The sequence below is a fragment of the Telopea speciosissima genome, chromosome 1 (assembly GCF_018873765.1).
Source record: "Telopea speciosissima isolate NSW1024214 ecotype Mountain lineage chromosome 1, Tspe_v1, whole genome shotgun sequence".
NCBI classification, from domain to species: Eukaryota; Viridiplantae; Streptophyta; class Magnoliopsida; order Proteales; family Proteaceae; genus Telopea; species Telopea speciosissima.
This window is the reverse complement of record NC_057916.1, coordinates 83,215,123-83,276,070: the sequence shown is the minus strand read 5'-3', so window position 1 is coordinate 83,276,070 and position 60,948 is coordinate 83,215,123. Positions and strand designations below refer to the sequence as shown.

The window sequence follows — 60,948 nt, the reverse complement described above, 5'->3', positions numbered from 1 at the left end:
GCTCAAGCTACGATCTGTGAAGATAGGTTTCCAAAACCAGTAATCGATCGAGGATTCGTGGAATTCAGCCGGGAATTGCATTGGAAACCTTAAAAGCTAAAGCCAGCCACTCATACGTGCAGTGAAAATGTTGGAAACAGTGAGGCAGAGAAGAGAGACAGTGAAAGGCAGATGCTGACGTCGGGATCGGTAAAAGTGGTTTCTCGAACCGCGTGTTTTTGGGTTGGGGTTGTAAATTAGTTTTGTTTTGTTTTTTTTTTTTTTTTCTTTTCTATTTTTGAATTCTTGGTTGCAATCTGGTGCCACGCAGCAGGGCGGTAGCGCCGCCCATCCTGGTCGGAATGCGGCGCAGGCGCTGCATGGCCGATTGTCCTCCTCTGCTTCGGCTTCGCCGTCGTCATCTTCTTCGGCCGCGTCGGCTCCTCATCTAGGGTTTGATGCAATTCAACAGCAGCAGCAGCAACAACAACATCAACGGCAACAGCAAGAGCGGCAGCAGCAGCTTGCATTTATACAGGTCGGTGTTTGCTTGAGTGGCTTGATTGTTGTGCGTCTTCGGGTGACTACTGGGTAATTTGAGAAAGCTGTTTCTCTCTCGGATTGCATTTTGGGATGAGTTTTTTGATAATTTTGTGTACTGGATTAGTGGCTCTGGAATCTGGATCGAACAATTAATAGTTGGCTTTCGTTTGGCCATTTTGAATTTTCCTGGTATAGCATTGGGAGAGCTACTCTCTACTGATACAGCTGGGCGTCCGTAACTCGCAATAAATTCCGCCAACTTTTAAAGTAAATTATGTACTTCGATTGGTCAAAACGAGCCAGTTTGACTCTTAACTCTTCAATAAAACAATTAGCGGATTTTGTCCACAGCGGCTCAATAGCAGCTTGGACCGAGTACCCAGTTCCGTAAATAACACTGTTCACTGATACCATTGCCTCTTTCTCAATTGGGATTACTTTGACGTCTTGAGTTGGGCCAATTCGCTTGGATTTTCTTGTTTATAGATTCTCAGAGTTTGGTTGAGTTCAATGTCGATGGGTTTGGTGCAATCTCTTCTTTGGGGGAAAATTGATTGGAAACTTTCTGCATGATGGGAGTGGGGAGCTTATTTAATAAACATGTTTCTTTTGTTGCCCTGCTTCTGAATTTTCAATTTCTTTTTTCTTTCGGTCCAACTGTTTTTATGGTACACTTTCCCTTTGCAGTTCTGGTAGAAGGCAGTGTATATGCATGTTATTTTCCATCTTTTTGAACTTAGGTGCCTTCAGTTTGCCGAAACTGGTTATTCTTTTGTATGGCTAATTTCCAGTAGTTGGCTGTTCCTCATTTTTGCTATCATGCCTTCGTCTTTGGATTTTTTTTTTCACGCATTCGAGCTGGTTCATGGGATGATTCTGATGATTTGGCCTGTTTTTTATGGGGACGAAAAGTTTCAGTTCTATTTTTTGTTTGCAAATGAAACATTCCACTTGGTCTCTTCTGCTCTTTTGCAAATTATACATTGAACTTGGTCTCTTCTTCTGCTGATGACATTTTGTGTGAAGATCGGAATAGCTTTTTTCATGTAATCGTGCCACAGTTATAGTTTTTTTCAATGCGTATTGCAGCCAACTTGCAATTAAACGGGAATTTGATAAGAAGTGAGCTTTTCTTTATAGTTCCTTTACGTTTGTATTCTGTAACAGATCTTTAAGTGCTGGTCCTATTTATCTTTGTAGCAGTGATTGTCTTCTCCATATCCCTTCTGAACTCTGCATCATGTTCAATTTGTTATAGGTACTATATGAATGGATATTGTTGCTTGATAAATGTTTTGATTTATTTGGTGCTTGTTCATCTAGTCATTGCAACAGCTTAGAAAACGTGAAGGAGATGAAGCCCTCCTAGCATATCAAGCTGCTGGTATCCATGGTGATGGAGTCATGGGTGGCAGCAACTTTCCTTCATCTTCTGGTTCCTTGCTCTTGCCTCAACAGTCTAGGAACTTCATTGATTTGTCTCAACAACATGGAGCCTCTCAAACTTGTGAAGAGAGCCAGAATAAGGGTCAGGGCCCGGTACAGCACATTCAGAATCCAATGCATCAAGCTTATGTTCAATATGCTTTGCAGGCTGCACAGGAAAAGTTGATTCTTGAAAATATGCAGCCACAACAAGAAGGTAAAATGGTAATGGCTGGTCCACCAACTGGGAAAGATCAGGATATGCGGACAGGAAATATTAAAATGCAAGACCTCATTGCTATTAAGGCAGCTAACCAGGTTCAGGCTTCTGCATCCAAGAAGTCGATTGAACATGTGCATGGTGAGAGGCAGGTGGGGCAGGGTTCACAGCAAACCTCTGACCAAAGGGGTGAGTCGAAGCCTCTCCCCCAAGGGCCATCGGTTGGGCAGTTAATGTCACCAAACATAATAAAGCCTGTTCATGTACCACAGACTCAGCCAAGCATTCAAAACATTGCAAACAACCAATTCACGGTGGCCCAGTTGCACGCTATGCAGGCATGGGCTGTGGAAAACAAAATTGATCTGTCTAAGCCCACCAACGCCCATCTGATAGCTCAACTCCTTCCGATTTGGCAATCTAAAATGGCTGGGCTTCAGAACCCAAATGAAAGCAATGCAGGTGCTCCATCTTCACAGCAGCAAACATCAAAGCAACACATCATGTCTTCTCCACCTATTGTTGCTGAGAGTTCTGCCCATGGGAACTCATCACGTGATGTATCTGGCCAATCTGTCTCTTTGAAGCCAAGGCAGATGATTCCATCTAGTGCTTTATCAAATTCTGCAACTGCTGTGATGGGTAATGCTAATAACATCCAGATGCAACAGCTTGGTGTTCACAACAGGCAGAACCAGCTGTTTAAACAGCAGATTGAATTTGGAAATGGGATGCCCCCAATGCACCCACCTCAGCAATCTGTGAACAAGAGTCAGGGTTTGGATAATCCACCTCATACAAAGAGTACCTCTACTAGCCCAGAAACTTTGCAGATGCAGTACTTCAGGCAGTTGCCACAGTTGAACCGATCCTCTCCACAATCTGTAATATCCTCTAATGACGGTGGAGTGGAAACTCACTTCCCACATCATGATGGTGCTCACCAGATACCACAACAGCGTCTTGGGTTTACTAAACAGCAACTGCATGTCCTTAAAGCACAAATACTAGCATTCAGGCGACTGAAGGTATGCAAAGTTTTGTTGTTTCTTCGTGGTTGTTTTACTGTATGTTATTTAGTTCCTTGGTTTCTTTACTTCACAGCGTGGGGAAGGCAATCTTCCGCAAGAAGTTCTTCAAGCTATTGCTCCTCCACCCCTTGAGTCGCAGCTGCAGCAGGTATTTGTTCCCTCCCAAGGGACAACTAACCATGACAGATCTCCTGCGACTAATGGCAACGAACATGCAAGACCTTTGCAGTCCAATAACAAGGTTGCACCTTTAAGCAGAGGACAGTCTCTATCAAAAGAGGAATGCAGTACTGGAGAAGAGAAAGCAACTACATCAGCAGGTCACGTTCAAGGAGTGACAGCTATTATGAAGGAGCCTATGCAGATGGGATCTGTTGGAAAGGAAGATCTGCAAGGTACATCATTAGCTGTTAAACCTGTGCAGGAAGTTGAGCCTGGTCCTTTGAATATTGCTGCTAAAAGTGATCTCACGGCAGATGAAAGAAACGGTGTTCCCCCTCAGGTTGCTTTATTAGATGCAAGCCAAATTAAAAAACCGGTTCAAGCAAGCATGGGACCCCAGCCAAAAGATGTTGGCCCTGCAAGAAAGTATGATGGACCGCTCTTTGATTTTCCTTTCATTACTAGGAAACATGACTCTCTTGGCTCAGCAGTGGGTGTTAACAATGTGAGTAATTTAATTCTGGCATACGATGTGAAGGATCTGCTTTTTGAGGAAGGCTTAGAGGTGCTTAACAAGAAAAGGACAGAGAATCTCAACAAGATTAGTGATTTGTTAGCTGTGAATCTAGAGAGGAAGAGGATCATGCCCGATCTTGTTTTGAGGCTGCAAATTGAAGAAAGGAAACTTAGACTTTTAGATGTTCAAGCACGGGTGAGAGATGGGGTTGACCAACAACAGCAGGAGATAATGGCAATGTCTGACAGGCTGTATAGGAAGTTTGTTCGACTATGTGAACGTCAGCGCATGGAGCTTGGTAGACAAGTGCAGCTATCTCAGAAGATGATGAGAGAGAAGCAACTAAAATCCATTTTTCAATGGCGTAAGAAGTTTCTTGAGGCTCATTGGGCCATCCGTGATGCAAGGACAGCCCGCAACAGGGGAGTTGCCAAATATCATGAGAGAATGCTCAGGGAATTTTCGAAGAGAAAGGATGATGATCGAAATAAAAGGATGGAGGCATTGAAGAATAATGATGTTGACAGGTATCGTGAAATGTTGCTGGAGCAGCAGACCAGCATCCCGGGTGATACTGCTCAGAGATATGCTGTCCTCTCATCATTTCTTTCTCAGACAGAAGAATATCTTTATAAACTTGGAGGAAAGATTACAGCTACTAAGAATCAGCAAGAGGCGGAGGAGGCAGCTGCACGAGCTCAGGCATGCAAGTTTTATGACATTTTGTATCTTTTCTTCTCTGCCTGTTTATTCCCATTACATTTATTATACTATATGCTTTGGTTTTACTGTAATCATATTTCTTTTCTTTTTTGGATGAATGCTCACTATACACTTCCTCCCCCATCACCTTTGCCCCTCGCTGTCTCTCTCAAGCAGGGTCTTTCGGAGGAAGAAGTTAAGAATGCAGCAGCTTGTGCTGGAGAAGAAGTGGTGATAAGGAACCAGTTCTCTGAAATGAATGCACCTAAGGACGGTTCTTCTGTTAACAAGTAAGTTTGTCACAAACCAGTTCCCAAATCTCTATTGTCCATGATATAGCCTGTTTCATAAAAGGAGGAGGGGGGGGGGGGGGGGGGGGGACCAATCAGAACCTATTATTAGAACTTTCATTAGTTCCATATCATTACTTTTCTTAATAGTGGATTGGTGAACTTCTATGGATTGTAGAAAACTTCTAGTATTACCATAAGGATGAAACCTGAGGCTGCTAGAATTTTGGGGCCAATTTTGCGAAGAATGACTGAAAGAAAGGGGGGGGGGGGAGGCAAGGGAATCAGATAACTTTTTTTTTTTTTTGTTAGGGATGGTATTAAGATTACCTTGATCAAAGCCAAATTGTCAGACTTTCCTACTTATTATGTCTTTGTCTTCAAAGCCCCGGTCATGGTTCGGAAGGATTGAAAAACATAGAAGGGAATTTCTATGGAAACCGTCAATCATGTTAAGAAAGCGTCATTTGATTAAAACATAAAATTGTCTCATTCCATTAAAAGGAGGGGGGGAGGGGGTTTAGAAATTGGTTATGTGAGAAAGAAACATAAAATTGTGTTAGAGAAATGTTATGAATGTTTGGTGACAAAAACAAGGAGTTGTAACACTGAATAAAGTAAAAAATGTGGAATGATGAGGAATGGTTGGGTTTGAAGGTGAGAGAGTAAACTTTCAATGCACTAAAAAAGTAATTAGAAGATTATTGCTTCAATTGGTATCTTAAATTTGACGTGGGGAGAGTGATAGAATAAGACTAGGAAAATTTGGCAGAAGATATGGATACCAATCATGGAACAAGAACTTGCCGAGATCTCAGGTAATATCTTGTGTTTTTGAAATATCGAGACAAGATGCTAAGCGAAATGAGAAGGTTGCATTGTCTCGCCGAGATCTCGGTGGGAAACCTTGATATACAAACACTTATTTATGCCAGAAACCAGGATAGACAGTTAGTTATGCTAGAAATCAGGGCAGACTCTTATTTATGCCTAATACCATTTAAGTAAATCTTTGTTAAAAACATTAACTTAAGATATTATTCATAAATAAGCAAATATCCTCCTATTTGAATCCAATAAAAATAGTTAAAAAATAAAATTCTATAAGGATAAAAAGTTAACCCCCCCAGTTCAAGAACAAAAAACTGGATTTTTGGCGGTAGGTGCAATTTTCAAATTATAAATGCTGGGGTTTTTCTTAAATCTAAAAATTCCATAAATCTTAATATGGTAAAACATTGCTAAAAACCAAAAGTGCGGTAAAATATTTTTGTTTTGATGTCTAAAAAAAATATTTTCATTCAAAACGATTTGATAGCGGTCGCACACGCCAAGTAAGGTTTGACTGAAACATAACTCCATCAATATAAATCAGATTTAAGAAATATTGGATTTGTTAGCCAACAGACGCCCAGTCAACAAGAGAGAGAGAAGAAAAGAGATGGGAGAGAAGAGGGGACCATCTAGAGATCAATAGCAGTCCCCCATTGGCTGTATTTATAATCAAAAGATTACAAAGTAAAGGACTCCTCCTTATAGAAGGAATTAGAGATAGACTACATTTATAGACTTAAAGACTAAATAACCTAGACACACTAGGAAACTAACTAGAAATAACAAATCACTATAGAGGGAAAACTCTCCCTATTGTGTTACAATGAATTGTACCCCACAGTACAATAATGTGACAAATTAACACTCCCCCTCAAGCTTGGAACAACCTCTCCTGAAAGTAGGACCAAACAGTGGTTTGGTGAACATATCACTGAGCTGAATAACAGAAAGAACAAATGGAGTCGTGATCAACTTTTTCATAACATCTCTTACAAAATGACAATCAACTTTGATGTGGTTGGTCCTCTCAGGAAACACTGGATTGTTTGTAATATAAATAGCAGCCTGATTATCACAAAACATCTTTATAGGTTGAGTAACTAGAAATCCCAACTCTTGAATCAATGGTTTTAACCATATTAACTCAGCTGTGGTATGAGCCATAGCTCGATATTCAGCCTCAACACTAGACTTAGCCACAACTATTTGGGGAGAATACTGGTGATACCATTATGATCTTTCCTGTTGCTATTGGGCTTCAGGTTGCTCCATCACTTCAGGTGTTACACTTGATTGGAGAATGGAATTTAGTGCTTGTTATTAGGTGGCTGAACCAGGGTAGAGAGTTGCATAGCAATACTCTCACCTGATCAGGGTAAATTCCTTCTCCTAGCCAGGAACATCTCACTCCAATTGAGCATGAGATTGAGCAACACCTTAGCAGATGAGATAGCTGGGGTGGGTGGTGGGGAACATCTTTATATAGTGTAGTTTGGCAATTATGTAGCATTTCATCAATGTTCTTGTGATGCAGACCCTAGCCTTCTCAAATTGAAGAAGCCACCCTAAGCCTGGGGTTTTAGTAGGAGCCTTAGTTTAGTTATTTCAGTTCTATACTTAGTTTTTATTTTGTGTTTTTAATTGAACCGGTTTAAATTGGTTGCACCCAATTGGTTCAATTGGTCTAATTTAAGTGAAGTGCTCCTATTGGCTAAGAGGTTCTTATATCCTATTGGCTAGTAGGGAATCTTCTTTTATTTCAAGTAGTTTAAGTTGTTTTAAGTCATTAGGGTCAATTGAGTCCTTTTATACCTTTTAAATTGTTTTAAATCACTTAATTGTACCTCTCCACGATTTTGGATGGAGATTAGAGTTGTAATAGTTTTAGGAATTAGGCCTTTGGCCTCCTATTTAATAAGAGATTGTGGGAGAGGCTCCCCCACCCAATTATGTTTTAAAAAATTCGCGCTTTTTCTGTTGGCCTTTGCTGCTGCTGCTTCTCTCTTCAGAGACATGTCTTGTGAGTTATATCAAGACCCCTTGTGAGTCATATCAAGGGTGAGGGCTGGTGGATTCCGGCGACTCCTTGCATCTTGTAGATCGGGAGGTCCTTTTTCTTCTACAAGCTGATTCTACTTGCTGTTTTCAGATCCCCTGCAAAACAAGTAAGTCATTTATTTTTCCTGCAACTACCTTGCTGTTTCTCACCTTCTAACCTAGACCTACACTCTCCCACTCGATTATCATAAACCCTAATTATTCTTAAACCAGTCCAGCCTTCATCCTTCATCAGTTTACATCCAAAATTTAACCACAGATCCCTTACTACCCCCCGCCCCAACTCGACCTAACCTGCAGCCTCAACTGTCTATAAAAAACCCTAATCCCCTCACTCACATAAAACAAAAAAAAACCTTAAACTTCAGAAACTATACTTCCAGCCATCCATTCCCCTTCAAACTTCAGTCAAGTCTTTCCCTCACTGTTTGGGAAACTCGATCCCAAGTCCAGCCCCAAAATACCACTCTAAACCCTAATTCAGCGTAGATTCTAAAGCCCAAAACCCGAAACCCTAACCCTAGAATTTCAGAATTTTAATTTTCTGTTTAAACCTAAAACCTATATCATTAGCTTCCTATTGACCTGCACATCATTACTAAATAAAACCCTAGCTCAAATTCCTAGTCCTAACCCTAATTCTGCCCATTTGAAACAGCAGCCTTGTTAGGTGATCTTATTCTCCTGGCTCCTAGTGGGACTTCTCCTACCTAGGACTACATCATCTTGTTATTGTTCTACATGTAATAATATAATACTAGTATAAAAAGGGCGTACCTAGTGCATGAGGCTCCCGCCACTGTGGGGTCTGGGAGAGTCATATTATACGAGTATGTTTTCATTTAATTGATTGTATTTTCATTCTCAACCAAAGAAAGTCTGTGATTGACTTAAAAGAATGCATGACACTTCCTTACATGTCTTGGACATGTCCACATTTGTTGTTTTGGACTTACGTGTTGCCACTGCTGGAAAAATCTTATCTCAGATGCCATGCATTAACATGATCCTAATTTAATTTTCCTTTTGTCATTCATTGTGTTTTTGTTTTATTTTATCTTGAGTGACTACCGCCATGAATATAATAAATCAAAATATTTTAAACATGTTTGTTTGCCCTTATTTTCGTTTACAATTTCCTTGCTTTTCAGCGTATGTAGTGTAAATGTTAGGCCTTCTTCACACAGGTGGTATCCATGGAGAAACAATGTGGGAACCATATGTAATCCCTTACTGACTAAGGGTAAGGGAAAGCTTGGAGTGGGCCCCATGGATCTCCCTTTGGAGTCCTGATCATTAAAGCATCTCCTTGAATCACACGCATTTAGCTATCTTCGGTATGGTCAATGAGTTACTTCTCCGTTGCAGTGTATTTGTCCCACTTACATATTTACCTCATTGTGAGTTGTGATCAAGGTAGCCAACCGTTTAGGTGGGCGACCATGAGTTGTTTTACTTATGAATTTTGTGGTTGGCGATGCAGTGTCCTAGTTATCACCCTATAAGAGCCAGTTAATCCCCTCGTCATCTGAGACTGAACAGGCAGGTACTGATGCAAAACAACAACAACCATAACCTTATCCCAACTAAATGGGGTCGGCTACATGGATCCAGAAGAGGCTATGACAATAGTAGAAAAAAGAAGTATAAAGGAGTAAAAGGAAGTAAAAAGGAAAATAAGTAAAGAAAGAAGTAAAAGCAGTTGTCAAAACAACATCCCAGGAACATCCCTACAAGGGGTCGGGTACACAGGTCCTTGTCCTCCAAACAACTCTATCCGCGGTCATACTATGATTGAGCCTTACCACATGCGTATCCTTTCTTACCACTTCTCCAATAGTCATTTTAGGCCTGCCCCTACCTTTTTTAGCTTCGTCAAACTGAATCTTGTCACTCCTTCTTATTGGAGCATCCATGGGTCTCCGTTGTACATGACTATACCACCTCAAGCTGTTCTCACGGAGTTTGTCATGGATTGGTGCAACGCCCAATTTGGTTCTAATAGAATCATTTCTTATTTTATCTCCCCTGGTCTTGCCGCACATCCTCCTCAACATCCTCATCTCCGTTACACTCATCTTATCTATATTACACTTCTTAACTGCCCAACATTTTACCCCACATGTTATAGCCAGTCTTATTACTGTCCTGTAGAATTTTCCCTTAAGCTTAACAGGCTTGCTGTCACACCCCTATCCCGACAAGGGATAAAATACAATATCAGGGTATGATTGGGGTGACACGCGTCATCCCACCTCACCGCCAGATCTCGATGCAACGCCAACTCACTACCATAAACCAATATTACAATACAATAATATCGGGTGCGAAAGACAAAGGTATATTACATTTCCAACGATCATAAAATAAGCGGAAGCGTTCCATGTGAGTTACCTCATGTTCACACGGCTAAGCGATACATAAATAGTTTGGATGGATATCCCGAATGACCATAGCATAACTACCCCAAAACAAGTATAATAATAAATATTTATACAAGGCACGTGGCCCAAAAAAAAAAAGAAGGGAACAAGTCCCAAGTATCAATACAGCCCGTAGGGCACAATCATCACGGGCAACCATCGCCACGATCCTCGCCACGGCTCGGCTCCACAAGAATCATCCGCATCAAAATCTAAAAAGAATGTGTACACGGGGTTAGCTCCACCGAGCTAGTGAGAGAGAAAAGGGGATGCACAATCACACAATCACAAATAGTCCATGGCATGCTATTATTAATTCATTTACCACCTAACACACAATGCTAAGTCAACGGGTATATGCTACATCGCAATAACTCGGGAAGACATTGTGATCCTTCCATTCTCACCACAATGCAACCTCAATTATTACTACGGAGCCCGCCGGTCGTAGTCATCACCACCCGCAGGCACCCGATAACCATTACTACCCCGCCTGGCCTCTAACTCTCCACAGAAGAGAAGCGCCTGCTACCCAACACCTAAACCCCTGTTGGTAAGGGTCGTAGCATAGGGAACTCGAGCCTAACCACGTATATACTACATGAATCCTATCGTGTTGAGAGGTACATCCGGGTGTGTCAACGTCCCATTCCATCTAACACCCGGTACCAAGACAACACGGCGCATACAAAAAGAATGAGATGCAATATATAATTCCACGTATACGGGGTTCCGGTGCTAGTACTTCCTAAGACCGTAACCCAACACAAATCCATATCATCCAAATCATCATCATCGAATAAGAATAAATGCAAATATGCAATCATGCTTGAATGATAATGTCACAATATAATTCATAAATGCATGAATAAGCAATAGTAAACAAGCTCAAACAAACCCAAACCCACTCACCAATTACTTCAAATGGAATTTGTATAAGCGCAACGATTCCCGCCAAAATCACCCCATTGCACATATGTTGGCACCTATGGAAGTGAATAAGAGCGCGAGAGAGCGTAGGGGAGGCCTCATAGAGAAACCCCACCGTTTACATAAGTTATAAGCCTTAAAAACTGCATCGGAGGCAACGCCGACTCAAGAGGCTGCCTCCGACCTCGCCTCCCGACCTTCCCCGCAGCTCGGGGACACATCGGGAGGCAAACATCGGACTCACGCAGCCTTGCCTCCGATGCAACCCAAGTGTGATTTCAAGGTCTTTAAAAGCCCAGGGGTTGTCCCATTTGGTTCTCTAAGCCTCAAGGGACAAGGGAGGGGTGTCTGGAGTCTATTTGGGTCTTAAAACACCCAACATTCAAAGATTTAAGGGGTTTAAAGGATCAAAAGCTCAAAATCCAGATTTGGGGTTTTCTTTGGTGGTCAAGCTTTAGAATCAAATAGATTTAGCAAGAGGTCAAAAGAGGTCTTTACAGTGGTTGTAATGAAATGGGATAGCATCCTACAAGGGAAACTACACATGGCTCGAGCTAACCCTTTGGGTTTCAAAAAGAAATCCCCATCTTGGGGGCTGCAACCAACGAACCACCCAAGCTCAAACGAGCAAGGGGGAAGAGAGAAAAATGGGGAAAAGGGCACTTGCTTACTTGGTTTGAGGTACACACGAGGTGCCCTTTAAAGCTCCAAACCCAAGAAGCCTGCTTCCTTCTTCTTCTTCCTTCCTTCTCCTCCTTCTCCTCCTCTCTCTTCAAAGCTCTCCTCTCCTTTCACGATTAGGTTAGGAAAGAGAAAGAAAAAAGAAAGACTAAGGAATAGTCTTACCCTCTCTCTCATATAGAAAATCACTTTTAATGGCCTCGTTTGGATAAGGCCTCATAAGCGTAGGCTAGGTCTGCTTGGATAGGGTCAAACAACCATCCACCCTTACACAAGCTCTAAAAATCCTAACTCTGGCCCCAAGGCCCACATAAGGTCAAGTTAATAAAAAGGGGTAAGGGTAGGGTCAAACACGGCAGACACCAATAAGACCTTAGCCACAGGGTCTCACCCACAAGGGTCCTTGTCGGATTGATGCGGGGTCGGAGGCAACCAAGAACCTCGCCTCCGATGCGAGTAGGAAGGTGGTTCCCACCATAAGAGGTCGTGGCCTTTGACCACACTTCGAGGGCTTTGAGAGGGCGTAAGCACACAATAAAATTTGGTCAACTACTTACCCCGACACGCCAAGGGGCAACCTCCACGGTCCCGACTAGTTTCCACAGCAACCTCGTACTACGGTCAATATAGCTTGAGCCACCACCAGCGAGAACAACTCACCGCATAAGCGGCAATGATAACTACACGTCACGAGGAAGAATTAATAATTAATTATACTTCGGGGCGCGGGTATAACATTCTCCCCACCTTACAAGAAATTTCGTCCCCGAAATTTGAGGTAGCTAGGTCTCAGGATAAGGGCTGCTGGATAACAACATCCCAAGTCACCCACATCTTAAACTAAGTCAAAGGTCGGGTCAAGAAGAGGCAGCTTTGCTACATGTCACAAAGTCGTTCCATAATTCTCTTTTCCTTACAGGTCACATTACCACAGGGTGTGGTTCACAATAACCCTAGAAAACAGGTTCCAACTACTAAGTTAAGTCTCAAGGAACAAAGGTTCCCTAGATCTTCCAGATCGGCGATACCACTCTAGCCTTCAAGATTCTCGTCATTCTCGGTTACAGGATTTAACCTGTCCACACCCAACATAGGGTTTACATTCTAAGGCTTTCACATCCGGTTGTCTCATTACCTAACCCAACTTTAGAATGATTTGGAATATTGATGGAATCTCCTATTGTTCACTCCCAAGACGGAGGGAACGATTTGTGATCCATTACCCCATTCATATCCGTCGCCGGAGAAGGTTTTTACATCCTTCGCTTTTAGCTTTCACAACCTTTAAACCTACAAATACGCTTATCCCACAAGGAAGAGTCCACATCGGCCTCTTTCGAGAACCAATAACCCTTTAATAGTTTTGGTCCAAGTCAACTCTTCAAGCAGTCTCAATAAATTAACCTACTCGGTCATTAAATTCATTATTCATTACCCTAAGGTTTGTCAACCAAGGTCGTGGCTCCAACTAGTTTCACAAAGAAGGTCGAGGTAAGTCATACTTATAGTACCGTAGAATCACTCTAGTCACACAAGTCCAAGGTTCTAAGGGATATCTATATATATATTTATCACACCAATATGTAGGCATAGATTCAATAATTACATTCAAATTCCTATGGACATATCTGTCATCTAGGTCAATCCACCGTAACAAGAAGTTCTCGTGCACGGTTCGCTAAGTCCTTTCTTCGAAAGTCGAATCACGTGTAGGACTTTCTCTGAGTCTAAACAAGGTTTGGATGGACCAAGTAAAGTCCAAATAGAGTCATCACTAGCTGAGGTATTATGAGCGACTTCCAAATACACGCGACCTTCATGGCTTACTCAAATAAACAGTCCAAACCAGCCTATTACTTTCCTTTCCTAGTACCTACCCACGTGTTTAGATTCTACGCACTCCCCTTAGGGGTCTCTACCCGCATAGATTTAGGGTTTCCTATCCATAAGGTTTGAGTCCTTACATTCATAGGTTTATGGATCTTCATCCTCAAGGGTAACTCTTCTCCTTTTAGGTAAGAGAGGAGTCACAGCGTTACCAATGCCTCGCTAGTTCTTATTAGCTGGCCCACGGTACAAGTCCTAACCTCTTTCAATTTAAAGGTATTAACTAGACTTAAGTGGTCCCCACAAATGGGTCACACAACAAGGGTGGTCGATCTAGGGTATAGGCACACGATCATCATATATAGGTGCGGTCAAAAGGTCTCCAAAATAGGCTCAAAATCTTAAAAGAAATCGGGCGACTCACAAGCGACGCCAAGATTCCGGGCGCGTTCGTGACTCCTCCGTGAAAATAGGTAGAGCGGATTAACGGGCGGATGTGGAATGCAAATCCGTTCATTCGTCCGGTCTCGAAGTCTCAAAGGCGAGAGAGTTGAAGTCAAACGGATCTACGAATGGATGCGCTGAGCGCTGATCTGCTTCGCTGATCCGCACGCTTTAAAATGATAATTTCGAAGTTTTTGCGGAGCGGATTCACAACAAGCGGATCCGCTTCGCTCGCTTGTTCGTAGAATTTTAACAAAACAGAGCCACGAGTTTTAAAAAGCATTTTTGGCTCCAAAGAAAAGGACATAACCACAGGGAGAAAAGCTCTACAGGACTTTCGCTCAAGCTCCCCTTAGGTGGTTTTCTGTAATCTTAAGCCTCAAGGTTCAACTCTTACTTGTTCATGATATGACTTTCTTCTCATTCCTACTTTCTCTTTCTGGATTTGGGATGAATCATCTCAAGTCATGATCATGTCTTGATTTTGCTTGTAATCCCACGGCCATATACACCAAATTCATATCAAACCGATTGGTCAACTAGGTTTTTAGGTGTAAATCAAGCCCTATTTGATCGATGACACTAAGTTGTTGGATCCTCGTTTGATTATCGCATCTTTATAAATTTTCAAGTCTTTGCAAGCATTTTAGAGATTGTGCTATGTTTGTCATGTCTAGTTGAATTTACTAGGATTATGTTCAGTGTTTTGGTCATGGTAAAGTCCTCAATTCACAATATTTTGGGAAAACTCTCCAAGTTCAAATCTAATTCTTTTACATGCCATAAAATCTCATGTAAAAATTATCACATTGTCTTATCTTCAAACATATTTTCAGATACATGATTGTTGATAAAAATCCTTAGAATCTTTCCACTCTTCCTCAAATAAATAATTTTGCCTCTTGTTGAGGTATTTTCATCCAAAGAACTTGCTTGGTTGGCATTGGTTGGAATCTAAAGTAGCCAAAAGTACATGTTGTTCACATTGATCTCATTATTCACATCCACATTAGGAATGTCACATGAATTTACATGCATTGATCTTATTCATTTCTCTTTACTCCAAACATCTTCCTATAGTTATCATGTCTCATTTCCCTTACATGCTCTTGTCACAATACCATTTCCACATCTTGTATACATTTCACTTCCGTATTTTTATTTGTCAAGCATAAAGCTTAAGTTACCGAGGTAAGATATGCCACAAGAGGGGCGAGGAAAACATCAAATAGAGGTAATAAAAGCCTAACATAGGGTCAGGTTCATCAAGACAGGCAAGAAAACCCTTTCGGCCAAGGCGGTTTTAGGTGTGGTTTCGAGGTTGCAACCACAGTAAATCCGAGCTTTTGCGTAATCAAATTTTGTTCTCGTAAATTCATGGATTCTCACGATTTCACAAAATCAATCCACTAGTGAAACCGCACGGCCCAAAAATTAAAATTTTAAAACCCGTGACTTAGAGGTTTATTTTCCTCCTTCAAAACACAACTCTAAAGCTCCGGAGAAACCCCAACTCGCGACCATACTTGCTCTCTCCTCACCCTCGTGGATTTTAGTGCTCCAAATTACTCCTCAACAACATCCAATCGCATTCGGTAAGATCTTTCTCTCTCCCATTGATTTCTCTCAAGGAGAAACCCCAAAATCGATTTCAGGTTTATAAAACTTGGGGTTTTTGTTTCCTTTTGCTTGTAGGTTACTCACAACCTAATCTTAACCATTTTCTCATCATAAGCAACCTATACAAGGGCTTGCATACAATCTTGGCATCTAACTCAAGGATTTAGGTCGATTTTGGAAAAACCAAAACCTACTCGAATTTTCCTCTTCTCTTTTGCTATGTATGAATCGGTCTTACTAGATAGGGCTTAGTTTACATCCTTTGAGTTGTCACAAGCCAACTTTTACTTATTTCTCAAAATTCAAACTTCCAATCACAAAATCTGAAATTTTTTTTTCAAGCCCAAGGTATGCCTCCACGATCAAACAAGTCTACTTCTTGTTTGAACTTACTACTTGATAAAATATCATGTCCTGGCATAATATGACCATGAATCTTCATTATTTATCATGTCATTCACATAATGGCCACGCCTTCCCTTTTTCCCAACTTCTTAGATCACAATTGATACAATCAGAATTTTCTAGCCTAAGAATCCTCAGCCAGTAATTCAATTTGCTTGAAGGAAAATCAAGGGCTAGGTTTTCAACTTCACAACCTTACATTGATCATCTACTTAGCCTTAGCATTCAAGGTACTAATTTGCTATCAATCTTAGCTTTTGGCCAGTTAAAATAATCAACGGGCTCCAAGAACATGGCGTCGTGCGTTGAATAAGTTGCACCAACCGGCCCTGATCCACTATGGTTTCAAAAGATAGAGGACCAAGAGCTTTACCAAGACTACTTCCGCTTAAAAAATAGTGGAAGGGCGGGATGTAGTGTTGATGATCTCAAAGCTTACATGGGGGGCGTAGATTCGAGGCATCAGGGCGGACCAACATTCTCAACCTTCCCGAACCATACTACTCAAACTCATTCGCCATTTCTACGCAAATCGATACCGAGAACCCGAGCACACAAAACTATCGGGTTGTTTCATGTGTCGGTGGGGTTCCTATAGCCTTCATCGCAAAGACACGGTTGGCCGGGCGTTATCAACGTGTCCACTGGAGGAGCAAGGACCTCATTGCTCACTTAAGGAATCCCTATACCTTAACGCGTGGAGGTATCGACATTCTCGACGACCATCAGTGCGGCTGAACTCGCTGAGCGTGGATGGCTTCGATGAGGTCACGAAGCAACTCTCCAATCGTACTGCGCCAGAGGGTATTGAGAGAGGGGTAGATGACATCGACACTTTCGTCGCGCGGGCGGTGGTGCAAATGTCTAGCTCGGCTTTCTCTCAACAATTAAAGTTATCCCGGATCGGTTCTTCTAGTTCTTGTCTTAGATGAACAACTGGGACTTTTAGAATTGGTAGGCTTATATATTTAATCGAGATGAACAGAATCAAATGTTTTGAGTTGGAACAGATGAGATCTCTGCATTTGAGTTGAGAAAGACACACATTACGCCGAAGTAGAGAATCAAACAATCACGGTGTTTAGATAAGTATCTTTTGATTGAGCAGATAGAATCATATGTCTTTGTTGAATAGATGAAATCATTAATGTTAAAATAGGAAGGATATGATTGCCTCCCAAGAAAATTTGGAACAATTTGATATTTGTAATTAATCTTATATGTATCTCTATGTATTTACTTAATTCTTTCTCTGCTTAATTCATTGTTGATAATTGTGGCGTATTATAATTGATTCATTATTATTTATGAATTTTAACATATAGTCGCTTCATCTACGACCTACTTAAGACTCAAACCAAGCAATTACATAGTCAGAACTTTAATGTACTTATGGTTCAAGTCCTAAGTTCCATGTTATCTATTATCTTCTAAGTCCTTGTTTCACCACAATCAGTCTTCTCCTATGTCTCCACACAATCATTTATGTTCTCAAGATTTTTAATTTAGAACCTAATCAGGAGAGTAAATCAAGAGTCCGCAAGATCGCGTGTCAGCAGAGCATCACGGGCTCGATACCATGTTTCACACCCTATCCCGACAAGGGATAAAATACAATATCGTGGTATGATTGGGGTACACGCGTCATCCCACCTCACCGCCAGGATCTCGATGCAGCTGCCAACTCAAATATAAACCAATATTACAATACAATAATATCAGTGCGAAAGACAAAGGTATATTACATTTCCAACGATCATAAAATAAGCGAAGCGCGATGAGTTACCTCATGTTCACACGGCTAAGCGATACATAAATAGTTTGATGGATATCCCGAATGACCATACAAGATAACTACCCCAAAACAAGTATAATAATAAATATTTATACAAGGCACGCGCCCCAAAAAAAAAAAGAAGGGAACAAGTCCTAAGTATCAATACACCCGTAGTAACAATCATCACGGGCAACCATCGCCACGATCCTCGCCACGGCCTCTCGGCTCCACAAGAATCATCTCGCATCAAAATCTAAAAAGAATGTGTACACGGGGTTAGCTCCACCGAGCTAGCGAGAGAGAAAAGGGGATGACAATCACACAATCACAAATAGTCCACGACGCTATTATTAATTCATTTACCACCTAACACACAATGCTAAGTCAACGGGTATACGCTACTCAATAACCTGGAAGACATCGCGATCCTTCCATTCTCACCACAACGCAACCTCAATTATTACTACGGAGCCCGCGCCGGCCGTAGTCATCACCACCCGCAGGCGACTCGATAACCATTACTACCCCGGCCTGGCCTCTCTAACTCTCCACAGCAAGAGTGCTCGCTACCCAACACCTAAACCCCTGTTGGTAAGTGGTCGTAGCATAGGGAACCGAGCCTAACCACGATATACTACATGATCCTATCGTGTTGAGAGGTACATCCGGGCGTGTCAACGTCCCCATTCCATCTAACACCGGTACCAAAGACAACACGGCGCATACAGAAGAATGAGATGCAATATATAATTCCATCGTATACGGGGTTCCGGCCGATTTCCCGCACCGTAACCCAACACAAATCCATATCATCCAAATCATCATCATCGAATAAGAATAAATGCAAATATGCAATCATGCTGAATGATAATGTCACAATATAATTCATAAATGCATGAATAAGCAATAGTAAACAAGCTCAAAGTCACCCAAACCCACTCACCAATTACTTCAAATGGAATTTGTATAAAGCGCAACGATTCCCGCTCAAAATCACCCCATCGCACATATGTTGCACCTATGGAAGCAATAAGAGCGAGAGAGCGTAGGGAGGCCTCATGAGAAACCCCACCGCTTACATAAGTTATAAGCCTTAAAAACTGCATCGAGGCAACGCCGACTCAAGCAGTCGCCGCCTCCGACCTTGCCTCCGACCTTCCCTGCAAGCTCAGACACATCGGAGGCAAACATCGACTCACGCAGCTTGCCTCCGATGCAACCTAAGTGTGATTTCAAGGTCTTTAAAGCCCAGTGGTTGTCCCATTTGGTTCTCTAAGCCTCGCGGACAAGGGAGGGGTGTCTTGAGTCTATTCGGGGTCTTAAAACACCCAACATTCAAAGATTTAAGGGGTTTAAAGGATCAAAAGCTCAAAATCCAGATTTGGGGTTTTCTGGTCAGCTTTAGAATCAAATAGATTCAGCAAGAGGTCAAATAGAGGTCTTTACAGGTTGTAAATGAAATGGGATAGCATCCTACAAGGGGAAACTACACACGGCTCGAGCTAACCCTTCGGGGTTTCCAAAAAGAAATCCCCATCTCTGGGGCGCAACCAACGAACCACCCAAGCTCAAACGAGCAAGGGGGAAGAGAGAAAAATGGGGGAAAAGGGCACTCGCTTACCCGGTTTGAGGTACACACGAGGTGCCCTCTTTAAAGCTCCAAACCCAAAGCCAAGCTTCCTTCTTCTTCTTCCCTTCCTTCTCCTCCTTCTCCTCCTCTCTTCAAAGCTCTCCTCTCCTTTCACGATTAGGTTAGGAAAGAGAAAGAAAAAAAGAAAGACTAAGGAATAGTCTTACCCTCTCTCTCATATAGAAAATCACTTTTAATGGCCTGTTTGGATAAGGCCTCATAAGTGTAGGCTGGGTCTGCTTGGATAGGGTCAAACAACCATCCACCCTTACACAAGCTCTAAAAATCCTAACTGGGCCCCAAGGCCCACATAAGGTCAAGTTAATAAAAAGGGGTAAGGGTAGGGTCAAACACGGCAGACACCAATAGTACCTTAGCCACAGGTCTCACCCACAAGGGTCCTCACACAGATTGATGCGTGGTCGGAGGCAACCAAGAATCCTCGCTTCTCCGATGCGAGTAGGAAGGTGGTTCTCACCATAAGAGGTCGTGGCCTTGACCACACTTCGAGGGCTTTGAGAGGGCGTGAGCACACAATAAAATTTGGTCAACTACTTACCCCCGACACGTCAAGGGGCAACCTCCATGGTCCCGACTAGTTTCCACAGCAACCTCGTACTACAGGTCAATATAGCTCACACCACCAAGAGAACAACTCACAGCATAAGTGGCAGTGATAACTACACGTCACGAGGAAGAATTAATAATTAATTATACTCTCGGGGTGCGGGTATAACACTTGCGTTTATCACATAACACTCCCGATGCACCTCTCCACTTCATCAATCCTACTTTAATTCTGTGGGAAACATCATCCTCTATGTCACCCTCTTTGTTAAAGGTTGACCCTAGGTATCTAAAGCAATCACGTTGTGGTAGCTTTTGCTCCTCAAGTTTCACCACTTCATCATCTCTTCTAGTTTGACTGAAGATACATATCATACATTCTGTCTTGGTTTTGCTCAACTTAAAACCTCTTGATTCCAAGCTTGATCTCAATAACTCCAGTTTCGTATTAATCCCTTCCACTGTCTCATCTATCAAGACAATATCATCCGCGAATAGCATACACCAAGGGACCTCATCTTGGATGTGTTTAGTTAGATCATCCATGATGAGTGCAAACAGATAAGGGGTTGGAGCTGATCCTTGGTGTAACCCAATTGTAATTGGGAATTCACTACTTTGGCCCTCTGTAGTTCTGAAAATCGTCACCACGCCCTCATACATGTCCTTAATTATATCCACGAAGTTACTTGAGCTCCTTCTCTTCCTTAGGACTTGCCAAATGAGCTCTCTAGGGACTCTATCATTGGCCTTTTCTAGGCCGATAAAGATCATGTGGAGGTTCTTTTTGTAAGCTTGAAAGATTTCCATAAGTCTCCGTAGAAGGTAAATAGCTTCTCTCGTGGATCTCCCTGGCAAATTGGTTCTCCGATATATCAGTATCTCTTCTTAGGTGGGCTTTAATGATTTTTGCCTAAAGTTTCATGGTATGACTCATTAGCTTTATGCCTCTATAGTTATTGCAGTTCTGGATATCACCTTTATTCTTATAAATTGGAACTACAGTGCTTCTCCTCCAGTCATCTGGTATTTTCTTTGTACTCAAAATCTTGTTAAACAGCTTGGTTAGCCAAGATACCCCCCGTACTCCTAAGCTCTTCCATACTTCAATTGGGATCTCATCCGGTCCTGATGTTTTGCCTATCTTCATCTTTCGTAGGGCCTCTTTAACTTCGGCCTCTCCAACTTGTTGTAGATGTCCATGACATGTGTTGACTTCAGGACTACTCTTTCCACTTCTGAATCCATCCTATCAGTCAAGGTAGCTCCATTAAGTAGGCTGTAAAAATATTCACCCCATCTCTCCATAATGTCCTCATCCCGTAATAGTACTCTACCATCCTCGCTCTTAATGCATCTAAGATGGTCCAAATCTCTGCTCTTCCTTTCTCTTGTTTTAGCTATCCGATAAATCACATTTTTTCCTTCCTTTATATTAAGTTTTTCATAAAGGTCATCATATTTCTTCGCTCTTGCTTTCCCACAATCTTTTGAGCTTCTTTTCTGGCTGCCTAATATCTCACTTTATCCTCTGCCTCTTTAGTGCTTTGCCAGGTCTTAAAATGAACTTTCTTAGTCTTAATGGCTGCTTAGACCTCGTCATCCCACCACCAAGTCTCTCTAGGGGCCATACGCAAACCCTTAGAAATCCCTAAAACTTCTTTGGCAACCCTCTTAATACAATTCAACATCTCAATCCACATGTCATTGGTATCTCCCTCAAAATCCCATTTTCCTTGTAGAGCCACTTTATCGGTAAATGATTCTAGGAGAACTCCTTGTAGTCCCCCCTCTTATCTTAGGGCAAACCTTTTTTAACTTCTTCCGTTGCCTCGTACCGAGGTACATATCCAAGACCACCAATCTATGTTGAGCAGTTAAGCCCTGTCCGGGTATATCCTTACAATCCTTACAAAATAGTCTGTCAGACCTTCTAGTTAGGAAGAAATCTATTTCGCTTGCGTGTTGCCCACTCTTGTAGGTAACTAAATGTTCTTCCCTCTTTTGAAAAAGGTATTTGTAATGCATAGGTCAAATACTATCTCAAAGTCTAACACTGAGAACCCCTCTTCATTCTTCTCCCCAACTCCGTATCCTCCGTGAACCTCTTCATAGCCTCTACGATCTCTGCCCACATGTCCGTCAAGGTCACCTCCGATAATAATTTTCTCTCCTTGACCAAAACCTTGCGCTAAACCATCCATGTATTCCCAAAATTGTAATTTAACACTCTCATCTAATCCTGTCTGGGGTGCGTACGCGCTAACTATGTTGATGACCTCGTTGTCTTGTACCAGTGATGTAGTCCTAGGTAGGACAAGTCCCACTAGGAGCCAGTGTACGAGGATCACTTAACAAGGCTACTGGTTTGGACAGCTTAGGTTAAATAGGGCAGAAATTAGGGTTAGGGTTAACTAATGGTAGTAGTGTTTATAGGGTATTAATATGCAGGTTTTAATGGTCTTAATAAACTAGGTCTAATTAGGTTTGAAGAAGTTTTTAGAATTTCAGAAATTTAGGTTTAGGGTTTCGGGTTTTGGGAATGAAGGGGAATATGAGATTTAGGGTTTAGGACTGGAATTTGGGCAGGATCTTAAGGTCGAGGTTTCCAATGGTAGAGGAGAGGATTCGGCCAAGGTTTGATGAGTATTGGAGGGCTGGAACTAAAGGTTCTGGAATTTAGGGTTTTAATGAATTAATGGATGTTAAGGATCTAGGGTTCTTATTGGAAGAATGGACTCAGGTTTCTGGTCGAGTTTTCCAATGAGGGGTAAGAGCACTCGATCAGAATATGGAGGGGAATTGATGGGCAGAAGTGGTTGATCTGGGAATCCCAGGGTTTTGGGGTTTTAGAGGGATGAGGGAATTAGGGTTTAGAGTTGTAAGTTGGGCTGAGATGGCAGTCGAGTGGAGGGTCTGCTGTAATGGATCTGTGGACAGATTTTAGATGAAAACTACTGGAGGATGATGGCTGGACAGAATTATGGTAGCTAGGGGTTATGGGAATCGATTGGGAATGTAGGTCTAGGTTAGAAAGGTAAGAAACAGCAAGGTAATTTCAGGAATTTAAATAACTTGTTTTGCAGGGGATCTGAAAACAGCAAGTTGAAACAGCTTGTAGAAGAAAAGGGACCTCCCGATCTACAAGATGCAAGGAGTCTCCGGAGTCCACCAGCCCTCACCTTGATATTACTCACAAGGCAGCCTCGATATTACACTCAAGGCAGTTCTCTGAGAAGAACAGCAACAGCAGCCAAAAGCTAACAGCAGGAACGAAATTTTTAAATCATAAAACTTGTGGAGCCTCTCCCACGATTCTATTAAATAAAGAGGCCAAAGGCCTATTCCGAAGTCTATTACAAATCAACTCTCTCACTTAAATCGTGGAGAGGTGGGCCAATTTTAAAACAATTTAAAAACTTAAAAGAAAAGATGCTTCTACCCCTAATGACTTAAAAACAACTTAAACTACTTAAAATAAAGAAGATTCCCTAGTGGCCAATAGGATATAAGACCCTCTTAGCCAATAGGATCACTTCATTTAAATTAAACCAATTGAACCAATTGGATGCAACCAATTTAACCCGGTTTAATTAAAAACACAAAATAAAAACTAAGTATGGAAATAAACTAAACTAAACTAAGGCTCCTACTAAAACCCTAGGTTTAGGGTGGCTTCTTCAATTCGAGGAGGCTAGGATCTGCATCAACTAGCTTGATAGATAGGATCCTATCTCCAAATCTTTTAACATCCACTACTTCGTTCTTAAGATCTCTATCCACCACTATGCCCACTCCACCTCTCCCGCTTTCATCTCCCAAGTACCATAGCTTGAAGTCATCTAACGCCTTGGCTTTGTGACCCTTCCAAGAAAAAAAATGATTACTTGAGTCCTGGATACTAAGCCATGACTTTTCGTCATTTGACCTATGTAGACCTCTGTACCCTTGCTCACTCTTTGGTTTCCTACCTTGTCATCAGGACCTTTTTGTCTTAAATTCCCATCACATTAAGTCCTTGAAGACATTTTATCTTCAAATGACACCACCTTAAGTTCTCGTCTTCTTGACGAGTACAACCATCAGCTTAATCAAAGCACTTCTAGACTAGGAGGTTTAACACCGTATCGTTGATCCATGATGCATCCATCAAGCACTATGCTAAGCCAAATATGCTGACACTCTCTTGTAACTTCCTGCTGGGGCATGTGGCGTAGGTTTTTTCATTGTTCTTGCTGTGCCGTGTCATAGGATCTTCTGGAGCTGATCCAGTTTTGTGTTGTGTCTCCAGGAAGGGTTATCCATTCCCACATACCAGAGGACAGTCCACTTGGCATAGGCCGCATGGCTAGTGACAAAGAACAATCTAAGCCCTTGGAATGCCCTAAGTCACACAATGATTGCCAAAGCTGCAGGCATAATTTTTATGTATAGTTAGATACTTGATATGTGGCCATCATGGTCTCTCTACCAGGTCAGTGGTCAAGGGACTATCTCATCTTTATGTTGGCCAAAAAGGAGACAAGACAACCTAGTTTAAAATCTGTTGGAGACCTGTGGGACTCTTCTTAATGGAGAGGGACGAAACTCAGAAGGTTTTGACAAGTAATGGGTTCTAATTAATTACCCCCTTTGTTTGACTGAGTTTATAAATTCATTGTATATTGGTGAATTTTGTTATTTTGAGATATTTTATCTGGAATAGGAGGATATGGTTAGTGGGTCAGAATTGTTGGTTTCCTGTTTTGGCATGCTTTTCTAAACGTCAATATAGATCAATTAGAAAAACTTTATTTTCCTACCTTTCCCCCTTCTGAAATAGACAAAATCCATAGATAAGGGCTGGACTCACCTACCCTAATGAGTTTTGGTTGGTTATTTTTATGAATTGAAGTGGGAGACACCCTCCTTAACGGTCAAGATCTTACGTGATCTTTGCCGCTACTGTTGCTGAATTAGATATTTTGGATGGTTAGTTGTACTCTTGATGCCTTGCCAACTCTTATCTTCAACTTTGGTTTGACTCAGTAGGAATGCAAGGTTTTGACCAAAATTTTGGCTGAAAATGCCAAATTTCAGTTACGACTTGGTTTCCGTACAAAATAGTGTATATAAAAGCACTGTTTCAATCGAAATGTGTCGAAATTTTGACCCATTTCGCAAGTTTCGAGTGGTTTCAACCGTTAGAGGGAAAAACTCCAAAGAAACCCAGATTGGTATTTTTGGCCAAATCACCTACATTTCTTGGTGGAACATAGTGTTGGGGACTGCTACAATGCATCTACAACGATGATGTTCCGCATTTGAGCAAGATTTGTTTAAGATTCAAACTTAGAGGTATACCCTTTTTCCCCTAAGGTTTCGAGCCTTCCAGGAACTCTGTGGGACTGAAATAGAGTTGGAGGAACGGTTTCGTAGGGATGTTTTAACCTTGGTTGTACACTTGTACTTAGACTACTTGTGTCACTTGTAACATTTCGACATTTTTTAATAGTAAACGGTTTTTCTTCATTACGAATGCATTTTTGAGTTGTCTTTTCATTGAATTTGTTTATTCTACTACTAAATTATGTGTAGAATAGGCTATACTTGAGAAGTATACAATTGGGTACGGTACTACGGTGTACACTACCAACTTAGGGTACGAAACCAAACAACCATTTTGGGTGTGTTTTTTTGCAATCTAAATGTTTCAATATGTTTAGAAACGTTTAATTAGGATTTCCCTGAAGTTTCGGGCTGAAATATGGCCATTTGACCACTTAAATGGCCAAACGAATTGGCCAGCCAAAACAAGTAGAGTTTCAGTCGAATTTCTGTCAAAACCCGAAATATTTTTGTTTTGGCCTGCCGAAACCAAGGTTAAAACAGAAATCTCGAACCTTGATTCCAGTGAGGGCCCATACACCTACAGGCTATAGGCAAAGTGTTAATGCTTGTGCATTAATTCATGGATCTTCAATGAGGAGGGAGAGATTGAAGAGGGAGGAGGGTGTTGGCTATAGAATGAAAACTGGCTATAAGAAATTGAGAGGATCTTTGTCTTAATTTCTGATTAATGCTTTCCATTAAGACTAAATGCAAATTTTTAACAGCTGCATTACTAGCAATTCTCTAGAGAGCTGAATTTTGGGTGACAAAGAAAACGAAATGTGCCTAAAATGACTGTATCATACTATGATAGCTGGGATAGGGAGGTTGAGATGGATGGATGGCAAGACTAGAAAAAATTGAATTACTCATTGGTTACTTTAGCAGTAGAATACACTGGTGTGAGGATGCAGAACAGTTGTTTGAGATGGTTCAGTCAGGCATGATGAAATTGAAAAAATAAATAAAAAAAATTAAAAGCACCATTGAGGAGTGATTGTGTGATTTTTGGATGTTAAAAGAATGTGAGGACAAGCTGAAAATAACATGGTTTGAATGTTGATATTATCGAAAAAAGAGATGAATGTGAATACTGTCCTGCCAGTCCATTATGGAAGGCCATATCTTCCATGAAATAACATGCTGTCATGCCTGATTGCCATGTTCTGCACGATCATAGTTTGATTCTGCTGTCTGCCAGATTCATGATTGTTTTTCTGATTTTTATTTACATTTTATGAGTTAGTTGGGGTTGAGTATTTTTCTTGTTGTGATGCTCTCTTTTTAATTCTTGAAAAATGTCTACTACCATATCAAGGTCTTTAATTGGCACCCCTTGTATTGACGCCAGGTATTACAATCTTGCACATGCTGTGAATGAAAGGATCATAAGGCAGCCCTCAATGTTACGTGCTGGGACTTTACGAGACTACCAACTTGTAGGTTGCAGCCTTTTATTTTGGGACTATTGTTATCGCTGTTGCATCCTTAATCATTTCTTCCTTCACAAATAAGCAAATTTGACTCAATGGTTTTCTTCATTTTGCAGGTTGGTTTGCAATGGATGCTTTCTTTATATAACAACAAATTAAATGGGATTTTGGCTGATGAGATGGGTCTTGGGAAGACTGTACAGGTTTCTTTCTCTTAATTTGTGGTTTGAGAAGTTTTGATTTTTATCCCTCCCTCCTGATGCTCCTCATTCTGCTTGAATAATTTTGAATTGTGACAATCAATAGCCTTGTAATTTTTTTTTTTTAAAATATAGATCATCTCTTTTTGCACATGAAATTAAGAGGCATGTTAGTTCCCCTAATGCTTTAGGATTTTCTGCATGCATTTAAGTTGAAAAAATTTGTCAAAAGAAACTGCTCAAATCACTGCAATATTGATGGGTTATCTGCCTAAATAGGTGATGGCATTGATTGCTTATTTGATGGAGTTCAAGGGGAACTATGGGCCACATCTTATTATTGTCCCAAATGCTGTTTTGGTTAATTGGAAGGTCAGATGCCCCCCACCCTCAAAGCCAAAAAAGAAAAAGAAAAGAGAAAATTTTTTTTAATACATGTATTATTTCTTTTCACTTTCTCATGTCTAACATTTTTTATTTTTTTAGAGTGAATTGCATAATTGGCTTCCATCTGTGTCATGCATTTTCTATGTTGGTGGTAAGGATCAAAGATCAAAGTTATTTTCTCAGGTAAGAGGTGCTTTTATGTTTCCTCCACTGTATTCAAGTTGTTGATATTTGCTCATTTATCTTGTTTGACGCTTATTCTGTAGGAGGTTTGTGTGATGAAATTTAATGTACTTGTTACAACTTAAGAGTTTATCATGTATGACCGCTCAAAGTTATCAAAAATTGATTGGAGGTACATCATAATTGATGAGGCCCAACGAATGAAGGATAGGGAGTCAGTTCTAGCTCGTGACCTTGATAGGTATCGTTGCCAAAGGCGTCTACTTCTTACGGGAACACCATTACAGGTTTGCCCAATTGGCACCCAACTTTCATTTGGAAGATAGTTTGTCCTTGATTATAAAGCGAATATTTTTCTCTTCATTTTGTCCAGTTATCTTTAACTATATGTTAACATCCCCCTCCCCAAAAAAATATAATTGTCATGCTTGAAGATTTAGAGGTGTCCTAAATTCTCAAGATCTATGGCTGGAAAAGGTGTCCACAATTGTGATTCCTCATTCCCTTCTTTATTTTTACTCCAGCAGTATGATTGGTACTTTATATTTTTTAATTATACAAATCTGGTTGTTGCTTATAGCATTCTCGGTTGGTTTGGAGCGTTACTTCATCGAACTTTTGGATAACTAGTCTTTTAAAATGGAATATAAATTCTGGTGGTGGCTTCATTTATTTATTTTTTGGTTCACTTAGAATGGGAAACAGTACATGTTTTGCTTGGAAAAGTTCATTCTTTTGAGTACACAGCTATAACATCAGTGCCTTGATGTGAGCTGCCAATTTTTTTTTTAAATTTTTTGATGGTGGGATTGATATGAAAATGGGATCATGCCAATACACTGTAAAGGGCATACCCAGTGCATGAGGCTCCCACCACTGCAGGGTCTGGGGAGGTCATAATGTATGCAGCTTCATGGAGAGGCTGTTTCCCGACGTGAACCTGCGACCACTAGGTCACAATGGAGCAACCTTACCGTTGCGCCGAGGTCTGCCCTCACTGGGATCACACCAATACACAGTGCGGCATGGAATTATGGGTGTTATGCAATGCCAGTTGTATTCTGATATCACATTAGAACTCATCAACTCTTTCTTTTTTTTTTTGGGTAAGAACTCATCAACTCTTTCCAGGTGACTTATTATGCCCTACTCCTGTACACATCTGTATCTGCTGTGAAAGGGCAGGAAACAGCATCTAAGGATAAGTTGCACTGGGATTTATTTCCAGAGTATTTAGAAACCTAGCGTGATCCTTCTTCTGCTCTCTTGAGGAGTCAGCAGGTGTGCATAGGAAGGAGGTTGAACGGAATATCATTGCAAGCCTGGGCATTCGAATTCTATCATTGGTCCTTCTACTTAAATAATTTATTTCTGAAAAATCATCAAGTATAATTTTGTTTTCAAACGAATGTGGATAAAATTTTTTAGATGAACAGTTGTTGCATTTCCTTCAATAAGCAAAACCAGGAATTGTTCTCATTTTTTGTTGTAAAATTATTATGTTTAAAATGATTATGAATTTTCAATGGAGTTGTATGATAATAATGTGTCATATGTTTAGTTCATTAAGTATGGTACTCTGGACTGGTAAACAGTCATCTCCAGCGATGAGGATCTCAAGCGTTAAAAGGGTAGGCATAGGATACAAAGAAATTAGTGCACACCACCAATGTTTACTGCTCCTAGTGGTTAGTATTTCTGTTTTTGTTCTTAAGTAGGGGCAACTTTACTATAAATCAATGTAAACTAATTATATCTAATCAAACTCAACCAGGATACAGTGATACACACACGTGCGTTTATCAGTAAAATAGTGATAGACAAGTGCATGCAACAACAACACCAACGACAAGCTCAGCCGTATCCCAACTTAATGGGGTCGGCTACATGGATCCAAACAAACAAAGTAGGTAAAACTGAGGATACAAAATAAGAGAATGAAGAGAGAGAAAAAGAGGGGAAGAGAAATGAGATGTGAAGTGAAAAATTGGGAAATGACCAATGAATGTTGTAAAAACCAAAGAAAAATGAAAGATAAAAATCAGTGGAAAGAGGCACAGCCCAGCAAGTCAAGAGAATCTCAGCTAAACAGGATCTGCTACATGGATCCTTGCCCTCCAATAGGCTCTAACCGAGGTCATACCTGGTACAAGACCTAGACTATTCGTGTCCTTCTTCACAACTTCTCCGATGGTCGATTTAGGCCTGCCCCTCGCTCTTTTAGCTCCTTCAATCGGAATCAAATCACTACTCCTAACTGGAGCGTCTCTAGGTCTTCATTGAACATGACCATACCACCTCAAACGACTCTCTCGGAGCAACTCCCAAGTGATAGACACATGCATGTGTGCACAGTAAAATCAAGGTTATATTTTTCTATATGGAACTTTTGAAAATCCATTGAGATTAAGGTCCGATTCATTGGCACCTCCTAGACCCTGCAGTAGTGCAAGCCTCGTGCACTGGGATGCTCTTTTTTCTAGGCTTTGGACTTTGCTTTCTACTTCTTCCAGGCTTATATTTTTCTTTAGTTTATCTATTCATTCCCCCCCCCCCCCCATTTCTTTATTAACACTGTTTGGTTGTGTTTGAAACAATATTTAATTCCCTTTCCCTGGGTGATTAAACTGAATATGAATTGATTTCTTGTGTGGAATGATCTGAAGGAGCTTTGGTCACTTTTGAATTTGCTCCTCCCGGAAGTGTTTGATAATCGCAAAGCATTTCAAGATTGGTTCTCAAAGCCTTTTCAAAAAGATGTTCCTTCACATGATGCAGAGGATGACTGGCTTGAGACTGAGAAAAAGGTGATCATTATCCACAGACTTCATCAAATTCTGGAGCCTTTTATGCTTAGACGTCGTGTTGAGGATGTGGAAGGGTCACTCCCACCCAAGGTATAATATCTTTACATTCTCTGACATAGTTCTAAAGGCGTTGCCTAAGCATCCAGACTCTTTCTTGGGTCTAAGGCGACAACACATATTGTTGACACTTCACGAGTTTATGTTGATTTATATTTATTACTTTGTTTTTTTGATGAATATGCTTATATTATATCCTATACTTAAATTATTATATGTTGATTTTCTCATATTAGGTCATTACTAGCATAATTATATCATATTACCTTGATTGGCTTTATTGATGCTTTATTACATATAATCATATACTGCACGCCTACGGCGCCTAGGCAACGCTTAGGTGGGCACCTTGTTGCCAAGGCACCCCTCCAACGCCTTGGGTTGCTTAGTCACCTTTGACAACTTTCTTCGGTACTTAAAATGCTTGTGCATAGTTGGCAACTAAATTTTCCCCCATTGCAGGTGTCCATTGTTTTGAAATGTAGAATGTCAGCTATTCAAGGTGCCATTTATGATTGGATTAAATCCACTGGCACTCTTCGGGTTGATCCTAAGGATGAGATGCTCAGGGTTCAAAAGAATCCACTTTACCAGGCAGAAATGTATAAGACTCTCAATAATAGATGCATGGAGCTTCGCAAAACTTGCAATCATCCTTTGCTTAATTATCCATATTTTCAAGACTTATCTAAGGATTTCCTTGTTAGGTCTTGTGGGAAACTTTGGATCCTTGACAGAATTCTTATAAAATTTCAAAGAACAGGACACCGGGTATTGCTATTTAGTACCATGACAAAGCTTCTTGATATATTGGAGGAGTACTTGCAGTGGCGGCTGCTTGTCTATAGACGAATTGATGGGACAACTAGCTTAGAAGACCGTGAATCAGCAATTGTAGACTTCAATAGCCCTGATTCTGATTGTTTTATCTTCTTGCTTAGTATCCGTGCTGCTGGACGAGGACTAAATCTACAGTCAGCAGATACAGTTGTCATATATGATCCTGACCCGAACCCTAAAAATGAAGAACAAGCAGTGGCTAGGGCCCATCGTATTGGACAGAAGAGAGAGGTCAAAGTCATCTATATGGAAGCAGTTGTTGACAAAATCTCAAGCCATCAGAAAGAAGATGAATTAAGGAGTGGAGGTACAGTTGACTTTGAGGATGACCTTGCAGGTAAAGATCGATATATGGGATCCATTGAGAGCCTTATACGCAATAATATTCAGCAATATAAGATTGATATGGCAGATGAGGTTATAAATGCTGGCCGTTTTGATCAGAGGACAACACATGAAGAAAGACGCTCGACTTTGGAGACATTATTGCATGATGAAGAGAGATATCAAGAAACGGTGCATGATGTCCCCTCCCTGCAGGAGGTTAATCGTATGATAGCGCGGAGTGAAGAAGAAGTTGAAATTTTCGATCAAATGGACGAGGAACTGGATTGGGCTGAGGAGATGACAAGGTACAACCAGGTGCATAAGTGGCTTCGAGCCAGTATGAAGGAGGTAAATGCTGTAATTGCTAATTTATCAAAGAAGCCATCAAAAAATATTTTATCTGGGAGTATGGGCCTGGAATCCAGTGAAATGGTTTCCGACTTATCACCTATTAAAACAGAGGGGAAAAGGGGGCGACCAAAGGGCTCGTCAAATGGAAAAAAGTTCACTAGTTACAGGGAGTTAGATGATGAAAATGAAGAATTTTCTGAGGCAATTTCAGAAGAGAGGAATGGGTATTCCTTGCGTGAAGAGGAAGGAGATGTTGGGGAGTTCGAGAATGGGGAATTTAGTGGTGCTGTTGGTGTGGTGCCAATTAATAAGTTTCAATCAGAAAAGGATGGTACTGCTTGTGATGGGGATTACAAGTACCCTCAAGCCTCGGAAGGCACCAGAAATGATCACATATTTGAAGAAGCTGGTTCCTCGGGATCATCTTCAGAGAGTCGAAGATTGGCTAAGATGGTGTCTCCTTGTATATCTACCCAGAAGTTTGGATCTCTTTCAGCGTTGGATGCTCGGCCTGGTTCTCGTTGGAAACGAATGGTATGCAATCCTCTTCATACATATGCTTTGTTATGTGTTGGTAATTTATCATGGGATTGTTAGGTTTGTGTGCTCTTCTCAATTTCTTTCTGTTCAATATTGGGCAGCCAGATGAACTAGAGGAGGGAGAAATTGCTGTGTCGGGTGACTCCCACATGGATATTCAACAGTCTGGAAGTTGGATTCATGATCATAATGATGGTGAAGGTGAACAGGTTTTGCAACCCAAAATAAAGCGGAAGCGCAGTATTCGTCTTCGGCCTAGACATACTTTAGAAAGGCTTGAAGAAAAGTCCAGCAGTGATCAGCCATTTCTGCAGCGTGGGAATTCATCTCAGTTGGCATTTCAAGTGGACCACGACTATGAAGCACAGTTAAGGACTGATCCTGAAATTGAAACATTTGGAGAGCCTGTTGCTCAAAGGAAAGATCCTAGCGATTTAATGTCAAAAAAAAAGAAATTTACCATTAAGGAGGGTTGCAAATTCTTCAAAACAGCAAGTGGAAAAACCTAGCAGATTGAATTGCATGGTGAGACCTTCAGAGGATGCCACAGAACACTCTAGAGAAAGTTGGGATGGTAAATCTGTGAACACAAGCAGGCCTGCTTTCTTTGGTGCAAAGATGTCTGACCTCACGCAAAGAAAGGTATGCATCTTTGAACCGATTTCTTTATTTTATTTGTGGGTGAATAAAATTTCTTCCTTTTTTTTTTTAATGAATTATGAGAATAAGTTATGTTTAAATAAAAGAATAGCAGGGCTTGTACCTCCTCCTTAGAGTGGCTGGGGTTGTATGTCCTTGCATCCTTTCGTAAGCCTGGATAGGGCATTGTTAAGTAGCTGGGGTTTTATGTCCTTATTGTGTGCATGTCCTTGCATCCTTTTCATTAGCCTGGATAGAGCACTGTTCAAATCATTTTCATATAACCACAAAGCTTAAGGGTTGATATGCGGGGATGATTCCAGGTCTGGGTTGGACAATGTGCTATTTCTGTGGCTATTAATAATAAAGGGTGAGGGATCTACATGCTGCTCGTGTGTATTGGCATCTCCCACGCCCATAGTTCTAAAACTCGCTGAGAGATGAGATCTTGGAAATCTCGGAAAACTCGACCTGGTCGAGACGAGATAGCATATGAAATAAAAAATTGCAATGTTTCGAAAAACTTGATCGAGATTTCGAATATTTTGAGAAATCTCGATGAAATCTCGAATATTTCAAGAATCTCGACCTCCTCAGTGCTCCTAGAGTCATAGTATTGTATTTTTGGGACTTGGGACTATGAAATATTCATTGTGAACTATGTATTATTCATTGTACTAATGTACTTGGGTTGGGTGTCTATGTAATATGCATTGTGAACACTTCACAGTAATACTGTCAACTAAGGATGCAAATCCAAAACATCAAAGTGAGTGTTATTTTTTCCAATTTGAAGCTTTAAATATGTTTATTAAGACTAAACAAGCTTCCCTTAAAGTTTTGGTAAATATGTTTATTAAGACTAAACAAGCTTCCCTTAAAGTTTTGGAGCCAACTGTGGCCATTAGCCCACTGAAACATAGTTCCGAATAAAAAAAAAAAGGTACACTATCTCGCTGAGATCTCGAGAACTTGGAAAACTCGACCTGGTTGCGATGGCTGTTCGAGATGAATTTTTGAACCATGCCATGCCAAGCCAATGGGCTTGCGGAAGGGAGTGCCTCATGATTTGTATGGGGGCTCACATGGTCAGGGAGTTAGCCGGATCAGCTCCACATATGTGGAGAGTATTTCCTCTCCACATATTGTGGTAAGCTGACACCTGGACATGTTTCAACCTGCAACCGGACTTTCCACAAAGCTGTCTTTGTTTTTTTTTTATCAGAAGATGTGGGACCCACGTCATCTTCTTCGTGAGCACCACCGTCCCACCCAATTCTTCCTCCCAAAGCTGCCCCATCCCCATCCTCTACAACCCCGCCCCATTGTTGGGGTTGTAGTCAGAACTGCTTCTCGTGGTGGTCATAGTCCGAAATCTCGCGTGATCTCGCCGAGATTCTCGGTTTTCCAATTTCCCGAGTCGAGATGACCTACGAAATTTAAAATGTCAATATCTCTCCGAGATTTCAGCGAGATCTCGGTTTGACATAGGAAAATGCCCATGTAGGTCCTTTATATGAGTGCCAGATCTCGAGATCTTGCTGGAAATTCTTGGTATACAGACACCTATCTATGCTAGGAACCAAGACAGAGAAGACAGACACTTATTTATGCCTAATATCATTTAATGTATTTCATTTACTTAAGATATTATTCATAAATAAGCAAATACCCCCCCCCATTTGAATCCAATTAAAATAGTTAAAAAATCAAATTCGAAAAGGAAAAAAAGTCAACCCCCGAGTTTAAGAACAAAAACTGGATTTTCGGCGATAGGTGCAATTTTCAACTTCCTAATGTTGGGGTTTTTCTCAAATCTAAAAATTCCATAAATCTTATTATGGTAAAACATTGCTAAAAACCAAAAGTGCTGTAAAATATTCATTTGTTTTGATGTCCAAAAAATTATTTTCATTCAGAGCAATTTTGACAGCATTCGTGCACACCGAATTAAGTTTGACCAGTACATAACTCTTTCAATATAAATCAGATTTTAGCAATCTTGGACTTGTTGGAAAGCTATGTTTTGAAAGCTTTCCAACAAGTCCAAGATTGCTTAAATCTGATTAATATTGAAGGAGTTATTTAGGCATAAATAAGACTGTTTGTCCTGTGTCTGTCCTGGTTTCTAAAATAAGTAAGTGTATGTCCTGCTTTCTCACTAACTGAAACTCCTATTTGGACTTTGTTTTTGCAAAATCTAATAATACCATTGTGTTTAAATGGCCTAAAATAGGCTATATACCAATTTTCAGACCCAAAAGAGGTCTAAAACCCATTGAGATGGGCTTCCGAGTCAGAAAAAAAAAAATGCACAAACTGGCCGAGATCTCGGCGAGATCTCGGCCCAACTCGGTTTTTTGCTGGGCCGAGATGGCTCCGAGACCTGAGTTTTCGAACCTTGGTGGTGGTGGCTCCACTTGAAACTCTGGCACTGATGGTGGATCTGCTCAATCAGTTTCGAATTCCATCAATATGGCATTTAAATTGATCAGGTTTATACGATTTATAACATTTTCTGGGACTTTCTAAAATTCTCTACTTAAGAACCCTAAAATTTGTTCCAATGGGCAATTTCAGATCTCATTCTAGAAGAACGAATCCAATATGGTCAAGGAGTAATTAGGTAAAGGTCAATTGACAGATTAGTGACTCGCTCTGAGTCTCTTGTTTTAAGGGTTTTTTCAGAGAAAATAAAAAAAGGGGTAGAAAAGTTCTTGAATGGTCTGGACTTTATGGGATAATCTCTATTCACTTAATTGGTTCAAGATTTGAATTGCAGTGGAGTGGTTAACATTTTCAATAACCATTCGGGTTAGGAAGAAGAGGTGGAAAAGCGTGTATGAGTGGTGAATTCGAGTCATTTGGAAGGCCAAAATCTGGGCAAGTTATCCATTCAAGTCACCATGACCGAACTAACCAAAGTCTCAGGATTGCAGCTCCGATCCCAAGGCAAACTTGACCAGATGTCCACAATAGCTCGACAGACCGCATCCAACTTATGAATCTCGCGTCTATCACCTCAGTGACACATTTTACAGCTTGAACTGGGTTCAGCTCACGATGCTTAAAGCGGTTGATGATCTGAGGACATGGCTGAGCAAAGGTGGGATATGCCACCAGACTTGCCTTGACAGCTTGGAGAATTCATCGCAGGAGGTGCAGGCCATTGTGGCACCCGAACCAGAACCTAGGAAAAAATCATCTTTCAAGTTCCAAACTCTAACCAAAGCTTTCGTAGGGAAACAGCAAAGGGGAAAAAAAGAGATAGAACAAAGGAAAAACAGGGGGTGGGGGCGGTGGTGCAGAGCGTGGGCACGGTTGCACAGGATGGCGGTTGTGTTCACGAAGCAGAAGAAGAAGAAATGACAACTTTTTGAGTCGAAGAAGATGTGGGTCCCACATCTTTCCATATTAAAAAAACAGTTTCATAGAGAGTCCAGTTGCAGGTTGAAGCATGGCTAGGTGTCAGCTTACCACAATATGTGGAGAATAAATAGTCTCCATATATGTGGAGTTGATCTAGACTCGTTAGAGAGTGTCTGGGAGGAGAGAGAGTGTGATAGGGAATGCACTACTGGCAGTGTGCATCAATAATAAAAAATGTCATTTCTGTGGTTATTTGTTCAATCCGACCGGTCTTAGCTGGACTTCTGATCAGTGCTGGGGGTGTCAACCGGTCAGTTTCGGTCAGCCTTAATCGGGCCTGGCCTCAACTGAATGTAATTTTTTTTTTTTTGCAAATATTGAAAAGGCAGGCCTGATCAATCCAAGTGAATCAATTTGCAACATCATTGAGATTAAGATTTTATAGTTATTTAATGGTTCGGTGGGGGAGAAACCTTGTCCCTAGCCTCTTTCCTTCTAATCACACTTCCAACTTGCGATGACCTAAATCTTGGCATTCCCAACCCCACCCCAAGGCTGACTCCTGGAAGGAAGGCAAACTGGCAAGTTGCATCAGCTGGCCCAGAGCAAAGTTGGCTTCAGTTATGTCTAGTCCAGGTGGCCAATCTGCTCCTGGTTGATTAGATTTGATGTGTGGAACCATCCTGGTAGATTAGATTTGATGTGTGGAAACATCTGATATGTTTTATCACCATGCTTTTTCATTACTCTTAAAATTTAATTTAATTTTTTTTCTTCTTCTGAGTGGTGTGGACGGAGTGACTGAGTTGATGCATCATAACTGTTCAAATCCCTGAACAAGTTTTGTGCTTATTTGCAGTTGAAGAATGTGATAAATGAGATTCAGAGAAGAATAGACAAAGATGGTCATCAAATTGTACCTCTGTTAACCGATTTTTGGAAGAGGAATGAGGGTTCCAATTACTTGAGCACTTTGGCAGGAAGTAATGTTTTGGATCTACGGTGGATTGATCAGCGTGTTGACAGATTAGAGTATAGTGGGGTGATGGAGTTCGTTGCAGACATACAGTCCATGTTTAAAAACTTGATTCAGCATATGGGTTCCTCTTATGAGGTATGAGCACTTTCTGTCTTTTCCTTTGGCTTTTAATAACTCTTGCACTGAAATGTTTGCTTCCCATTGCACTTCCAATATGCATTCAAGAACTGAACATCTGTGTTTCGTGAACTACAAGAACACCATTTACTCTAAGATGGAATTAGTCTGATATCATATTGCTAAACATCCCAATACCCTAATTTTTTCCCCTAATAAAATTCAACACATACGTCCTTATCACTTTGATGTTGACAAGTATCTGTTCTATGGTGTTTGCTGCTCTTTATCTTTACTAATTCAATGTAATGATCTCAAGAAACCATGTAATTCCATTGGACAGGTGAGATCTGAAGCAAGGAAAGTAATAGAAATGTTCTTTGAGATTATGAGGATCGCATTCCCGGACACAGATCTCAGAGAAGCTAGAAATGCAGTCTTATTTTTTGGCCAGGGAATGACCTTTACGCCATCCCTAAAACAGGGCCCCATTGGCCAAAACAAACGACACAAGCTGATCAGTGATGTGGAGGTTGAACCCAGACATTCCACAAGGTTATTGCCACGTGGTCTTGCCTCAGTTAAAGAGGATGCAATGACCCGAGGCCATTTTTCCGAGTTTCAGAAGGAATCAAGGTTAGGAAGTAGTAGTAGCCGAGAGCAGAGACAACTGGATGAGTCACCAATGCTAACACATCCTGGTGAGTTAGTCATCTGCAAGAAGAGGAGGAAAGACAGGGACATGTGCTATCTGAAGTCAAAAACCAACAGCCCTGCATCTCCTCCCAGTGTGGGGCGTGGTGTTAGAACGACTGGTCCTGGCTCAGGTCTGGGCCGTGGTCCTCCGGGCCCCATTTTGGCCCAAAAGGATGTGAGGATGAGTCAGCAGTCAGCACCTCAGCATAGATGGGCCCATCAGCCAACTCAAAAATCAAATGGTGGTGTTGTTGGGGGCGGGACATTGGGTTGGGCAAATCCTGTAAAGAGAATGAGAACAGATACTGGTAAAAGGAGGCCAAGCCAATTGTGACTTGAGAGCTTCAACAATTTTCCATTAAGACCCCGAAATTTTAATTTATATCAGATTTTGAGAAGGGAATGGGGTTTTATCTATGGATGGTGTTTCTAATCTGGGTTAAGGAAGCCGGATGCTAATCCAAATGATGAGTTGGGGGTGAAAGCATAGCCATTGAATCCCTGCGGAGTTTGTCTGCCCATGGATAGATTTCCATTTCCAAATGGAGACAGGATCATCTCCTTGTACAAGTACCATTCCAAGCCCTCTAGGGCCGCTCACATGGAATCCACTCCTCCTGTGGGTCCTGCAGTGGATTCCATGTGAATGGCCCTGATGGGCCATGAATTAACCACGTGGAAACAGGAGCCACAAGGACCCATCAAATCGTCTGAACCTTTGAATTTGAAAGGAGAAATGAACCTAACCAGAGTTTTGGTGATTTCGGTGGCACTTTGGTGTGATGGTGGTTAAATGCTATATGTTTAAGGGAACATTTCCTTGAGCCAGTTGATAAGAAAGTTAATTACAAGATAAGTAAGTTTAAAATATGTTTCACATCTATAAGTTTTAATTTTGAAAAGATTTACTTAATTCTCCAAAGTTAATTATTGTTTATGTAATCCAAGATAAAAGCAGACTAAACTTCCTAAAATACCCCAACATTCCTTCATCTTCTTTTATTTTTTTCATTTTTTCATATTTTTATTCAATATTTTTATATTTTTAATTAATTAGGGGACCCACTACCTCCTCCTTTACTTCTTCTTCTTTCTCCATCAAGGCCGAACCAACCCCTGCAACACCCTCACCTTGCTTTGCAACTCCACCCTCACTTGCAACACCCCCTCTCTCTCTCCCCTCCTTTGCAACCTGCCCATCCCGTTTCCCTGCCCTCCTTCTCACCCCCAACCTCCTTTCTGTAAACCCCCCACCCTTTCCCGTCTTTCCTATTCTCTACCTATTTGTGGTGCATTAATTTTTATGCGATGTTCAAGCGAAGAAATGAGTTTTTTACTAGATTCTTCTACTACCTTTTTTCTTGTGTGACAGAGCATAAAATGTTGCACAATCATACAACTTCGGATTCCTTTTGTTTCCCACTAGAGCATCTCCTTGATGATGATAAAAATGTACGTTTTCTCCCAACTTTCAATAAAAGAAGAAGACATTGGGCTCTGGAAAACTCAAAACCCAGAAACCCAAAAGAGATGTTTGTGCTATTAAGCGTTCATTCCAATTTCCAAGCCCTTGAAGAATTTCTAGTTAAAACGTTAATTGAGAAGTTAAGTCAGTGTTTGGTTCAGTTATTCTAAAGAATAAGATTATGATTCTAGATTAGATTCTATGAAATTAGTTTCTGTGGGTTCGTAACTTTGAAATTTAACTGTTTGATTACCCTGATTCTGTAACATGAATCTTCTTGAAAAAATGTTTGGTTACCTTGATTCTGTGTCTTGATTCTTCATGAAAAACTATTTGGTTACCCTGAGTTTGTTAGTTGGATTCAGCTGGAATCTAATTTAAAAACTGCTTGATTCCCATATTTCTGTCATTTGTTAACTCTTTTTCTAGCCCAACATATGCAAGAAAAAGAATTTTTACAGACTAATTTTCTCCTCTCATACAAACTAATTGTCATTGCCATATTTACCAACAAAAAAAAAAAATGTCATTACCTTGGTATTAACACTACCCCGCTACTTATGTAATTTTGCCATTATTTTGCAATCCAACATAAATAAAAAAATATGGACAGTCGACCACAATCACTAAATTCTTACTTCTCATAATGATAAATATCATTATCCAAAGACGCAATTAAAAAACAAAAAGAAAATCGTAATCCATGGAATGAAGAGTTATTATAGTCCAAATACCAAGTTGAAAAAAAAAACCAAACGCATAAGAAAGCCCACACATGATTTTCATTGCCTCCTTTGTTGAAGTCAAGCTTTTTGAACAATGTCGATGACATCTTTTTGTGATCCATATATCCCAAAGAAAAAAATTGATATGTGAGAGAGAGAAAGATAATGGAAAACATCACTTAAAATTGTGTAGATTATTATCAAAACTAATTATGCTATGAGTATTTGAGTAAAAAGCGCCTTGGTGGATTCGAACCACCATCCCTGGAACATGCTCATGTTCCAAGTGCTCTACCAATTTGAGCTAAAGACCTATCAAATGGATCGAGCTTGGAATTAACCAATAACCATGAGACTTAGGACAGGTGGTTGGCTCTCACGTGTATGTTCACCTGTTGGTACGTGCAGATGATCCATTCTCGAGGAGGAAGTAGGTCCCGTAATTAATTAAAATTTTGAAAAATTTGAATAAAAATATGAAAAAATAAAAGAAGATGAAAGGATGTTGGGGTATTTTAGGAAATTCAGTCTATTTTTATCTTGGGTTACATAAGTAATAACTAACTTTGGGGAATTAAGTAAATCTTTTCAAAATTGAAACTAATGGATATAAAATATATTTTAAACCTACTCATCTTGTAATTAACTTTCTTATCTAGTTTTTACCCCCCAAAAAAAAAAAAAACTTTCTTATCTAGTGGATCTAGGCAATTTCCCCTATATTTAATGCTAAAGATAACCAGTTAATTGGAACTTTTAGGCTGTGCATGGTATGCATTCTTGGAATACATTTGTTGTCTAGAACGTGTTCTGAAACCTGATTCTTCTTTATTTTTTTATTTCATAATGTCGTCTAAACCAAAATTTATTCTAAGAATACAACCAAACACAGCCTTAAACGACCATTCTCGCACCCATTTTTTTTTTTTTTCTCCTTTTAAAGAAATAAATATAATTTTTTGGTAATTAATAAATATTGTTTTTATGGAGGGGGGGGCTGTGGGGAGAATCTTATTCATGGTCACCTGTTTTGCCATGTGAAATGGTCAGATAGGGCCCGAATTGTGGACAGGTGAACCCCTACGTCTTCTGCTTATATGGATATGAAAAAATTCATGAAAAGAGGGGGGAGGGGGGGGGGGGGAAGGGGTTGCAGAATACTAGTCTAAGTATGGTTACCTGGAGATGCATGCCGGTAGAGATAATATGGTTGAATTTAAGTCTGAAATTTGACATGTGGCCTATCTGAACACCTTCCTATTTATCCAATACTTTTAAATCACCACATCATCCTCTACCAAGTGAGAAAATTAGAGATCTCAAAGAGAAAATCCTCTTTAGACTATACTATGTAATGCAAGATGCCTAGTTTTATTACAATGCCTTTTCACCTTATTACAGTCCAGGCAAGTTATTGAACATATTTTAGACAAAAGAAAACCTCGGTCTCCCAAGACGTTCCACCTCGTTGTGCTACAAATATGAATGATGTGGCTATTTTGAGTCTTGGATGGCGAGTAGTTACGTGTCAAATTTCAGATTCAATTTCAATCAAAGCTCTGTTTTGGCAAAATCTGCTTGGGTTGAAATTCAAATGTGAACAGGACAACTTGGGGTCTATTTAGCCTTAGAACTGTATCTCCTCTGATCTACCATGTCACAAATATTTGAACTGTGTTAAGAAGGCTCTAAATAGTTTTACAAGAATTTGCCTGTTTTGGACATGTATGTGATCCACCACATATGTACTCTTGAAGCCTGAAGGAAGATCAGTCTAAATATATTTAGGCAACTTGAATGTTTCCCTGAAAGATAACCAGTGAACAGGAATATTTGGTTATACCTAAAAGGAAGAGAGAAGAGAGGAGAAGGGGAGAGGGTAGGGCGGGGTTCTGTGCCTTCCTTGTAATCTCCTTTTTAGTTGGTTTATTAATAAAATTTCAGGTGCCATCCTAGTCCCAGGTAATATTCGGGTTAAAAAAAAAGTTTAGAAGTCAGCCCAGGTCCCAGATAATATTTGGATTGAAAAAAAAAAAAAAAAAAAGAGACAGGGTAGGGGTGGGAGGAATTTTGGGACAACCCCAATATTTTGTTCAAAGTTAACCAATGCATATTTGAATAGTTCAAAAGGCAAAATATTTCCTTCCCCGTTTATGAATGTTTGCAACCCTTTCTCTTTAACATTCTATGGTGACTAAATTAGGGTTTGAAAAATCTGATCTGATTGGATCTGTCGATATAGATCGATATCAACTGAGGTGGATCCTAATCGCGATATCAACTGAGGTGGATCCTAATCGCGATTGATTCAGATCCAATATGAAAACTAGGATCTGGATTTTTTTAACTGGTTTCCATTGAATCTGGACCGATTTTGATTGAATGGTTGAGACCGATCTAGATCCCAAATCCTTATTTTTAAACCCTGGTCCAAATATACTACAATAAAATTTGATATATTTCTCATCAATTTTTTTTCTCCAATAGTTGAAGTCCAATGTGTTGTATTAGTGTGCCTACCCAAAAATTTTGCCTTTATTTATTGATTTATTTTTTTGGAGAACAAAGTGGAAACTGGAAAGGACACTACCCGATGGAGGTTACAATACGTTTTGATTTAGTTGAAACACCTGAGAACAAAAGTTTTTTATATAAAAAACAAAACTAATTGTTTCAGTCAGAGTCAGGATGGTCGAGTGGTCTAAGGCGCCAGACTCAAAATCTGCTCTTCGAGAGAGGGCGTGGTTTCAAATCCCACTTCTGACAATGATTTTTGTTTTTTTTTTCCAAATGGTTAGGTTCACTTCTCATTGTTGGTTTCCTGAGCTTTGTTTGGTTGGAGGGAAAATGAACTTTTGTAATTATTATCCCATGTGATTGTATATACTACTTAAATTTCTTACCATATTTAGTAATAATACATTTTACATGTAGTTTTTATTTTATATTTTAAACCAAAGGGAATTGGATGCAAAGTAAAATGTAATTAAATAACCAAATATGGAATGATTTGAAGTTAGTGATATTGTCATATGGGTAATGTCGTAATGATTACAAAAGGTTTTTTTTTTAGATTTAAAAATTTCATTTTCCTTCCCTTTAATTCCCCTTGCAACCAAACATTTTCCTTCCCTTTAAATCCCCTTGCAACCAAACAGAGTCTAAGTAAAAAGGGTTACTGGTCCGAATGTGGTCATTGGTTCATCAAGGTATTGGTATTCCTCTACTCTAGTTTCTCACGGTTTCATGACTTGGATCCACTTCTTTGTTTTTCGGCAAAACCCCCATGAAGGAGTAAATTTTAAATTTATTTAGCTTCAGCCAGGAAAAACTGATATACATTCTTAAGAAGATCCTCATGAAAAGACTCTCAAAGACCCTGATAAAGGTAACACACAACCCACTTGGAAATAGCATGGTCAATTACACTTGTTTTAATAAACCATCTTTGTTGGAAGAAAAGTTCTCCATGGGGGAGTGTATTGTCCACACCCAGACATAGAAGGAGGGGGACACTCTGCCCTCCATAAAAGGCAAAAATCCTACCCCATGATATCAATGTGCGTACTCACATTGGGCTCCTGTGCACGCACAAGGACCATGCTGCCCCACAAAAAACATCGATCCAAAAAGTTATTTTATTTTCGAATCACATTCATTAAGTTTTTTTTTTTAAAATCTAAATAACATTCTTAGACTTAAGTACATTTGTGAAGCGACAACTCTCAAAGCAAGCCTGAAGGAGCTTGATATCCCACAATATTTCGCCTACTTTAATTGGATAGCAAAGAGGAAGAGAATGCCACACACAGGATGGGGAAATTCCATCTTTCATCTAAAGTTATGCAAGGCATTTCCAGATTTATCAACTTGAAAGGTGATGTGGTATTTATAGTTAGGTATAAGGAACGCTAACGGGTGCTGTGTGAACATGTACATGCGGATAGATACAGTCCGGCACAAAAAGACCATTGCACCCCTAGATCTTTTCACATTTTCAAGGGATGTGGTAATCTTTTTGCACCAAACTGTGTCTGGGTGCAGCCATGCAAGTACACGCTCACACACAACATCGGTTAACGTTTTTTCTTAGATTTTTCGATGCTTTATCGAGCAACTTTGATCATCTGTGTAAACAGAAACTTTTATCTGAGCAGAGACTTTAAAAGTTGACATTCGGAATACAAATCTGACGTTCATTTCAGCCACATATTTATTATATAGAATACAAATAAGACTTAGTTTTCTTTCATCAACTGTGAAAGAAGAATCCTTTCACCAATGGCCATCATAGCAGGATTCAGAATGATAGATGGATGGATGGATGGATGGATGGATGGAGGGAGGGGAGGGAGGGGAGGGAAGGGGGGCTTCAATTAATCACTGCATACTTCTTTCAATATTATATTTATATGTGAATTTATTGTCTATCTAGGCTATCATTCAGATTTTCTTGAATTTAAGGAAACACGTGGGGAAATCTTCTCCATCATCCTTGGATTCCTTGAAACCAAGGTTTAAAAAACAGGAATTGGGATCCAAATCGGTGTAAATCAGCAAAATTACCCCTGAACCATAATTCTGTATAGAATCAGTCCAATCCGGATCGACCGATCCAATCCAAATTTTCAAACCCTGCTTTTAACACAACAAACGGCGTATCAAGGGGGACTTTTGAGCCACCACCTCATCCGCCACATGTAAACTACCAATGCCAACTCATCCAGCAGCATGGCATAGTGCCGACCAGAAAAGTCACCCCTCCCTATGGATGGCGGTGTATGTGTGTGGGGCACACATCATTTTTCACTTTGTATCACAACCTAGATTTTAATCCTCTCAAGTATGGTGCACTATCCAGTGCACCTTTAAACAGCACCGGATGAAGGCCACTGGGGAGGATAAAATTCCAATGCACAAGTCAGGTGCACTGTCCGATGCACTTGCATTAGGCAGTGCACCACACTTGAGAGGATACAAATTCATCACAACCCATTCTAGTCACTGTCCTGACAATGAAAGGGCTATAACATGAAGCTTGAGTAAGTTTATTTACAGTGACAATGAAACTAATAAACAGAAAAACCTGAATCTCCCCAACCCCCCTCTCCTCCTCTTCCCCCAAAAAATATAAAAATAAAACCAGGAGCCTTTGGCTTTATTTACCTGGAGCTATAATGTCAATGTACAGATACAGACAACTAAATGGGGCATGTCTTCATCCACCTATGCACTATGGATCAGCATGGCCAGCCACTGCCTCATCACTGGAGTCATACTCATCTTCACTCAGTTCTTCATCACTGGATTTTTCCTCCTCCTTGGCTCCAATGTCTTCAGGTTTGGCATACTTCTCACAATATTCTGGACCATGAATGAGCATGAGCAAAAGTTGATCAAACACAAACTATGACATCAATGGCACCACAGAGCTCATAGATTAAACAATACAGGAAAGACAGAAAATATTATGGGCACAGGACCCAGCAGGGCCTGCATTCAACCAAGACCTGAGTTTGACTACTGGGAAAGATTAGCAGCACTGCCTGGATTAGAAGTTTGATAAAATTACATATTGTATAGAACGCCAGATTCATATAATAAAGTTGGCATTTTTGCCATTACAATTGTCCAGTGTAAAGAGGCTTCTCCCTCCACCAGTCCACTAATTCTGCCACATGGCAGAATGATTTGGCAATTCCAACCGTTGGATATGTAGAAAACGAAATCTAACACGATATAGAAAAGAATGGAAATCACAAACAACAATCACACAATGAACACAAGGATTTACGTGGTTCGGCAAGAATGCTTACATCCACGGTGAGATGAGATTTGTTTCACTATCAATAGAGAATAAGGTTACAACCGCTCGTCCTCACACCTCTCTCAGATTGCATTACAGAGAAAGAACCCTCGCTACATATTTATAGCGAAATCCTATATAGGAATTTTACCGAAATTCCCACAAACCAATCGACGGAATACAAGGCATCGCACCCCCAACAGGATAGGCCATGTATCAAATTTGAGATTCATATCAACCATATAACCCCTGAAGAATTGGTATGCATCCCCATATATATCCGTGCATGTGTACCATACTCCAGCCACTACTACACACTCTCCCATTCCTGAATTTTTTGAAGCCCTATTTTACCACTTGACATATAAGCGGGGGTCATAAGGGTCTACCAGTCCACAATTTGAGCCCCATCTAATCATATGCCACAGGGAAAAATAAGTGACCATGAAGAGAAGGCTCTCTCCAACGCCGTGAAAGAACCTTTTGCCCCAAAAAGGTTTGGTTTCAGCATTTTCTATTCTCGGTGAAGGAACAGGTGCCAGGGGTTCCAACTCCAAACCATTTCCAGGGCTAAAATGGACACTTGATAGAAGGGTATTACTAACAAAATCAAATTGAAAGGCACCAAGTAGACTACTGATCTAAAAAGCAATTACAGTTTTGGAGGAGAAGATATTGGTATTTTTCTCATTGAATTTTTATTTTGTAATTTTCAGAAAGGAAATAACATGCACCTTAGTAGCAACAAACCTTTAAATCAATAACCAAGACATAAACCCAAAACTTTAAATCAATAACTAGAGATTTAACCCAATCAAAATTTCAGTGACCAAGACTTGTCCAGCCTTACGTCAGATATGAATAAGGATAAAAGTCACACCCATATGATGCAAACAATTTTCTGTCCACAGCTGAATAAACCAATCTACATCATGGAAGCTTATTAGCATGCACAGGTCGTGGATTAAGAGAGAAAGCAAGTGGTCAAATATAGATTTAATTCTGGCGTTATATGAAAGCATGCATATAGAACTTGTCAATGGTTATCAACACATAATAATTGTTACCATTTTACACATTTTCAGAAAGAAAAAAAAAAAGCGTTGTGCTTTTATCACAAGCTTTCCCATCTAGGAAGAAAAGATTCAGACTTCAGAGTCTCTTCTATACATTTGACCTTTCTATAATTAAGATGACATGGTCCAAAAATGGCTCACATGTTTTGCCAAGGACACAGTGCATATGAGTGACAGAGTAACCAATTAGATGGCAGGTCTGGTTTTGCCAGGTCAGCACTCCACATGTCATAAAACCCCTGTTCCAACATATTCTGAAAGACTGAAACGGTTGTACAATACAATAGTCTTAGCATGTGTAAATACTATGAATGTCCCACGAGTGGGGAATGAAATGGAACTTGCCAGTTCCGTTTCCCACTGATATTAGTGTAATTTAAATGTTTCATTGTCTCTGAGCTCTACATAGACTTTCATACCAGCGGTTCCAATTGTGCTATAATTTCATGCCAGAAGCATCCAACTGATTCAATAAACTTCTTTACCTTTAGAAAGATCCTTTACCTAAGGTACTACTAAAATTTTTTCGCCAACCAGAAAAGACTAATCCAATACATAATAATGAAAGGGGCAAAGAAAGAAACAGGCTTGAAAATTCCACCAACTCTTCACTTGTGCAAATAAATGTTTCCTCGGTCTGTTTTGGGGTCCTATCCCCCAAAGGAAAGAAGGAGCAACTCAAATTGCTAGCTGATGGAAAGAGTCAGAAGATAAGAACCATATTAAATTTATGGGAAAAAGAAGATAAACTTCGTCTCAGAGAGGAGAGAGAGAGAGAGAAAGAGAAAGAATTTAGGAGATTTGTTACCTTTAAAACCAGTCTCACACCGGTCTCCACATACGGTTAGAATACATATTGATTACAATTGGGATTTGTTTCTTTATTAAATTATATCAACGGTCCGTAATAGATATTTCCAATCCAATGATTAGCAGCTACGCTGCGTGGAATCTGTGCAACAAACGCGACCGGTTAGTGTTCTTTCTCCCAAATTAACTCATAAAAGGACTCTTAATCACACCTGAAAAGCAAATAAACTCAAGACTTAAATTTATCTGGCTATTAAGTATCTTAACCTAACCTAAATGCGTAAACAACTAATCCTGCTGATGCAGGTCAAAAGAACAAGAAGGACAACAACAAACCAGGCCATCAAACTGGACCGGGCTGAGGAGGAGGACTGTCTGGCACCTTCTGTGCAGCTGCTTGACACCCTGTCCATCACCTGCATCAAGGGACTCCTTCCCAGGATGAAGCATAGCAGTCTCATCAAAAGTAACATCCATGCTAACAATAAACTTGAGTGACTTGGAATTAGGACACCACACAACCTGTATTCCTTCACCCCTTGTCTAATGAAAATACATTTCTTGGCTATAGGACCAAGCTTTCCTTCATTAACATGAGCATAAGCAGGACATCCAAGTATTCTTAACTGAGAGTAATCAACAAGGTTGCCAGCTCATGCCTCTTCAGGAGTTTTACAATCAATAGCAGTTGATGGAGACGGATTCACCAAGTAACAAGCTGTGTTGACTGCTTCAGCCCAAAATTTCTTCAACAAGCCTGCACTGAAGAGCATGCAAAGTGCTCTCTCCAACAGGGTCCTGTTCATGGGTTCTGCAACTCCATTCTGATGTGGAGTACTTCTGACCGTATGGTGTGACGATGCTATTATTTCTACAGAACTCATCAAACTCTCCTGAACAAAACTCCAAGCCATTATCAATTTTGAGACAATTAATCTGCTTCCTAGTTTGCTTCTCAATCACCACCTTCCACAGTTTGAACTTCACGAACACATCACTTTTACAACAACAACAACAACTCAGCCTTATCCCAACTAAATGGGGTCAGCTACATGGATCCTTTCAAAAATAAAATAGAGAAAATCAGGTCCACACAAAAGGAAAGGAAAGTAGGAGGAATGAAGAAATGGGAAAGGAAAGTAAAGAGGAACGAACACATCACTTTTATTCTTCAAAATGTACACCCAAACTTTCCTCGAAAAAACTGTCAATGAAAGTCAACATGTACCAAGAACCACCAAGTGAGGGAACCTGTGAGGCCCTCCAAAGATCTGAGAGGGTGTAATCTACCATCTCTTTGCTTTTGTGCACCGCTGTACTGAACTTCATTTGTTTCTGCTTGCCATAAACATAATTTTCACAAAAGTCAAGTTACATGTCTTGTACCCACACAAAAACCTCATCGGCTCAACTCCATTATGCCCCTCTCGCTCATATGCCCAAAACGCATATGCCACAGCCGAGTGTTCTCTGAATTGAGTCACGTGATGAAGAAACTGATGCAGAACCCATCACTGTACTGCACTGTAAGAAATAGAGGTGATTCCTCTGTTTCCCTTTCATCACTACAAGAGCACCCTTCGAGACTCTTACGGCTCCACCTTCACCGACATATCTGTAACCTTTGGAGTCAAGAGTCCCCCAAAGATATCAAATTCTACTTCAGGTCAGGGGCATGCCGAACATCAATAAAAGTCCTGATAACACCATCATGCATCTTGATTCGAACAATTCCAATACCAATAATCTTACAAGGCATATTGTTTCCCATCAAGTTATACCACCATCAATTGTCTGGTATGTGGCAAAACAATCTTGATTGGGACACATGTGGTATGAACAAGACGAATCCAAAATCCATTCCTTGTCTATAGATCCATTTCTGAAGGAGATTGCAAGGATGTTATCAGCATCTGATAAGTTCTCCTCAATGACACCAGCTACTCTAGAAGCATTTTCCTTCGCCTTGTCTTTATTTTTGTTCTTCTTATTCTTCAATCTAACCCAACATAGCTTAACTACTAATCCCTTATACTAACTTTATCCCCACTTTATGGGCTTATAAATTAAGCCCATTACAATGAACCCCCCAAAAGATAAAAGCCCCAACCTATAATATAACTACCCAAAGGTCAATTTCAACCCATTGGAATGCCACTAGCACCTTGTGGGCCTCCCAAGCTTGCATATAGATCTCCATACAGGATTACTGTCTAATGCAACTGCATCAGATAGGTAAGCAAACAGGTGCACTAAATGAGATTAGCCAAGACTCAAAATAGTTTATATTTACATCCAGGTCAGCTTTTCTAATATGAATTTAAGGAGAGGGTTGGTCATGCCACCAGCTTTCGGTAAGCTATCAGCATACACCAATCACACAGATGGACACAAAAGGGCAAGGGGGTCTCTTCCAAAGGAGGAGGAGAGAGGATGACACATGCTGGGCACCCTGATCGCATGCCCGGCCTTTTCCCTTATAAGATGAGAATGAAAACTTGTGATTTGAGAGTTTTATTTGTCTCAGGTTATTAGTCCTTGCTTCAACCTAGCTGTTTTGTGAACAAGAAGAAGAGAAATGAGATATTAACCAAAGACTACATGACATTCCTCTGCTACATACATAATCCTTGATACAACCAATATCTCAAATAGGGATTGCACCAGAGCCTGCAACTTTCCACCATTCAATCATATACAGAAACTCTGATGTGCAAACTTTTTATGTTGCCTTGAATAGGTTTTGTGACAGTGCAGCTTTCTTCCCATTATGGATTAAGTTAGGCCCATAAGTTACAATGTGAGTTAGCAACATATATGCCAACTTTACCAGCAAACTGCATATCTACAATAACCACTCTTTTCTCCGTCTTACCAGTAGTCTAGTTCTACAACATTCCGCAATACTACATTCTTTATGATTTTTTTATTTTTTTTATTTCTCTTCCTGTCAGAAAGGGTGAAACTCCTCGAAATTGACAGATGATGCAAGGTTCATAGAATAGAATTAAGAACAATATCTCTAATAGGGATAGCCTAGTGAAGAGAAACCCTCAGATGACTTACCCACCGATATTGTGAAGAGATTCATGTACTAGATATGATCTCCCATTCCTCAAAATCCATGCCAAAAACTATAAGAGGAACTTTTAGAAGTTACTGTTAGAAATACTGTAAAATATTTACAAAGTTTGTCCATCCACAGAACAGTGAATATCTGCTAAATTATGCAAGTTCTACAACACCTATAATACCTAGAGTGGATCGGGTTTGTCGTTTCTCATATCTGATCTCAATGAAAAAAGTCGAGTTAATTAAATATCTTTAGCATATAAAAGTGAAATGACCTAGCCAATGGTACATGGTTATACAGTTAATTACAGGAGATAAATACATAAAAAAAGAGGAAGGATAAGTGGATAACTATCTAGGGACTTGTTTACAAGCCATAAACAACAGAGAATGACACAATGGGAGTATAGTCCCATTCTTCCATGTTCAAGACACCCCATGACCATATTGGTCTTATACAGAACTGATCATCGTAATGAGATTAAATGACCAGATATTCTCCATTTATACAGAAAAACATGGAACTGAATCAAGCTCATAGAACTAAACATTATTCATATTTTGGTATTCTTGGTGAAACATTGTAAAATTAATACAAACATTTAAATCCACCAAGAACATATTACAACCAGTATTTATAAATAAACTGTCTTTAAGATGAGTAAAGAGGTTTGGTCAGACAAATTTGTAGAGATGCCAGTAGTTAACGTCTCAAACAGTTCACAGAAAGTTGGTAGTACACATAAGCAGAAGAATAAACTTTGAGAAATATTTAGTACCTTTTACTCTTAGTTCATAAGTAGCTCGATCACGCATCATCAGAGCAGCAGCCTCTCCATTCAATGGGTCTGATGGGTTGGGGTACAACAGAAGTTGTGGAAGGAACACTTCAAACACATTCACCAGATCTGCAAAACATGGAAGTCAACGTCTGGAAACAATTTCACAAAACAGTAAAACTGAAAAGGAGCATAAGTTCAAAGTATACATTGAAGCTTCATAAAAGCTGACAGTACTACAAATGGGTTATTAAATTTAAAATGGTGGAGGAGAAAAGCTATTTTACCAAACATGGGGCTCCAGGTCTGATTGATTACATCCAAGCAAACTGAGCCTGACCTAAAATTTGGAACTCACCAACATCATCAGTTGTACAAAACCAGTGAACCTTAAATTAGTGAATTTCTTAAGCTAGAAAGGGAGTAGTTGATGAACATATGAAAACAAAACTCATAGGGACTGAAAGAAAACTTGGAATATGGATACCCAACAACTCACATTTCATCGACATTTGGATGGTATATCTTATTAACAAAACCAATTGATGGTGATTTATAAGGATAAGCATCTGGTAACTCCACCCTAATCCTCCAGACACCTCCATGGTAAGGGCCTATCAAAAACAATTCAAAAAAATGAGAATAATAACAAGAAAAAAAGTTCCCTTTGTTTGAAAGTTGAAACTACAATATCCATTTTGCAATGTAACAAGTAGATATAGGAAGCGGTTGCCGCATATAAACAAACAAATGATTTGATTTAAAGGTAGTAAGGAGAAATGAAGCAGAAACAGGAAAATCATCAGTGAAAATGAAGGGGTTATAGATTCAGTTGTAAACAAAAGAGTCTGGAGAACAAAAAGGAAGCTCAATGGAAACTTGAAGTTTCTTCTTCATAGCAATAGAGAAGTAATACAGAGTTTTCAGCATTTTGATGGACATAAAGATCGAATCAAAACAATTGAAAATTAAATTCCCACAAAAAGAAAGTACTAGAGGGAAATACCGAAATAGAACAATTTATGGTTAAAAAAGAGGAAACGACTAAAAATAGTAATGTGGTTGCCAAATATTGTCTTCTGAACGGAATCAAGACCATAACATCTACTAGTAGTCAACATGATTGAAATAAAAACAGCAAATACAAATTATAAATAAGAAAGAAAACGCCCCAATTTAAGGGCGAAAAAATACGATTATGTAAAAAAAAATTCTTAAACAAAGATAAAAAGTATATGGGCATCAAAGATATACTGTCACTCGGTCCATGAAAATCTACATAAAACTCTTGCATGCCATCGTTGATCATCTCCACCTTGTAATCGCTCATCATCCTAATTTGAAGATAATAAGCAAAAACAAAGTCAAAATCATTTGAAAATAAATTTTTTTTGAAGAAAAATTTAAAGAAGACATCAAACAAAAAAAATTAAAAAAGAGGATAATCGAAGAATTTACAGCTTCATCAGGTCCATCTCTCGGCGTTTGCTTGGGGAAGACATGGTTTTCTTTCTCTATTGGGGACTGGTTCGGCGGTCTCAGAATTCAGTGACAGATGAATTCTCTTTCTTGTGGGGGAGGGGAGGGAACGGGTAGGAGAAGAGTTCTTCAGAACTACGATAAAAGCTGAAAAGCTGTCCAGAGTTTAGAATCCGGACGGAATATGAGAGATTGAGAGAATGGAAATGGTAGAGTACCGAGGAGAAGTGCTAATAACCAGTGGTGAGGATCACTATTAATTAATTTAAAAATGGAATTAAAATGAGCTTAGGGAAATAATTGGTAATTACGGCAATTAAAGAAAAAATTAAAAAATTTAAAAGGCAATAGATGATGGTAAGGTAGTGCTAGTCAGCTAGACGCCTCTACACGATTGACATATACGAATGGACGACGCGGGAATCGTTGAAATCAAGAGGATTGGAAGGATGGGAGTCCGCTCCCTCTCCCCACGTGGGGACCTCCTCACCGGATTTCACACCAATCAAGAGATGTAGGTCTCGCTTTTCAAAGATGAGTCCCACATCCTACGAACGGTGTCAGATCTAGGGATTGAGCTCTTCTCCAGGGAGCCCAACAGTTCAGGGAATGCCTAGGGGGCATCCAGCCGTTGGGTTGTACTGCACACATTTCGATGATTGACTAGATGCACGTCAGGATATTTGCGGCACAGTCCAATGGTCCAACCCTTGGATGCCCCCCTGGGCACTCCCTGGGTGCTGAGCTCCTTGGAGAGGAATCGGATCCAAGATCTAGTGGGTGGGGAGAGGATCCCAACTTGACATGGATAGCCCTACCAAGGGTGTTAAAAACAAGGCTAGTTTAACTTGATCGAATAAGCCCAAACTCGATCGATCATTTGATAAACCCTCTGATCTTAAATTAATTACTTTCTTAATCTAACGTCCAATCATACAAATAAACGGTTCGATCTCAATTCTAAGAGATGTGTGTTTTTAGATTAAATCTGTAGTTTTCGATCTAACCTAATAAAATCAATAGATTGATTGATTAAGGACCGATTATAACTGACGTATATAAATCGTATTTACCTTGAAAATCAAACCAGTAGGGCCTCCCTTTACTCTACGCATACTTCCCTAATTTCTCAGTTCTCTCCCTAACAACCAATCTTGACTGTACAAACACTATTGTTGCCTACATCGTTTGGATTTCGAACCCAATTCCTTCATCTTGTCGAGAACCCTCTACGTTTGATGAAGATTTGGGTTAAACACCCGAAGATAGTGTTGGATCTAGAAGGCTCTATTTATTTTATATGAGTTTTGGATATGAAAACCGTTGTGTGATGTGTGTTTGGATGTATTAATATGTGTGTTAATATGCTGAGAGTTTGATGTTACCTAAGCAATCGAGGTCGAACCATTGAAGACAAAGATGACATATTGATTAGAAGAAGAATTGCTGAGGATGGATTTCCACGAATAGAATACGTCCCTGGTGTTGAAAGATTGAAGAGCTTAAAACTACATCGAATGGAAGAATCTTTTAGATTAGAATTAAGATTTGAGCATTATTGGTTTATCTATTAATCCTAATGTATATGATTCACAAGATGAGAAAAAGCTTTAAAAAAAAGGACAAAAAAAACTAAATGATCAAACCTAAGAAACTAGGTGGTTTGACTTAGAAAAATGTTACCTCTATTGTCCACGGTCTACCATGAATAGAGACGAACGACCAAACTTGAATGAGAAAATGAGAAAATTCTAAGTCACCTTGGACAGACAACCATTCTTAAAAGAGTAAGTTCCAAAAGGATATGACAGTCTTTTGTGATGAGCTTCTATCTATGTCCGAGAGCAATTAGACAATGTTACCTCAGGACAAATAATTGTGCATGTGATCTTCCATTCTAAACTCTAGAGTGACAATCTTGAGTCCCTACTAGTCGGGCTTTCGTGCGATAGTAATTAATGTTGTGTGGTTGAACTTTGATTGATCATTAATGAACCACTTAAACTCTAACCATTTGAATATAATTCCTAAACATCTTCACTGATGTTTAGGAGCTCCGACAGCTACTTTTTCTTGGTAAATATAATTGAATATTGGATACCAAAATGATTTAGTACTTCCAACAAACTTGGAATAGAAGCGGACCTCTAACAACTAGTTTTTCTTGGAATTGAAAAGATGATTTAAATATTTTGAAGTCAAAACTTCATTTGATTATAACAGCTAGTTTGTTTACTCCAATGGCTAGTTTGTTGTCTATAAATAGATGGAGTCATTTGATGTCAAGTAATGATCAATCAACACAAGCATACAACAAACTAGATTGCATACATTATCTCGAGAAGTGTTGAGAACTGTGCAAAATTATATACATCAGCTTGAAAGGGTTATGAACTGAGTTGCATCGACTATAACATCTTAAGAAAGGTTGTCTTATGCTAGTCATCTAAGCTAAAGTATGTACAGTTACAAGCTTGAGAAGACAAGAAGCCATTTTGTTGTATTTTGAGCTTGTGTATTTGTAATAAGAAATCCTTGATTTGGGTGGCCCTGGTGGAAATCTTTGGCCTGTGTGACCTGGGCAAGGAATTAGATCCTCAATCCAAAAGACTGTTGTAAAGTAGAGAAGGTCTTGGTTCCTGTCAGAAAGAAATCTGATAGTGGATTAATCTTTGGTCCATGATACAGGTAGTGGACGTAAGATTAGTTGGATTCGAAGCACTCTAAATTGTTGATGTCTTTTCATTCTCTTTCCCTTCTACACTTGCATTTGATTTATCTATTTGCATTGTCTTTACATTTGGTTACATATTTTGCAAAAAGAGTTGTCACCCAATTCACCTCCCTCTTGGGTGTTGCCATTCGATCCTACAGATAGTGTTGGAATAATATACATTGCATATTGTATATTGGATTGTGTTTTGGTGGTTGCTAACATGTGTGATGATTGATGAAAAAGCATGAACTTTAAATATGGACAATTGGCCGAATCAAGTTGATGAGTAAGTATCACTCCGGTTGATCCTTCTTTGTATCAAAGCATAAAGCATCTACAAGCCAAGCAAGCCAAATGGGTTACTTAGCTATGAGCATCAATGGGACATCCCTAACACAAGTGAATTGGAGATTCAAGATAATTGGAACGCATCGCATATTATAACCTTCTATTATTGGGCTGGGTCATTCCATCCACTCTTTGAGAAGGGGCTCAATTTTGTATTTGATGTTGGCGTGGCGATAGACTTTGTTTTGCCATTGTTAAATTCCTAGGATTGACTTGTTCATCCGTGTAGCTTGGCACACCAGAAAGAAAGGGTAGCTACATTATCATGATGGTTGGAGGTCGAAAGAGCATGGATTCATCATTAGTAGCTCCAGTAACAATGGTGTTGGGGGACTCAGTCGAGCATTGGATAAGTAATTTGTATTTAGAGCTAGCCTATTTGTTATGGAGAATCAATGCCCTGGGCCAAATAGAACTTACCTTCGCTTTCTCCGATGCATATTAGCTTAACTGCACTCAATAGGCCGGTTTTAGAGATTTTTAAAAAAAAATTCAAGTAACATAGAAGCCAAAGGTTTAATCACTCTACCAGTCCTCCAAAAGAAATCAAGATTTTGAAGTGTAGCTATCTTAGGTTTCTAGTGTTAGGATTTATTTCATACATCCTCACAGTGTATTAGGCTCAAGGTACTTAAATGTGAAAATGTCTAAGTATGACTAAATGTAAAGTCCTCCCAAGATGGGATTTGACCTAACTTGACCCTGAACAATAGAATGATATGATATAATTTGAACACGTCACTAGGTGTCAATCAATCTTGTGAGAAGTGTAGGGAGTTTGATCCACTGAGCAAATGGACTGAGTTTTTTTTTTTTTTTTGGGGGGGGGGGGGGGGGAAAGGTACCAGCCAGGAGACTCGAACTCGAGACTTCCTGGTGAGCATGGGCATGAAGCGCACCACGGCTCACCAACTGCACTAGGCAGCTGTTGGTACAAAATGGATTGAGTTTGATAGTAAGCATCGAAAACTATTGGGTTAGTTATGAGCCATAGGAAACGTGTAAGGGTTTGGCTGGCATCATTCGAAGACCAATCTTGATATTGGGAAGACAAGAGTGAGGAGTTAGTGGTAATGAATATAAGTCAAAGAGAACAAAACCAATATAAATCCTGTCTTCAATTGTGTGGTTGTTTTAGTTTTCAAATTTACTCTATCATTCACAAAGTGTGTTAAAAAGTTTTCAATAGTTATTCAATACCCAATTTACTCCTCTTGTGTTGCCCCTCTACCAATCTTAAAGTGAGTTGAAAAGTTTTCAAAGTCTATCCTGTTGTGCCACAGAATTAGTCTCACGTCGGTTGTGCTTAGGCCATGGAATGTCCATATAAGTGGCGATCAACCTTCACATGATACGACACGTTTTAAAGCCGTGCGACAAACCTTAGCAAACGTGGATAGTATCGTGGCATATGGGGCCCGCCGTGGACTGTGGCACTTCATTGGTATCAGAGCTAGGGTGTGGAAAAATGCTGTTGGTATGATTCTGCAGTGGAAATGTAGATGTTGTGCTACAGAATTTAGTCTCACATTAGTTGTGCTTAGGCCATGGAATGTCCATATAAGTGGCGGCCAACCTTCACATGTGGCATTTTAAAGCCATGCGACGAACCTTAGCCAAAGCGGATAGTATCGTGACATGTGGAGCCCACTGTGGACTGTGACACTTCATATCCAACACCCAATTCACCCCATCTTGGGTTGTCATAGAAAAATATGATAGAGATTGCCCACTGGTCAGGTTTCAACCCAAGATAAATAAAGAAAATGGCTCAAACTTTGATTCAAATTTTTTAATAAAATTAAGAAAACGTCATCAGGTGAAAAAGAATGTAAAATTCCAAATGGTGAAGTATTATACTTCACTATTTGCCTGGTCCTCACTCACAAGAACTTACCTATGAAATGCCATGGGAAAATAGTTAAAAATTATACTTCACTAGACATCGTGATGTCTATATTTTTCTCATATATTAAAAAAAGGTTCTATGCGCAACCATGCAAGTTTGCACGGTCGCACATGACCCTTGGATGGGGACAAGAGGGGGTTGAAATGACCAAACCCATTTGGCTTAGCATAACCCGCTCATGCCTTATGCATCTGTGCATGAAAATCCTTTCCTATTATTTATTTATTTATTTTAAAGGGACTATCTGAATGACACTTCTATATGTGTATTTGGAACTTGAAACTTTCTTTTAACTGCCCTTTGTTAAAAAATTTTTTGAAAATGACATTAATTATGTCATTATTAAGAAGCTTCTTTGCCATACACATATTTTGAGTATGCATGTAAAACGTCAATATTTACAAAAAATTGTATGTAATACTAAAAGAGCAAAAAATTAAGGTTACAAATTATTTGACACCTTGAAGGATATCAATAAAAAAAATTGCTTATTTTAAAGGTAAAGAATCGCAATGCACGAAGAATGAAATGAAACCATCATGCTCAAACTAATGGGGTTTGAGGGGCGTCATCAACATAGGAACCAAATGTCAAGGAGAAAGAGAGAGAGAGAGAGAGAGTCATAAAAAGAAGGTGAAGGTCTATGTGCGTGCAGGGAAGGGCCCATCGATGATTCGTAAATAAAGGTTGGTTTTTGTATTTCAATGAGACCATTATTTTCATCCAATAGTTTCGTGCATGACCATGCACGAAACTTTTTGCCTAAAAAGAGAGAAAACAAAAGAAGGCAAGAGATCTCTACACTGCCGCTGTGGAAGTCATTTTTTGATATTTTTATACCTTTAAAAAAAAGTGTAGAGTGATTAGTGGAAAATTTATCCTCTCAAATGCGGTGCACTACCCACTGCACTACACTTAAGAATCCAACCGTCCACCCAACACTTGAAAGGATAAAAAGACGCCACTACCCAAGTTTTTACGGTTGAATTCTTAAGTGTTGTGCACTGCCCCACACTTGAGAGGATGAAAATCCGAGATCAGTGTGGTGCTGTTTTGGTAGTTGGATACTTGGGTCTATATCCCATCAATGGTTCCCCAGACAGGTTCATTGGCTGCGCTAGCCTTGGGCCAAACCTATTGAGTTTTGTCATATTTATTTAAAAAAAAATAAAAAACAAACAATATTTATTGATCGTGTGGCTCCTGCATCCAAATACATGAACATGCGAAACTATTGCCCAGTCCCTCCTAAAATAAAAAAAATTCATTTGTGTTGATGCTCTAACATGCATTCTCATTGACCCCGTGCTGGTGCTGAGAGTACACCAACAACAGCCATCTCTTGTCCTTTTTTTAAGTTTACCCAACCTCGTGATTGGGTTTGTAAGGGATATGGATTTATCAAGTTAGCATGCCATGTCCCACGAGTATTGAATTGGGTATGACTAGGTCAAACAATACGGCACTTCCACTATATTCAAATCTTATAAATATAAACATTTGAATTGTTATTTAAAAATTTTTGAAGCTAAACTCATTCATATAATCTATCATATATTAAATACCTTTCAATAATATCATCAAAGGCTCTAATCTTTGTCTAAAATTGTTATCTCCACCGTATCAGATATTTTAATGATGTTAGGCTGAAACTTCCCTCAAGTAGATGGCAATTTGGAGGATTTATCTACATTGTATGAGCTCCAATACATATAATAGATTTTGAATTTTGTTTTAATTTTGTCTTTGTATATGCTTGTATTGAGGATGGATCTTGGATCAAGTGTACATGGGTTCGGGTCTCTGGAAACAGTCTCTCCGCAAAGTGGGAGTGAGGCTACATACATTGTGATCCTCTCCAAACCTCGTAGTAGCGGGAGTCCCGTACACTGGGTACACCCTTTTGTATGAGCTCCAATGAAACCCTAGAGTTCCCACTAGTACGTAGGTCAAAAAAATCACTCTAACCTGACTAAACCGCTTTGGCAGAATCAAAATCGATGGACCAAATCCCTTATCGGTTCAGTATTGATTATGGTTTTTAGAAAACCACAAGAGAATGAAATTTTTGATCAGATTGATAAAATTCAATATTCATTTTTACAATTTTTTTATTTTTATTTTTTATGTATGAAAAACTGATATCGATAATGTATCGATAAGGGATCAAAAGAGAGCGTTAAAAAAATGGTAGCTATCAGCTTCGATTTGGTTTTTACCATATTGATCTGGGTTTTTTTCTTTGTGGTAAATGATCCGGTTTTTGACTAATCCGATATATATAGGGGAGAAAAACAAAAAAAAAAACCAATCGAAACTGAACCAAACCAACATTTGATACCCTTACCTCCTAGCATTGTCTCTCATAGGTCACCTAGAGAAATCATGCCTATAGTTTTAGTT

At 39.8% G+C, this 60,948-nt stretch overlaps 1 protein-coding gene, 1 non-coding gene and 1 pseudogene across 3 annotated transcripts; 2 read left to right on the top strand and 1 right to left on the bottom strand.

Annotated features, from left to right (window-relative positions):
* The first annotated feature begins 262 nt into the window (after positions 1 to 262).
* On the top strand, positions 263 to 38,777 carry LOC122663978 (annotated as a pseudogene).
* A 4,455-nt stretch (positions 38,778 to 43,232) lies between these two features.
* Positions 43,233 to 43,316, top strand: TRNAL-CAA. The gene has a single exon. It is a non-coding gene; the product is annotated as a tRNA-Leu (tRNA).
* Positions 43,317 to 45,534: 2,218 nt separating this feature from the next.
* On the bottom strand, positions 45,535 to 53,710 carry LOC122648847 (ubiquitin-conjugating enzyme E2-23 kDa-like). Of its 2 annotated transcripts, none has more exons than XM_043842112.1 (6): positions 53,552 to 53,709; positions 53,348 to 53,427; positions 52,593 to 52,707; positions 52,381 to 52,433; positions 52,094 to 52,222; positions 45,535 to 45,914 (listed from the first exon to the last, which is right to left on the bottom strand). In XM_043842112.1, the coding sequence occupies exons 1-6, from the start codon at positions 53,593 to 53,595 to the stop codon at positions 45,784 to 45,786; spliced, it is 552 nt and encodes a 183-aa protein (XP_043698047.1). In that variant the 5' UTR covers positions 53,596 to 53,709; the 3' UTR covers positions 45,535 to 45,783. The 2 variants fall into 2 exon arrangements, with proteins under 2 accessions (XP_043698047.1, XP_043698048.1); XM_043842113.1 differs by lacking the exon at positions 45,535 to 45,914 and adding an exon at positions 51,315 to 51,376 and having other exon boundaries at positions 53,552 to 53,710.
* Positions 53,711 to 60,948: the final 7,238 nt, after the last annotated feature.

What these genes read in the sequence shown, in the direction of transcription:
- LOC122648847 (XM_043842112.1), bottom strand. Translation starts at nt 53,595, where the DNA reads ATGTCTTCCCCAAGCAAACGCCGAGAGATGGACCTGATGAAGCT. An exon ending in TTTTCATGGACCGAGTGACA is followed by an intron (nt 52,708 to 53,347) that starts GTATATCTTTGA and finishes TGTTTTTGATAG; the next exon opens with GCCCTTACCATGGAGGTGTC. An exon ending in TTATGAACTAAGAGTAAAAG is followed by an intron (nt 45,915 to 52,093) that starts GTACTAAATATT and finishes TTCATGGTCCAG; the next exon opens with AATATTGTGAGAAGTATGCC.